The sequence below is a fragment of the Callorhinus ursinus genome, unplaced genomic scaffold, assembly GCF_003265705.2.
Source record: "Callorhinus ursinus isolate GAN/ISIS: 27379988/994484 unplaced genomic scaffold, GSC_fseal_2.0 scaffold19, whole genome shotgun sequence".
Lineage (NCBI taxonomy): Eukaryota > Metazoa > Chordata > Mammalia > Carnivora > Otariidae > Callorhinus > Callorhinus ursinus.
Genome location: NW_027397081.1, coordinates 23,098,134 through 23,170,222, shown reverse-complemented (window position 1 = coordinate 23,170,222; position 72,089 = coordinate 23,098,134). Strand labels below are relative to the sequence as shown.

The following is a 72,089-nucleotide window of genomic DNA, read 5'->3' as shown; positions in this document are numbered from 1 at the left end:
TCGATGGGCATCTTGGCTCTTTCCACAGTTTGGCTATTGTGGACATTGCTGCTATAAACTTTGGGGTGCACATACCCCTTCGGATCACTACATTTGCATCTTTGGGGTAAATACCCAGTAGTGAAATTGCTGGATCATATGGTAGCTTTATTTTCAATTTTTTGAGGAACATCCATACTGTTTTCCAGAGTGGTTGCACCAGCTTGCATTCCCACCAACAGTGTAGGAGGGTTCCCCTTTTCAGAGAAAGACTTTTAACTAGTAAACCCTAACCTTGGTCTCAAATATTTTCCCCACTTCATTTAGCACTACCTGTTGCTGTTATCACCATGAAACAGATCATATCTTAACAGGCACCTACTCTGAAAATTAACATTTCCCACGCCAAAAAAAAAATTATGCAAAATTCCATTGCTGTTGTTTAAATTTTCAAAAACTATTGCCTGCCTAACTTTCTAATGTTGATCTCATTACTCTATTCAATCTATACGCCCATTAGTAACTATTTGGTCAACATGTTGGGAGCCTCTCCATCCAGTCCTTTTCTTTCTTTTACTTTTTTAAAGATTTATTTATTTATTTAAGAGAGGGAGACTGGTAGAGCGAGCACAGGGGAGGGGCAGTTGGAGAGGGGGACAAGCAGACTCCCCACTGAGCAGGGAGTTCAACACAGGGCTCGATCCTAGGACTCTGAGATCATGACCTGAGCCGAAATCAAGAGTCATTTGCTTAACCAACTGAGCCCCCCAGGTACCCTCAGCCAGTCCTTTCCTAAAGCTGTGCCTTTCTCTAAATGCCTTGCTAACCTCTCTCTCATACCTACTAAGTCCACATCACCACCCTTTAAGGCTCAACTTACATTTAAATTTGTCCAAAGCTTAGCTAGTCCTACCTACCAGGCTAGAATTGATTAAGACAATGCCAGTAGAGGATCTGGTTCCAGCTCCAGAACAGCACAAGCCCAGATACTAACTGGACGCCAGAGCTACCTTGGGCTATAGAGTATCACAAACTAGGAAATATTCAATCTGTTGTTTTCCCAATTCCTTCCAGAGGTGTAAACTGTGAAATGAGCCATGCTTACTTTAGACTCAAAAGCTGGAAGGCATATACCTGACTTGAGAGTAACATTTGATAAAATGTGTTTCACTTTATAATAGGAGAACAGAGAAGGCTGACAAAACAAAACAAAACAAAACCATTGGACTAATTATTTTCGATGTGACATAACATCGGTACATAACATGTTTCACTGAATTGGCAGATGGCACCTTTTTTTTTTTTGAGAGAGAGAGAGAGAGCATGAGCAGGAGGGAGAGAATCTCAAGCAGACCCCATGCTGAGCACAGAGCCCCATATGGGGCTCGATCCCACGACCCTGAGATCATGACCTGAGCCAAAACCAAGAGTCAGATGCTTAACCACCTGAGCCACCCAGGTACCCCAGCTAATGGCATCTCTTAAGTCCAGTTTCCAGAATGTGATTTTGTCCTGCATAATTCTAAGAAATTCCAAATGGCATATTTAGCTTTCTCCCATAAAAGAATATCACTGTGTATAGCTTTTGTTGTTTGCACTACTCGTATGAACTTATGATCTTAGTATATTGCAGACATTTCTGCTCATGCCTAATCTTTTGTACTTGATTTTAAGTCCCTGAAAGTCAGGGCCCACATCTAACCTCTTGGTGAAACATCACAAAGCCCATTAGAAACTCCTACATGTGTAAGTCACATGGGGAGTGTTTTCTGAATGCCTGCTGCAAGTTGAAACAACGTATCACTGACTTTGGAGTCAGTCTCTCTTGGGTTTGGTTTGACTATTATCTCTGCTGGAAGAGGATTCTGTTACAATACCCAATCATACCCATTTTATAGAATTGCGAAGATAGTTAGGACGATGTTTGTAAAATCCAGGTTTAGTGCCTGCCACGTGGTAGGTAAACTATTATAATAGATGCTATTGTAATTCTATGTAACAGGACAATTTTTTTTAACCCATCATTGACTTTTCCCTCCACTGTCCTCTGAAACAAATTCTTTAATTTCCCAGTCTTTTAAAAAGCATCATGCTTGGGGCGCTTGGGTGGCTCAGTCAGTTAAACGTCTGCCTTCAGCTCAGGTCATACTCTCTGGGTCCTGGGATCAAGCCCCACATCAGGGAGAATCTGCTTCTCCCTCTTCCTCTGCCCCTCCCCACACTCATGCACACACACACTCTCTCTCTCTCTCTCTCTCTCTCTCTCTCTCATATAAATAAATAAAATCTTAAAAAAATAAAGAAAGAAAAAGCATCGCGCTTTGTCACCACAATGCCTGGGCTTTTTCTAGTGCTGGATTGGGAAAGGACAAGAAACAGAAGAACAAATATCACTTCAGCCAAGATTAGGGAGGAGCAGTCTGCATGTGGCAGCCAAGAATGATGAAAGCAGGTGGGGGAGAAGAGGGAGTTTGGGACACATTGTTGTGGTCTGTGTCTCACCTAGAAATTATAGGAATGGCTGTGGCCTATATATTCCCTTCTAATTCTGATTCTTCTTGAATTATTTCGAAGTTGCCTCTTTGGCTGGTTTGACATTGGCACCCATAGGTTACAAATCTTGAAACATGAATATTATGACTCAATGATAAATTGTGCTAACTACCACAGTCTCCGTCATGTGGTCAAGAATACACAGATCCAGAGAAACAAACTAAGGCAATGTTTATTTTCTGAAGCAAATGCTTCTTCATGGGCATACACACCCACAAAAGTATGCCAGCCCCCCGCCCCCGCCGCCCGCCGCAGGAACTGATTTGTGGTCTCGATGACACGTAGGAAACAATCGTAAAAATGTCCTCAAGCTCCCAATGTGTTGCAGGAGTTCTCTATTGCTCAGTTTTGGTCTACATTTTCGGCTCCCTCATTCTTAATCTCTAACAGCCAAGCCTGCTGAATTCTGGACCATTCAGCGAGGTCTTTGGGGCTAAGAATTATCAAGAAGGAATAGACAGACCAAGCAGGCTGGGAAAAACCTATTTTAATCTCCTAAAGTTTTGAAGGTTCTTCCATTTGGACAATCAAAGGTCTATAGAAATCCCAGGCCTCTGTGAGGTGATTTTATCCCTGTTCATTCATTCAACAAATATGGACTGAGAGGGTACTTTTGACAGATGCTTTGTATTATTACGTAAGTAATATCTTTAATGTACAGTATTTTGAGCAGAGCTATCAAAGCTGATAGGCTATGGTGCCAATACCACACATTCTCTCTACTGTATTTATGCATTTATCTTATAGAATATGTTCCTTGAGTATCTTGTGCTGTGGCCGCTAGAAGCTCTTACAAAATTTAAAGGACACGTGTATTATCTATAGCTGCTCACAACTATTGACATTAAAATTCTAGTTACTGACACACCAGAGGACTTTTCTCCGACTGGATTTATCAGAAGCTGGGTTAGTTACTGAATCATTTCCTCCTGGCCTCTGCTATCCCAAAGCATTCCAGAAGTCGAGAGTCTAGCCAGCCCGAGAAGTCCAAAGGAGCCATTAGGGCATAAATCTTAATACAGAAAGTATCCCTAAAATCAATAGGATTTGGCAGGTCCTATCATATATCAAAGAATGCAGAAAACAGGAAAGAAGTAACAGTCACCCTCTGTGACTTTATACCATAGTTCATTCACCTGTCACTCAAGCTAGGCTTGAAGTCAGGAAATGTTCTTGCTTTATTCCTGCAGTGACCATATATTGTAGGTTTTCTGAGACAGTCTCAATTTCAAATATTTTGTCTTGTTGTCCCCATAAGTGTACTTGGACTTGTCGGGCCTTGTGTCCTGATTTTTTGATTGAGGAAATAAGTTCTCTGTGCTGGTTTCTCATCATATCCATAGTGAAATTGAGCTGTGTAACCTTGTAGGAGTATCTTAAACCTAGCTGGGCTTCAAAATTTGTTACCTGAAAAATACTGGGAAAATGAAGAGGCTGACCAGAGTCCATCATGTCCTTGTTTTTGTTGTCGTTGTTGTTTGTTTGTTTGTTTTGTGTGTGTGTGTGTGTGTGTGTGTGTGTGTTTAAGCACAAGAACATGTTTTTTAAATAGTATCTTGTGTGCAACAATAATACGTAATACCGATGAAAGCAGAGATGCTCTGGTTGAAACGGGTGACTCGCCTCCTCACATACCTAGGAAAGCTGTCCTCTTAAACATTTCCTTTGAAATCTCAGCCTCTAAAACATGCAGTTTGAAAACCTTTGGGCTGATGACCCCTAAGTCCCCTTCCCACTCTAATGGATGCAGTGGGTCCCTGAGAAGTGTGTTGAGTGCAAAGCAGGCGAGTGATCAGGCACTGGAAAGCAGGAAGGAAATACAGAGGTCAGAATACACAGCTTCTCGGAGGGGCTCTTGTACACATCTACCGAGAATCATAAAATGTAGCCGTTATTGGTCTATTTTCTAGTGCATTGGATCCCTACAGAAGTGATTTGTGACTCACTTGGAGACAAAGGGCAGTGCAGACTAAATGCAAAGTCTCTGGGCATGAGAAGATTCGAGATCTGGGCTTGGTTCTACCACAGACTAGCTTGGTAAGTGATTTCACTTGCGTGGATGTCCAGCTCTTTTTTTTTTTTTTAAGACTTATTTTATTTATTTTAGAGAGAGAGTGTGGTAGGGAGGGGCAGAGGGAGAGAGAACAGAAACATAAGCAGACTCCATGCTGAGCATGGACCCCGACCTGGGGCTTGATCTCATGACCCTGAGATCAGACTTGAGCTGAAACCAAGAGTTGGACCCTCAGCAGACGGCGCCACCCAGCACCCAGGCACCTCTGGATGTCCATTTCTAAAACTCCCAAATTTCTCATTGGTAATAAATGATCAGAAAATTCTCTCCCACCTTCAACAAATCCCATGTTTACCCTAAGAGATGTAAAACATATGATCAGGAATTCAACACCATTTCTAAACTTAAGGAGGGAAAAAAGAAAGAGTATATATGTATTTCTTTTTTCCCCATTTTCATCCGAGTCCAACTCTCAGCTCTGTTCCATCACATTGTGCACTCTCTTCTGGTTGCCTTCGCCTGGGGTTCAAAAGATATAAACAGCAGTTTCACAGGAAATTAAAAAAAAAACCAAAAGTGCTTCTGTTGTATTTGGTAGAAAGACAAAAAAAGAAAAGAACACAGAGTTTGGAGTCAGATAAATGGCCTCACGTACTCACAGGCCACTTAGAAAACCTTGGAGTAGGCAGATGATCTGGAAGAATTCTCTCTAAAGTGTTTACATCTATAGAGAAAGATAATTTAATAATATAAGGGCCATCTTCAAGAGATTCGGGAGCTTTACCTCATTCACACATCAGCAGGAAAACCTTAGATATTCCAGCTTTAATAGTCACTTGCTGTGGTCAATGGCAGCTGACTCTGGGCTGCCCAGCATATCCAAGACCCAGGCAGAATTCACACCAGTAACACAGCGTTGGATTGACCCAACTCAATTCCCATGTGCTTTTCTACTCTTTTTGGTAGATACCCCTCTTTTTTTGGCCAAATATTATTAGATATTAGACACTGGTGTTATCAACAAACCCAATCCTCAGGCAAATCTTGTTCTTGCTAATGAATGACAGGGCCAAAGAAACAAATGTAGAAGCCTGGAAAATGTGTAACTAAAGGATATTTTCCCCCAGGGCCATCTGCTCACATGATGTGCTTTAGGATCGGCTATAAAATTCCTCATGGTTAAGTTTGGAATTTTATATGTAGAAAATACCGTGCACATGTATGTGTGGTAGTTAGACACAAAACCAAACATGCTGTGCCCTTCTGACTTCTTCATGGGCCAACGAATCGTACAACTATGGGAAATCTGAAACAATGTTTCTCAAACACCAATGTGTGTATAAACTACTTGGGGGACCTTGATAAATGAAGACTGTGATTCAGTGGGTCTGGAGAGGGACCAAAATGTTGCAGTTCTAGCAAGTTCTCAGATGATACTGATGGTGGTCTGTCAACCACCTTTGATTAACAAGGTCCCAAGAGTCTACCAATTCTAAGTTTCAGAGGACATAAAATTAGTTATCCTGATTACAAGTTATTTTGATATTTGGGCTCTATAGCTAGACTGCCTGGGTTCAAACCCAAGACCTTTCACTTATCATCAACGTGACCTTGGGAAAACTTAATTTCCTTATGTTGGTTATGAGGAACGCATGAGTTTATATATACACGTTGCATAAGAGCACAGCCTGACGTGCAGGAAGGGTTCAGGAAATGTCACTTGCTACTACTCAAAGGGCAGACTTCTTAAACCTCCACTGAAGTAGTGGGAGATATGAGGTGTCTGGAAATCAGGGTTGAGGATACATATTTATTCCTGTTTCTTTATTCAGGAAATGAATCTAAGGCAGCTGGTTGTTAATTGCTTTTCTCAAGTATCCATGTCCATAACAGGTGGCATGAATATCAATATATAAATATAGACAAGAACATAACTAGGAATGTGTATATCTCAAAAGACGGGCATACCCCAGCTAAAGATTATACCAGTAATAGTGCTAACTGGCTAATCGTAAAGTTATTTCATTGATGGTATTGATTAAAGTATTAACTTATTGTATTTAGCTTATTTCCTGAAATTTTGCATTCTTTGGATTTCAGTTAAGGTTAGAATTTGAGCCTGAGTCTGGTTTTCAGGAAAATTGAGGACCCGACTGTGTGTGCATGTTTTTTGTTACAATAGCTAAATTTTCTTAGTACTATTATGGTCATATGAATAATGTCAGCAGATACTTACACTCTTAATTACAACAAATTACAACAAATTCCTATGGGGTAGAATCCTGGACAAAAGAGCCCAAAGCGTTTGAGTCTGAAAAATATTACATTTGGGGAGTGAGGATGTAGTGGCAGAATCTAGGTTGACTATGGGAAGTTTGACTATGGATAGGATTTCTGTGTAAGCAGAATGTTATGAATGTGGTTTCCCTGAACAAATATATAATTTATATGAGGCAGCAGGGCCTGGAGGCTGAAGCATAAGTCTAGGAAGCACTAAACCCCTTTACCAATCCTGAGCACTGATCTAAGACATGGTTACTTTTAAATCATTTCATCTCTCCAGTTCCCCATGTGCAGAGGAAGGATTAAAGATGCCCATCTCACCTCCACAAAGCTCTGGCCCAAGCTAATTATGGTTTAGAAACACTTGCAAAGGACTATCACCCAGGAACACATATACAACAAAAGGATGTTTACACACACCCATGCCAGTTGGAACATAAGTAAATGCCAGCGAAAATTGATGACAAATATCTCAAGGCAAAGTGTTTACTCTATGAGTGATGGAGAGGTGGTACCCCGCAGGAAGATGAGGAAAAGTGTAGCACATAGGCAGTATGAATGTGTGATTTAAAAGAAATGGCGTGTCAGGTCCAGGAGCTGGAGGAGGGGGCTAGTTAATGGGGTCCATCGATCTAAAGTGGTGGAATTAAATACGGTGGGCAGATACTTGGTCCTTTGCTTATTTTCTCAGCAAAACTTCAAGCAGAGCAGGATCCACCAGAAGCACCGAATCAAATGAGACATTTTTTGTCCTTCATTTCAAGAAGCCCACGGTACAGGGGTGGAGACACCCATGCGAGATAATAATTGCAGTAGGGGATCGTGAGTGTTATGGTGGAAGCCTGCACCAAGGTGCTGTAAGAGCAAAGAAGAGGTACAACTGTTTAAATCAGACCCGGGGGTGGGAGCTTGAGTTGAATTTGAAGAATCAAGCAGAGTTTGCCTTATTGAGAGAATTCAGGGTGTGACAAAACTCTCAGTCAGCCAAGCTCGGGAACAGGCTAAAGTTCCACCACTGTGGCTTGTACGCTGATGTAAGTGAGTTCTCTCTCGAGCAAGGGAGGTTAGAATTATAACAGAGACCTTTCCATATGAGACACAGAGGGAAGTCACCAGGGCTTCGGAATGTTGTGAGGTTTTCAATTTATGAGTTTGGCGAAGGTCGGCCCCTTTGGGCCCCCGTGTCTGCCTCCCCCAACCCAGAAAGAGGAGCTCTGGTGTTTTCTCTTTTGTGTGTTGGTCATCCCTGGATGGGTCCAATTCAAGAAGAATTGTGTAGCCAAATGAAGCCCAAGAACTACACTACACAGTGTTCAGGAAAACCTTGCCTTAGTTAAGAAATCAGCCGTCTACTTGAATGTAAGTGTTCTTTGCCTGTGCAGGTCAGAGCCCAGATGATTCTCCCTGACTTCCCAGGACCTATGCGTTCTGCCCCACTTAGCCTAACAACACAGACTGGCAACATGACTGAGGTCCCCAAGCGTCTCCTCCTGAAGATACACAACTCTGCTCTTTGCTCACGCTTAATGATAAATTACGGTTAGCAAATGACTACAACTTTCTGTTTTACCCTTCCAGGAGAGCGCTCCTTCTCTGTTTTGCCAAAATGTCAAAGTTTCTTCTTAAAGAAGTAAAAGCATGGTATGGGCAACCCTGTGCAGTTTTGTGGGGAAGGTGGTTTAAATGGTATATTATATACATCTATATGCATGTATTTTATTGAAGTGTAATTAACATACAGTGTTATATTAGCTTCAGGTGTACGAAATATGATTCAACAAGGCCACGCATTACTCAGTGCTCACCCCGATAAGCGTAGTCACCATCCGTCACCATACACGTTATTACAATATGACTGACTATATAAGTGGTGTATCTAAAGCAAGCCACCTCCTCTGTCTCCCACAGGTGAGCCCTGGCGGAGGCCTCTTGCTGCAGCAGGTGCAGGCAGTCCTCCAGATGAGGAGCCCCCGAGTCCTGCAGCTGCCGGGAGGAAGTCTAGGATATCTGACCAATCAGAAACTCCAGGACACTAGAGAAGAGGAACGAGAGGAAGGGGTGGATGGGGAGGGGAAGAAGGAGAAGCGAAACCCAGAAAGGGACACATCGAGAGAAAGGTGATGAAAAGATACATTCACCGAGGTTAAGAAGTTGTCTTGATCCCTAGAAAGGAAGGATACAAAAAAAAAAAAAAAAAGTAAACTTACAGGATTGTTTGTAAATGCTAGAACATGACTTCCCCCCACCCCACCCCTGGGGACAAGGGAAGTGTAAGACAGGGAAGGAGACACACCGAGAGAAAGAGAGAGACCGTGTGACTTCCCCCACCCAATTGCTTTTACTTAACAGTTTAGGTCAGTTTCAACTAGGTAACAAGGATGTGTGTATCTTCAGAATAAAGTCTTTAATCAGCTGATGGATATGAAAAAATAAATTACTGTGGCAAAATGTAATAAACGTTAAAGGGAAAATGATGAGGGTAATATAACTACATTGATTTAACTAGGATGATATAGAGGAATTGTCTGTTTTATAGGTTTCTAGATGTCTATTAGTGGCTCTGTATTAAGGAATAGGGCTGTTCTCTTGATATACTTAAGAGCTGTCAGTAATTCCTATTTCACAGTCCACGGCTTCAATTCAGAAAGTGTGTCCCAGCCCTCGGTGACCCCATCCCAGAGGCACTGGAGGGTGACCAGCTGCCAAAGGTTTGCGTTCAGTCAGCTATCAGGTAAGCAGCTGTATTATTCAAAATAGGGCTGCATTTAAGAGGAGCCAATCACTTCAGCCACCTCCCACCTGCCCTGCCACCTTGTGAGACTGTACTGTCATTTGTTTTAATCACTCCTGGCGTGGGGCTCATTATGTCCTGATCTTCTCTGGAGAGAGTAGTCTCCTAGGTGGGTGGAAATGGTAATTGAGGACAGTTAGGGAGCAGGCATCATGCCAGACCCCGGGGGCATATGTCCCCAAGAGATAGGGCACCTTCCCAGGATAAAGCAATAGAGTTTGCTTGAGCTTTAGGTAGAATGTCACTTTTCCACTATGATAATGCCACTGACCTATAAAAAGTACCCTATCATTCCCCATGGCCTACTGAATTAAGCCCAAACTATTATCAGGAAAGAAAGGAGAAAACTCCTCATATCTGCTCACTTTACAGGCATTACACACCATGCTGGACACCCTCCAGTGTTAATTCATTTGATACCCAAATTAATGCTATTCAAATAAGATGGCATCTGTGACTGTCACTCTCAGAGATGCAGCCTAATGATACTTTTTGCTCCTTTACACCTAAGTATCTTTAATGATATTTTTCTTACTCCTATTTAATGTGGCAAAGACCTTCTGGCTGCTTTTCAAGTGTTTAGATAAGGATAAAGCGCTGGAAGGGTCTAGACGTGGCTCTGCAGTCTCAGGCTATGTGTCCTTGGTCCAGACACGCATCCTCTCTAGGCTGCAATAATATTCTCAGCAAAGGTGACAATGTCGGAAGAAAGCAGTAGTTCTCAACCAGGAGCCATTTTGCTCCCGGGGCGGTGGGCGGGGGTGGGGATTAGCAACGTCGGAAGATATTTTTGACCGTCGACTGGTCGGGGGTAGGTGCTATTGGTATCTAGTACATAGAAGCCAGTGCACAATGCACAGGACAGCACCCACAGCAATGATTTATCCAGCACAAAACGTCCTCGTGGTTGGGACATCTAAACCAGAGTTACCACAATACGTTTTCCAGTCCTCTCCTACTGGTAGCATCTACTGCTTTCCGCATATTTCCCATGATCACGTCAGTCTGAGCTACTTTGTGCCCACACCTCATCCCAAAACAGGAGCTTCTTTTCCACCTCTCTAACTTTGCTCGTGCTGTTCCCCAGCCCTAAATGGCACCCTTCCTCATTTCTGCGGCTGAGAGACTGGCCATTCCCTGAGCCCCATCTCAAATGGAAGGGGGTTTCCTTCCTCTCTTACTTATGAATCAGGTTCACACTGCCTCAGAATCAAAGATACTGAAACACGGTTTGGATCTCTGGTCTCAAATCAGTTAGTTCTCCAGCTTAGATGTTGTTCAAGGTCTCCTTTTAATATTAATGGTAGCTATCATTTATTAAATTCCCATTATCCGGACGGCACTGTATTTTGTGAAATTTATTTCAAAAGATATATTATTTAATCTTCATCCAGCCCTATAAGATAAACAATATCCCCATTTTACAGATGGGGAACTGAAGCTCAGAGATGTTACATAATTTGTTCAAGGTAGCCTTTCATTCTTTGGACACATTATTTAATATTCTGTGTTACTACGTGGCCAATCCTGGATTCAAAACGGAATATGCCTGACTCCAAACCTGTGAAAGTTCTTTCCACAGTACAGCAGAGACTCTTACTACCTGTAATTTTATAAGGCATTTGGCAACTCTGAACTACGTAAAATAAGCCAGCATCCAAAGTTGTTGCTAAGGGCAACTTAGTAAAGCTTGTTAGATAAGTAATCTCAGTATCCTATGCAAGTCAGTCCGTTAGCTCCAGGCCTGAGAGGTGGATCTGGATGTAGAGAAAAAGGTTATTCAATCCCCTTCCTAGAGAGAGAAGTCAGAGAAAATTCTGTGATTACAGCAAACTAATCTTAGGGATTGCCAAACAGCTTTTAGCAAAAAGAAACTAGTTGATGATGGAGAACACTACATACATTACTCATCTTTTGCTGCATAAACAATTGCCTCAAAATTTGTGGATCGAAGTTTCTGTGCATCAGGAATTTGGAAGCAGCTTAGATGTGGGGTTCTGGCTCAGGGTCTCTCCCAAGGTTGCAGTCACCCATATGCTTTGAGGGTGGCTCATTCCCGTGACTGGCAAGTTGGCACAGGGTTTGGACAGGAGGCCTCAGTTCTTTGTCATGTGGGTCTCCCCCGTAGGGCTGCTCCAGTATCCTCACTGCATGGCAGCTGACTTGCTCCAGAGTGAGTGATCCAAGAGAAGAAGCCAGGATAGCTTTTATGACCCAACCTTGGAAATCACATACCATCATATCCATCACCATTCTTTGGTTGCGGAGGCCAGCCCTATTCAGTGTAGGAGGGCAATACACAAGGGCATAAATCCCAGGAAGCAAGCATTATGTGGCTGCACTATGACACAATTATTTTCACACTGAAAAAGATCAGTCACAGAAAAGAATCTAGGATGCTCTTCCCACACGTGCCCTTGAGGGTACACTGCTACATGAGACTTTGAGACCAGACAGTTCAAACCTGGAACAGTTTGGGTGTCAGGATGGTGTCAGAATAAGATACAAAGTGTATATTCTATATCAATTCTGGAATACAGAGGTGTAGTTTCAGGGAGTCAAAGGACCCAGGGTCATAAAATTCTCTAGAGCCCTCAAAATGGATGAGCTAAGTATGGGAAAAAGATTACAAGTAGAAAAAAAAAAAGAAAGAAAGAAAGAAATTGGGGACAACCAGCAAAAGGCTAAACAAACTGATGCTATTGTTGGCTTTCCCTTCTAGAAACTTCCAAGAGGGTTTGGTGATCTATGTGTTTCTGATAGAGAAAGGGCTTTAAAGCCAATGAAAGCTATGGGGCAGCCTCCCGCGTCCCACAAAACGGGAGGATTGCAGCCTGAGACATCAGAAGGGAGAGGCCAGTTTTAGCAGAGAGAATGTGGGTCCCTTGAAAAAAGTGAGGAGAGAAACAGTTGTTTCTTGTAAGACTTAATGTATTTTGTGGAGACCCGTGCAAGCTGGGAAACTAAAGCCAAAGTATAAGCATCATGAGTCTCGTATGCCCACTATGGAAAGGAACTCGTGTCTCAGTGTCTGTGTGGTGTGACCAAGCCCATCCAGCAAGTTCTCTTATCAACTGACAACCAATGTCATACAATACCGATGTAACGTGTACCACATATATTGTACGGCATTTTCTATTAACTAAGTTCTCTAATATAACCTTATGATAGGAGAACTTTTCTCACATTTCAGATGATCCAAGGATCCTTGTGAAGAGATAATATGCTACATGTACTAGCCATGAAACTTACTATCTTGGGGAAATCAGGGGACAAAAAACCTGGAAAAATGTGACCATTAGTCAGTACTATATAAGATGAAGTTACAATATACAGTAAACATAACAATAACCATCAGAGTAAGATAAGTCAAATAGAGGCAGGGTAGCTTTGTTATAGTAGGAACTTCTATAGCCAAAATGCCTGCGATATGACACATAATTCTATCCGTTACTAGCATATTGTAACTTACTCATATTATTTCTCTTATCTGTGCCTCATTTTCTTTATCACGATCTTAATAATACCCACCTCACAGGATTACTGAAATTTTTTAATGAGCTACTGCTTGAAAGGACTTTGATTAGGCAAGTAGATTATTTTAAATAGATGTTAGTTGTCATGTTTAGAGTTCAGGTCATGCTATACACAAAAGTTATCTATTTTGGCATTTGCTTCACTTTAACTCTTTAAACAAGATATTTAAATAATTTACGGAAAATTGATGTTTTCATACAAATAAGTGATGGACTAAAGCAGCCATCTTATACTTCAGGAAAATTATACACCATATAGTTTGGACCCCATAAAAGTTGAACACTGTCACCTCCCCATGACAGCATGGCTAAATTGCAGCTTTCTAGAAAAGACATCACCTCCTTTGAGGTTGAAAACGCAAAAACAATGGTGGGGTAATACCTCTGTGTGAATCTAAGGGGCCATTGTCCAAACTGCATAATTCTATAAGACAGAAAAGAACTAGATGTGCCATTTTGGGGGCCTCTTTAAACAATCTGGAGATCGGTAATGAATTGGCCTTATCAAATATTGAATGGGTTTAGCTCATCTGTGTTCTGATCCATCAGGCTGTGCCCAAGAGAGCCCATCATCCTAAGTCTTCTCCAAAATAAACTAGGCTCATGTACTGTCAGGAGCACGGTATTTGGTGTCACTTGTAAAAATCAAAAGAAAAGCTTTTCTAGTTTCTTTGCAATGTCTTTAGCAGATTAAGAGTTACAACACTGAGAAAACAGAGGGCTGTAATAGCACAGTTCGTGCTTCTGACCAGTCCCAGGCTTCAGTATTAATAGATTTTCCACTCCAAGTGTTCTTACTTGAGTGGCTGCAAGTTACACTGATGAGAGCGAAGTAGCAATTACTACTCAGACATGTTCTTGAGGACAGCTATTTGGCCTCCAAGCCATTTTTTACTTTTTTTTTTCTTTTAAGATTCTTAGTTGTCATTTATTTCTCTCCTGCTGGAGAGTGAAGTAATACCAAATAAAGATATTGACAGCAAAAGAAAAAGCTCCTGGGGTTTGGGAGGTATCTTCCTCCACTGACCGATTCAGATCAAACTATTCCTGAATGTACTCCCTTGACTCCTCAGGACTACTTTCAAGCCCACCCTGACTGCTCTCCCCAAACATCAAAGAGGAATCACCCGTGCTTTACTTAATATCCAGACAGATAAACCCAACATCCTTACGCTCAGGTGTGATCACCTAGTTATGCTTCTGCTCGTCCTATCCCCCAGAGCACTGGTTTTCAACCAAGATGCAGATCAAAGTCATGGGAGATTTTGCAAACTAGACATGTGTAAGCTTTTTCCCCACCCTCAAAGACATATTAACTCAGAAATGCCAAGTGCATGTCCAGGAATGTGCATTTTAGAAAAAGTCCCTAGGAGTTCCTGATTGGGGGTCGGGGGGACAGAGAGGGACAAGCCGATTCTGCACTGAGTGCGGAAACCCAACTCAGGACCTGAGCCGAAATCAAAAGCTGGATGCTCAACTGACTGAGCCACCCAGGCACACCAGGGCTGGAAACTCTTTCAAAAATGATCTGACCCATGGTTTCCAAGCCGCATTATACCTTAGTAACAATTCTCAAAGTGTGCTCTGTAGACCCCCCAGGAGTGCCCAAGACCTTCTCAGGACTTCCTGAGATCAAAACCATTTTTTTCTAAAACTACCAGGACATTATTTGCCTTAGTCATTGCATTGATGTTTGCACTAATAGGTCAAAGCAGTGCTGGATCAATAACAAAAATTAAGGTGTTGGCATTAAACTGTATGTGTAGTCATTGTATTCCTCATACGCTTGCAGCAAGAAAAACAAAGTTGCCAGTTTCTCTTACCAATAGTCTTGAAGCGGGGCACCTGGGTGGCTCAGTCAGTTAAGTGCCTGCCTTCGGCTAAGTTCATGATCTCGGGGTCCTGGGATTGAGCCCCGCATCAGGTTCCTTGCTCAGCAAAGAATCTGCTTCTTCCTCTCCCTCTGCCTCTCCCCCTGCTCGTTCTCTCTCTCTCTCTCTCTCTCTCTCAAATAAATAAAATCTTAGAAAAAAACAATAGTCTTAAAGAACTAGTAAAAATAATTAATTTTATTAAATCTTGATCCTTACTGCATGCCTTTTAAATATTCTAGTTGACAAAATGGGAAGTACACACAAAGCACTTGTGCTGCGTAACAAAAGAACGGTGATTTTCCTGAGGAAATGCAGTTGTGCCATTGTTTTAGTTGCAAGCTGAACTAGCTGCTTTTTTCATGAAATAACGTTTTTTTCTTGAAAGAATGATTGTTGTTCAAACTTGGGTATTTTGGCAGGCTTTTTTTTTTTTATGAATGATTGTGCCTCTCATTTCAAGGAATGCAATTGACAGTATTTGCTGCTGGTGATAAAATCTGAGCATTCAAAAGAAAATAGAATTTCAGAAAACTTTTTTAAAAAGGATTTTATTTATTTATTTGAAAGAGAGAGTGAGAGTGCATCCATCAGGGGAGGGGCAGAGGGAGAAGCAGACTCCCCGCTGAGCATGGAGCCCAACACAGGGCTGGAGCCCAGGACCCTGAGATCATGACCTGAGCTGAAGTCAGATGCTTAACCGACTGAGCCACCCAGGCACCCCACAAGTTTGGAAAACTTTTACCGGGAGCTTGGCAGATACCCCCTACTAATGAATATAACTTTTTTGGTGTTTTATGATGAAATGTGTCAACATTTGGAAGATCTACATAAGTCAGGAAACTGATATTTTCTAAACGAGCTGTGCATGATCAGGCATGGATAAGAGATTTGTTCAAAATGCAAGACAGACTCGGGGCACCTGGGTGACTCAGTTGGTTCATGGACTGTGAACTGGGAAAAACTACTATGCCTCAATATCCATCTGATCTTTGAATGCCTTGCACTGCATCTAGATCAGGTGGTGACCGCATCTATGAATTCTTCCAGTAAGGTGGGGACTTGGGACACTTAAAAGAATCTCTTCTATCCTGGAAGATGTCTGTTAATAAATTAGTTCCCAAAATTTATTTCCTTAAGACTTGGTTATAGTAGTCTGAGTTTTTCCTCTTGAGACCACACAGACTAAAAAAGGAATCTTTCTTATAGCCTTTTAAATGTTGAAGGAGAAGCTCCACCTTTTCTCTGACATAAATATCCCCAACTTTTGTAACCATTTCTCACTCATAAAGTGATACATAGTTTTAGTTGAAACAGTATCTCTAACATATGCATTATTTTTCTCCAAGTGTACTCTATTCACTGATGTATTACTTAAAGCATGACCCCTCCCCACCTTAAAGGAAACACGACATTTCAGACACAGTCTGATGAGTACAATACAGGAGGCACCATCCCCCTTTTTCCGAGTCCGTTAGGATTTTTTGGCCGACATATCAACCTTTTTATTCATACTGAACATTTGACATCAGATATCTCTAAGTTTCTTGTTGTTCTTTATTTGTTTCTCATGTTCCTATTAAGCCTTATCTCATCCATCATGAATAAGTGAGATTGGATTTTTGTACTAAATTTGGGGACCTTAAGCTCATCATCTATTAAATGTTATCTTGTTAGAACTGACACACCAATATCACTTATTTAAATCTCTTTGGATCCCAGTTCTATCTACTCAACACATCATATAACTTTCTAATGTGAAGCATCACAGATTTGACGTTTATCCAAGTCACTGATAAAATATTTAACAGGATAAGACCCTTTAATACCCTGCTAAAACCTTTCTCCTACTAGAGCTGAGACAGAGTGTACAGAAGTCCAGATACACAGGCTATGGCATTTTCTAGATTCACCAAAGAAAATACTCTATCTCTGAAATTGGCAAACAAATATGCTAATTTCCTGCTTTCCAGCATTTCTCCCATTCTCCAGGATTCCTTGAAGATTTCCAATCATGGTTACAGCAGTGTGAATCTCCTTTCCATAAATTTCTCATTGGCTTAGGATATAAGATAAGCATAAACTCTCCTAAAATTGTTGGATCTGCCATTTTCAGCCCATATAGCATTCTTTTTGACAGAAAGAGAAAATCTAAGAATTAAAAGAGCTGTGAAGTGTTATGTTGAATATGACAGCATTTTCTTGTGAGATCCAAGCCTGTCCCATTTCAATATGTTCTGTCTCCAAAAGGATGCCTTTGGCCCCAGTTTATTTTGCAATTTAGCTTGTCTAACATTGAGGTGTGTTGACTCCTTATAGCCATCATTAGCTGTTTTATTTCCCTCATTTTTCAGAGAGTTCCCTGTGCAAAACAAACACTGGGAGGGGAAAAACAAAAACAAAAACAAAAAAGCAACAACAACAAAACACCTGCTTCTTTTTTTGGCTTTGACAGATTCCCTGTCATTTCATCTTGTGCCTCCCGTTTGTGTCTATTTATAAATGTTTTGCTATCTTCCTTCTAAAAATTTAGAATATTCCTCTAATTTAGCCCAGTGTTTTGTTCTCTGGACATTGGGAACACCAAGATAGCATAGTCACTTTCTCCCCATTTTTTACCGGTTTCATGTCACTAGCAAATTTTTCTTTTTGGTTTGTACTGTATGGTAGCCATGTCATTTGCTGCTTCCTGTATTCTAAAGAAAATTACCAGAAATCTCCTTTGTTTGTTGTTGTTGTTGTTGTTGTTATATCTTTTGATTTTAGCAGCATGAGATGCCCTGGAAATGTCCACACGTTTGAAGTTTCTAATATTGCCAGCACATTCTGCTTCTATGCTGGTTTGGTTACCAGATAAGAGATGTGCTATCCACTACTTCATAATAGTCAATTCTAATATATTCCCACAACGATATTCTTTGAATCCATTTCCCTCTTCTTCTTACTCATATATTCTCATATGTCTAGGCTTCTGAGGCCACGAACATTGTTTTTAAACCCCCTCATTCACGTGAGTCACCAGCTGCCCCAGAACCGCCACTCATTTCTTCATACCCTACATAGGAATGATTCTGTTTGGAAATAACTGTTAGCATTGGTAAGACAGCAAGTCCTCCTCAGCCCTACGTGGACTGTATCTGACCTAGGGCTGTCTTACCAGACTTGCCAGTTTAGAAACAAAAGTAGCACCCAGGTTGTTGGGATGGGGGCCATTGACATTAAGGGGATATGGTCTAAGAGGGGGTGGGTCAGTATCTGAGGGTGTACTTTTGTGACTCGGTATTTGCAAATCTGTCTTTAAATACCGAGCTCTGGGTGGCTCTGTGGAAAGAGCATTCCCATCATTTCTCTGGCACTGCCTGTGTTTGCAGAGAACATTTCTCAGCATTCCATGAACATGAATGGAGCCCCTGCAGCCAGGCATTGTAGGTGCACACCCCAGCATGGGAAATGCCTTGTCCAAAACGATGCCCTCTTTCCGGCCCATGAGGAGCACTCTGCTATTGTCTCCTTTCACATCTCAGACAGTGTGGGGGACACAGAGAGGTAGTGCTGTCTGGAAGCTTGTGATAGAGAACTTTCACTAGCAGGAGGAGGGTGTACTCAGGGCCCAGTTTTCTAGATAGAAATAACTCAGAGAGGCACGGGAGTGTGCTGCCTGGTGATTTCTCTTTCAAAGACCCCCAGTAACTTTTGAGACCCTGATATTTTTGCAAATTAGCAGCTGTGGCCTTTTCTGAGCTAGTGCCCAGCATAAAGCTTTCAATACTGTTACAATGCGATGCATTTGCCACTTGGATCAATACCACAGATTCCATTAAGCTGTGCTTGGCATCCTGCTTTCTACCTATCATGGGTGACCTCCTATCCCTGTTTCCATTTTCAAAACTCTGCAACACTGTACAAGGAACTTATTAAGTGTTCCAAATTAAGGAAGATTTATGCAAGTCTCACTCTCTTTTCCCCCAACTATGAGCTTGGGAATCAGAGCGAGTGACACCATAGGTCCACAGAACTGAGCCTGCATATAAAGTATCATTCTCTTTAATAAGAACAACCAGCTAATGATAGTAACTTGATGATAATGCTCAGGGACTGACCTCAAACTATTGTCTCCCTGGTGACAAACTTATACAATAGTTCTCACTTTATCTTTTATTCTGGAAATATGGATCTCTCTCTCTGCCCCCCCCAACCCTCTCTCTCTCATTGTTCTCAAATGAGGGACATGTAGTGAGCCAAAGTAACTTTTAATCTTCTATTTAAAAATGTGAGATATCCTCCTGGAAAAGTTCATTTGTACCCATATGCAAACATTTGCAAGGGATTACAGGTGATTTAAAACCCCATCATGTCCACTCATGGGCTCCCTGGTGACTCCATGGGCCCTAGGTTCTAGGGAGGCCTCCATGGAATCCTTAGCACCTTGCAATGTGGACAAGTCACATCCCTCTAGAAAGGAAAAATAGAAAAAAAGTTACATCTTTACCGACTCTTTAAAAAATCACGTTTATTGAGGTACAATTTATATACAGTAAAATTCACCATTTCTAAGTGTACATTTTAAGCATAATCACCATCATAAATAATATATAGAATATTTCCAAACCCTGAAAATTTCCCTTGTGCCCTGTGGCAGTAAATCACCTCCCCTCACCTCCTGTCCCAGACAACTGCTGATCTGTGTTTTGTCTCTAAAGTTTTTATCTTTTATAGAATGTCATAGAAATTGATCGATTCAGGCATACCTCAGAGATAGTAAGGATTCAGGTCCTGTTTCTGAACAACTCACAATCCAACATGTTGTGTGTCCAAAGAAGAGGATGTTGAGGGAGCCATTTGGAAAGCACAGAGGGGCAGCTCAACCCGGAGGTTGAGGGAAAGATCCCAGAGACCAGAGACCCCTCTGCAGAGTCTGAAGGACACGTGAGAGCCTGGCAAAGGGCAGGGGAGAACAAGGGTACGAGACCTGAAGCAACGTGGCTGAGGTGCGCAAAAACATCACCACCACTGGAAGAGAACGTGCAAGGTGGGGACTGTCAGAAAGCAATGTAAAGATCCAAGAAGGGCCACATCACGATAAAATGAGTATCACAAGAAAGTAAGTCAAGTGAATTTTTTGGTTTCCCAGTGCACCTAAAAGTTATGCTTACATTATACTGAATTAGGTGCACAATAACGTTATGTCTAAAAAACAATGTATACATAACTTAGTGTAAAACTACTTTCTTGCTAAAATATGGTAGCCAACATCTGAGCTTTCAGCAAGTCATAACTTTTGCTGGTTGAGGATCTTACCTCAATGTTGATGGCTGCTGGCTCATCAGGGTGGGGGTTGCTGAGGGGTTAGGGTGGCTGTTGCAATGTCTTGACATAAGACAGCAACGAAGCCCACCACATGGATGGACTCTTCTTTTCACAAAGGATCCCTCTGTTGCATGCGATGTTGCGTGGTCACATTTGACCCATAGTGGAACTTCTTTCAAAATTGGACCCAGTTCTTTCAAACCCTGCTGCTGCTTCACTAACTAAGTTCTTGTAGTATTCTACATCTTTTGCTGTCATTTCAACAATCTTCACAACATCCTCACCAGGAGGAGTTTCCATGTCAAGAAACCACTTTCTTTGTTCATCAGTAAGAAGCAACTCCTGATACCCTCAAGTTTTATCATGAGTTTGTAGCAATTCAGTCCCATCTTCAGGCTCCACCTCTCATTCTAGTTTTCATGCTGTTTCTACCACATCTGCAGGCACTTCTCCCACTGAAGTCTTGAACCCCTCAAAGTCGCCCAAGAGGATTGACATCAACTTCTTCCACACTCCTGTTAATGTGGATATTTTGACCTCTTCCCATGAGCCACAAATATTCTTAATGGCATGTAGAACGCTGAATCCTTTCCAAAAGGCTTTCAATTTGCTTGTCCAGATCCATCTGAGGAATCACGATGGCAGCTCTAGGCTTACAAAATGTATTTCTTAAATAATAAGACTGGAAGTTGAAATGGCGCCTTGATCCATAAGCTGTGGAACAGATATTGTGTCAGGAAGAATGAAACAACATGAATCTCGTTGTCCATCTCCATCAGAGCTCTTGGGTCACTAGGCACATTGTCAATGCACTGTCATATTTTAAAAGGAATCCTTTTTTTTTTTTTTTTCTGAGCAGTAAGTCTCAACAGTGGGTTTAAAATATTCAGTAAACCATGTTGTAAACAGATGTGCTGTCATCCAGGCTTTGTTGCTCCATTTACAGAGCACAGGCAGAGTAGATTTAGCATAACTCTTAAGCACCCTGTGGTTTTTGGAGTGGTAAATGAGCTTTGGGTTCAACTTAAAGTCACAAGCTGCATTAGCCCCTAACAAAATAGCCTGTTCTTTAAGGCTTTGAAGCCAGGCATTGACTTCTCTCTGGTTATGAAAGACCTAGGTGTAATCTTCTTCCAATAGAAGGCTGTTTAATCTACACTGAATGTTGTTTTAGACAGGTTTGTGTAGTTACTTTTATTAATGATCTTAGCAGGATCTTCTGCAGAACTTGCTACAACTTGTCCATCAGCATTTGCTGCTTCACCTTGCGCTTCTGTGTGATGGAGACCGCACCTTTCCTTGAACCTCATCAACCAACGTCTGCTGGCTTCACACTTTCTTCTGCAGCTTCCTTACCTCTTTCAGCCTTCACAGAATGGAAGAGAGTTAGACCCTTACCCTGGATTAGGCTTTGTTGTGCCTGGTTTGCTCTTCTATCCAGAACACTAAAACTTTCTCCAAATCAGCAACAAGGCTGTTTCACTTTCTATTTTATTATTTTTAAAGATTTTATTTATTTGAGAAAGAAAGAGAGTGCAAGCTGGGGAGAAGCAGAGGGAGAGGGACAAGCAGACCCCGCCCTTAGCATGGAGCCCCACGCAGGGCCCAATCTCACGACTCTGAGACCATACCTGAGCCAAAATCAAGAGTCAGACACTTAGCCAACTGAGCCACCCAGGCGCCCCTCACTTTCTTATCATTAGTGTGTTGACTGGGATAGCACTTTTAATCTCCTTCAAGAACTTTTCCTTTGCATTTATAACCTGGCTTGCTGTTTGGCAAAGAAGCCTAACTTTTGACCTGTCTTGGCTTTCAACATGCCTTCCTCATTAAGCTGAATCATATCTAGATTTTGATTAAAAGTGGGGGCCATGAGACTCTTTCTTTCACTTGAAAACCTAGAGGACAGTGTAGGCTTATTAATTGGCCTACTTTCAAAATTGGTGTGTCTTAGGAAACAAGCAGGCCCAAGGAGAGGGAGAGAGACAGGGAATGACTGCTCAGTGGAGAAGCCAGAATATACATGACATTTAACAACTAAGTTGTCTTATGTGGGCATGATTTGTGGTACTCCAGAACAATTACAATAGTAACATCAAAGATCACTGATCACAGATCACCAAAACAAATATAATAATAAAAAATTTGAAATATTATGAGAATTACCAAAATGTGACACAGAGACATGAGGTGAGCAAATGGCTGTTGGAAAAATGATGCCAACGGACTTGCTCCATACAGGATTGCCAGGAACCTTCAATTTGTATAAAAAAAAAAAAAAAATGCAATATCTGTGAAATGCAATACAATGAAGCACAAGAATATGAGGGATGCCTGTCAGTGACCCCTTGTATTTGACTTAATTCACGCATCATGCTTGTCACCTTTTCCAAGGGAAAAAATAAAGTGAGAGCTGTTGAATGAGCTCGTCTTAGTTAGGCATGAGGGCACAACAGTTTGAAGTCTGTCCTTGAGGCTTATTGTCAAGTGACCATAAGTAGCTGATTTCTTACTAAACAGACCGCTATCTTATACATATTCCTGCATGAATCAGAAGTCCATTCTTTTTTACTGCTGCGAAGTATTCCATTGTATGGATATATCCCAGCTTGTTAACTTTTTATTTCTTTAATAAGGTATGTTATTTCTGTTCATTATTCTCTTATTTCTGCTTGATATAAGGCCAGTAGGAGTGGGTTATTCTTTGGCTTTCTTCAGTACACGGTCTTCCTACTCCCCCTATGTGCATGGGGTAGAATTGGTAACTAAGGTATAGTGAGACCCTATTGTGTGCTGAATGCTATACTAGGCTTTTTCTTATTTAATTCTATAAGCTTTCTGTGGAATAGGAATTAGTATTCCCATCGTGTTAGTTGAGGACACTGAGAGAGATTAACTAATAATATTTAAGGTACAGAGAAGGCAGAACCCAAGTGCTCTGTTTTAGATCCAATATTCTTGCTTAAATTTTTAGAATCCCTCAACCAAATCTGACCATTGGCTTAGGATAGAGAAGAGGTAGAAGGTCAACATTGAGTGGCATATAGATATGGTGATTTAGCTGTAGTGCCTAGGGAATCCTTAAGCATCCTTCTGCGCCCAGTCATAGAGTCTCACCCCCAACGCCCTACCGTGCCAACCAGCACCTGACCACAGCTCTTCTCAGTCACAAGCTACTAAGTGTGAGTGGTCCTTCAGGGTCATCAGAAACAAACTCAGCCATTTCAGGAAAAGCCAGAAGGATCCAGAAAAAGGAAGATCGTTTTCTTTAACTGTAGTAGGGAGTATTCTTTTTTCCCTCTTTAATTCAAAGAGGATAATGTTGACTCAATTATTCCGCTCCGTTGAGCCCTGGATGGGACACAATAGATCCCCATTCTCTTTACCTCCCGAAACAGTAAGAGGTGTTGGGATCCAGGCAGGATTATGCATTTGGGAACTGGTAGAGCTCCGTATAAAACACATTCTTTCCCCTTCATTCCTGTGGCCTAGAGGTTAACATTCAACTATCCTAGAGTCTAAGAAATTGCCTCCTTTTGCCTAAATTAAATGAAATCTAATGAAACAGAAATCCAGGTCAGTGTAGTTCACTGTCAAACCTTCAGTTCCTGCATTGCTGGCAGCTCCCCTTGTAATAATTACGACAGAGAGTCGTAGGCAGGCAACAGTGAAATCCATTGCTAATCTTGCCCCTCATCAGCCTATCTTCCTAAATGTTCCTTAATTAAGGTTTCTAAATGCTCCACATTCCCTCTGCAGCCAGGGTACCCAAATGAAGCCAACTGCTTCAGGGATGCCCAGCAACCAGAGGTATTTCTCATTCAGAACATTAAAAAAAAAAAAAAAATCAAAGATAAAATCCAATATATGGAAATGCATGAGAGAGTATGCAGAGAGATGGGGACAGAGAGTGTTGGGAGGGGTTTTTTTTTTTTTTTTCAATTTTCTAGAGGATTTCACTTTAAGGATTCTGAAGGCATATCACGGGCTGTATCACGGCTTCTCCAACACGCCAGGGAGTGAATGAAACATCTGTCGCATTTAAACACACACAGCGGTAATCCTCTACTGAGCACAATGCCAGGACAGAACAGAAAATCTATCAACACTTACAATGCATTCTATTTATTTAGCAACTCATCCCCCTTTACCAAAATTTCCATCTGTGGGGTTGAAACCAGGGCCACATGCCGCTGGTGGCTTTTTGTGGTTTGGCAGCTCCTGAGGGAGGAAATGTGGGAAGTGGTCAGATGTAATAGGTGGGTGTTTGAAGATGTCAGAATCACAGACCTGGGATTTTTCAGATGACCAAAGGTTAGTGGCAGAGTGAACTCACAGGTCCTCCCCATCCAGAGGCAAAAGGAAGGTGAGAAATGTCTCCCAAGTAGTCCTGTTTCAACCTCCATCTCCTTCTCGACATCTCCGTTTGAAAGACCGAGATCTCTCTTCCTTCTCCTTCCCTGGGCTCTGGTCTCTTCCCGGGAGATGTGTGCTGATCACTGGGGGCCTATTAGGGAAAGCAAAACTGTTTTGAGGGGTCATAAAGCAAGCTGGCTGACCAAGGATTGCTTCGGAAGAACGCTCTGGAGAGAAACTCTAAAGTGCTTCTACATCAGTAGGATCTAAAAATATTTACTTATTAATTATGCTACATTAAAAAATGAGGATGGCACATAGATCTGGTAGGAATTTAAAAACCATATGTGCAGTTCCCTCAGAGAAGCTGTGGCTTCCCTGAGCCCCCTGTCCCCAACACTCCCCAGGAAATGCAGAGCCGGGACCAAGGACCCCTGAAGCCTGGCTTAGTGCACGTGCCAGTAAGAATGAAATTTGGGTGGGGGAATGGATGTCTAAAAGAGAATCTCCAATGGAAAAAATGAGGCAGGTAGGGAGAACGACAAGAAAGATGATTGAATGACACAGATGAAAAATCTACCATCACTGGCCTTGTAAAGGCCCTCAGCTGGGGCCGGCTCAGGACCCATGGAGAGTGTCAGAGGGCCAGGAGAGAAGTCAGAAGAGAAACGCACAGATTACGGGAGGGCTGACAAACAGAGGAAGAGATTAAAAGCTAAACAAGAGGCTGCTGAAAGATACGTTAATGAATAGCCTTATAAAAGCCTGTTCAGCTTCATTCAATTACACTCAAAAGAAATTTAATTCAGATAATATGTTTTCACCTAGTTTGTGTGAGATTTTGTGCCAGGCACTGGAGGCAGCACAAAGGTGAATAGGCATGGCTCTTCTAGTAGTTTCGATCTGGAATCAGGGAATAAATCATAATAAACCATGTGATCTGGGAGAAAGATCACAGGATTTGGACTCAGACAGGTGGAGATTTGAATCTTGTCTCTGGCACATTCTACTGTGTGACTTCAGGCAAGGCAACCTCCATTCCTTCGCTGTGTACATCATAGAATTGCTATCAAATCTAAAATTGTACAAAGTTCTGTCTGTTAGCCAAGTGCAACAAATATTAGCTTCCTTTTTATGCAAATAGTACACTATAAGGCAAGAAAAGGCAGAGTGTGTTGGAGAATAATGGAGGGTTAACTCTGGCTGGAGTCGGGTTCGTGACATAGGGGGAGACCAAGTGGTAAAGGCTGGGGATAATGTACACAGGGCCTGGGATGCCAGGCTCAAGGCTATCTAGGAACCGGGGAGAGTCTAAGAGTTCTGCTTGAGTCAGGGATGACACAAGAGTTAGGCTTCAGGAGGAGAGGGCAAACCCCAGGAAAGAACCCACTGTCATAGTCCAGGTCAGAATTTATGAGTTTCTTAGTACCTGGGATTCCCCTGCTTTACTTTTTCTTTTCCCCTCAGTACTGATCATATAGTAGTACTTAGTACTTCTACCATATAGCATTCTTTACATATTTATAAAGTAAGTTTCATGAGGGCAGGGGTCTTTGTTTGCTTGGCATGTGGTAGGAGCACATTGAATACTTCTTGGAATGAAAATAAAGGGAAAAAGGACAAAATGGCCCCATGATTCTCTGCCTCAGTAGCTAGAAAAATGGTGTTGACAGAGTGTGATAAAAGCAAGGCAGGTAGACAAGTCTGGACAGCAAGCTGACCTGCAGTTTTCTGTCTTCTCTGAATAAAAGTAGGCTTAAGTCACAATTGTGAAAGATTGATGTTGAAGATTTTCCACATCAAATGTGGTCAAGTATTTGTGTGTGTGGCTTGCTGGAACAGAGAGAAAGGGACTGTGACCAGAGTCCTCCTGTGGCTCAGATGCTCGGCTGTCTGATCCTGACGGGCTTTTCGACATGTCTGAGGAAACAGAAGGATTTGGTGATAGAGCTTCAGGTCCAGCCCATCCTTCCAGCGCCAAGCCTCCACTGCTGAGCAGCTCTGCCAAAGACATAACACTTCCCATCAGTCCTCAGGTGCCCCACACTGAGAATGCATGTCCAGGCCCAGGGCCTTGCTGGCAGGGTTAATGAGCTGGGCTTTGTCATCTCTGTTTCTTCGGCTCTTCAACACTCCCCCACGACCCTGCCATTAGCAGCTTTGGAAATGTGGAACACGTTGTAATCCTTAACTCCACTGTTTTGAGATGTCCCTGCAATGGCTATAATAATCATCTTACAAACAACCCAGCACAGGCTCTAATTGCTTCTAATGTTGTGTTACGGCTGGGACATGGGGAGAGCAGAGACATGCGGACTGTCACAACTCTGCTCTGATTATATGGTACCTCAGGCAGCATTCTCACGGAGGAAAAGGCAACAAGCCTATTGTTCTTCCTTCTTTTTAGCGAGCTGGCTCAGTGGAGCCCTCCCCACACCCAGGCAGCAAAAGAGAGGATCCTGAGCCAGCAGAGGAACCCAAACCTTCTGGTACTCTGTGAGCAATAAAGAACAATTTGATGTACAGACAAAGGAGCAGGAATGTATTCTTACTTCTCTTAACTACTGCTGGTGATGGTGTTTATAAGCCAGCTCCTTTTACCACTGGAAAAGGCCTTGAGTGTTAATGACATCCCGAGACAAGGCACCAACCCGAGACTGTGAGATGTTTTGAGTCAACGAGGGAAGGAATGAATGGCTCACCGACTGAGCCAACTCTTATTGAGAGCCTAAAATATACTAGGGTTTCACAGAAATGACTGCACCTGTCCCTTTCAATAATTCTATCAGGAAGGTTCTCCAATCACTCCCTTCCAATAGATGAGGAAACTGGGGCTCAGAAGAGTTAGCTGGAGCTGTCCCAGAATCACAGAAAACATCATGAGAGAGAGAAGCAGGACTCAGGTATCCAGCCCTGTGTGGTTTCTGTATACCACCCCATCTTCCTTAATTCTCTGCTTTGGGGAGATTGGTTCTGAGATATATATATATATATATAAACAAACATTTCAAAGAGCTTTCTCAATTACTATTTTATTTCATATTTAGAACAGCCCTGGGTGGGTCCAAAAGGCAGTTGCCATTATTTCCCATTTTACGATCAAGGAGACAAGCCTGGAGAAGATAAATCTCCCACTGGAGTCCTGCCCCCTGCTTACCTGTATTTGAGATAAGTGTGAGGGGTTAACCGTGTGGGCAAGAAATAGCTTATCTCACACAGCTTCCCATCCAGAAGACCTTACTAGGGGCCATCTCCCCACCAGGATTCAGGTCCGGGGGGACAGCATGTGGGCCTGAAGCTGAGGCTACATGTCTTGAGGTTGCTCTCACCTGCCCAAGGGTTCCTCAGTCTTGGCAGCTGTTCGCAGAGGCCTCCTGCTCCTTCTGCCTGGAAGCTGTCTCAGAGAGGCAGAGCAATGATCATTTACTCTGCTATTCACACAACATTAGCCACTTTCCAAGCACGCGGCAGACATTAACCCCTTCAGGCCCTGTTGCCAAACAAGTTGGCAAGCACAGGAAGAATTCATTAAACCAACATCCCATCGGATCCTATCTGCCCTGTGGTATATAATCTGATACCCTCAAGTGTGAAATTTGCCTACCTTGAGTATTTTGACAGGATGCAAGTAACTGCGAGAGCCAGTGAAAAATGCCTTGCTCTAGATACACATTTCATTCATTTATTCCATAAATATTGATCGTCTTGCCTACTATGTGCCAGATACATATTTGTCAAAGGTTGGTACAGGGGTTGGCTATCTAGTCGGACAGACTGCTACGATTTCCTTTGATAATTTCTTTTTTCCTTTTGTAATTTATTATCCAGCCTTTCGAGCCTCTAAAGTCCTGGTAAGGCCCAGAGAAAGTTTGGGAATCAGGTTGATAAAACAAACGCAGTACTCGGAAGAAAGACTGTATCTACAACTGACATGCAAAATCTCTGCCTCGCTGCAAAAAATAAATAAAAAGAAAGAAAGAAAGAAAGAATACATAAATAAATAAATATAGAGAACAAACAACAAAAATATCCACTTCCCCCACATCAGTTGACACTTCCCATAACGCACTGCAAAGTCAATTTGCCTAGACATGCACAAAAGGGCTCTTTTCATTCGCCATGGTGGATTGCAGCGAACTCGGCGTTTCGTTCGTGTAATGAAGCCAACGTGTCAAAACAATTACCTCGTAGAGACAGGGACTGGCAACAGACTTCTCTTTTTTAAAATTTCCTTTGAGCAGAGTGATCAGAAAGTTGTTTGCAGACGAGGAGACCCTTGTTCCAATTCGGCTGTCCCTTTAAAAAGATCACCGCACCACTTCAAGCCTGGGGACCTCGGCGTCTGCAGTTCGATCCCCGGATAGTGCGAGGCGTGAGGCGTGGTGTCAGGGACGAGCGCGACGCCAGGTGTATGAGCTACAGGAGAGCAATTTGGCAAACAACCCAGGACTGCGTAGGAAACAATTCTTTTATAAATGAATACATGCTGTTGGTGGCTGGAACGTAAAGCCGTCTTGTGAGAATGCTGAGTTTAAAAAAAAGCTGCTAAGGCAGGTTGAGGCATTTTGACACGGGAGCTATGAATGCTACAGCAATCTATTACCGTAGGAAGCATCCTCCACGCTAGGTGTGTGTTTGTTATAAATCACTCAGCTCCTTTCCCTTCTCCTGCAGTTAATATATTTTCTTTCAGTGAGTATTACTCGCTGTGCGTTACCAGCAATGTTCAGCTGTTAACGTTGGTGTCTGTAGTTAGCATTTTTATTCAGCTAATATTTTCATTCAGTAACACTCACCAAGCATCAACTTTATTCGCATCGTATTTGCCAGGAATATTTCCCTCCATTAGCATTTGTTTCTCCCTTTAAGAATTTTATCTGCTAGGTATTTTTTTTTTTTTTTTTTTATCCTGTAAGGACTGTCAGCTTCAGCGAGCATCACCAGAAATTCTGATCACTTACTACAAAGAACTCTGAGTTAGTGGGTGCTTCCCAGATGAACCATCTATCTGGGCCTCGGTCTTTGGCATCTTTAAAATGGGGATAATAAAGGTCTTATAAACACAGGGGAGCCAAATGCAGGGCGTAGCTGTCGTGCCCGAATTAAAGCATAACTCCAGGTGATTTCAATAAAGGAAAGAAAGAACTAGTAGTCCCAGAGAAATGAATGCCATTCAGCTGCTCATAAGGAGAAAGAAAATTACTACAAAGGAGCTCTACCAAGAGAGAATTTGTTGCCTTCAGAAATGGCAAGCTTCTTTTCAGCAAGGTATTAGAGAAGTTGTCAGACTTTCTGCTGGGCCCCACCTCAGAGTGGGAGAGTCAGTAAGTGTGGGCTGGGGTCTGAAAATCTGCATTCCTAACAAGTTTTCAGGGGATGCTGCTACTGCTGGTCAAGGGACCAAACCCAAGAAGCATTGACTTGAAGTATGGGATAATGGTCTGGCAGAGCTGCAGCCCTATGGAAAGAGATTTCCCTCCCTCCCTCTCTTCCTCCTGTGATATTTCCTCTGTTCTTTCCTTCAGGGGTATTTTGTCCGTTCAATGCCTCCAATCTCTAAAGCTAGACTCCCCAAACAGCAGACATGGAGGTTCATGCCAGGGAGTGGGGAAGGAGCAAGCTAGCTCTGCATGCTGCATAAAGTCTGATGTGTGGGCAGGGTGGAGGGGAAATGTTTGCAGCACTATGCAAGTAAAAGGAAGGAATTCCAGTTTCTTTTATACCTACTGCAAGTCCAGTGACCTATTTAAAAAAAAAAAAAATACTTGTAGCCATGTAAATTCTACAACCAAGTAAATATGCCTGGTCCTTATACCTAATGCCTAAAAGGTTTCTCCATGTTATTACGCTAAAAAAATAAAAAAAAGAAAGAAAGCAAGCTCAGTGCATCTCTCCCATCCCTAATGCCTTCTTATTACTACCGCCCAGCAGTCCTCAAGCCCTTCTTTAAAATCTTTTATTATTGGAGGTATTCCAGCTACCACTGGGTGTCTTATTATGAGCTTTGTTTCTCAGATTAGACAAAAGTTTCTAGGGCCTTTCCAATTTTAAGTTATTTGCCTCCATACCAGGACAAAAGCTCAGAATATCACAAAGGTGACTATTGGGCTTGGAGCAGTCAAAATTATTTCAAAATGCTTTATGACATGGCAGCTTTCACATTCAGCCCCACTCTGGTTTACTTTTCCCCCAACCACTCACTGGAGACTGGTCCTAGGACTGCTGGGTGAGAAGTGAGCCCCACAGCCAAGCTGGAATCCCGCCAAGCCCAGTCTACTGGAAACGTGGTGGTACCAGATGGGAAGAGAGAAAAGCGTGGCTGTCCTGCAGACATGAGGACAGAGAGAGGGCACAGGCTGAATCCAAGGACTAAAAAAAAGAGAAGAAGCAGAGTTGGTGGCCCGCTGCCTTTCTAAAGGGCGCATTCCGACATGATGGCAAGTACAATTACGGAGCTGACCCTGGGCTTGACGTGACATTAGAAAGCTGTCAGCCTCTAATTAGATTCTGGCAGGCTCTGCTTGGATTTTGGCTTGCCAAGAGAACCCCCTCCCACCAGTGTCCCCACCTCCAATTCCATCCCCTACCAAGCCAAGGCAACGTACACCCCATTGTGATTCTGTAGAGCTCCAATAGAATGGTCACCCTTCCCCCAAACCAGAACCTCGGGGCACTGGTATCCTTTTTTCTCCCGAGCATCTGCTGCCCAGAAGAGGATTGTGATGACCATCCGGGAAAAGCAGCAAGATTTATCTTCATGCCAGCCCCATGCCCATCCTCCTGAGATGCTTGCTGGGGTTTAATAAAACTGCTGTGATCCTCCAGGCACACCATCCCTTGGGCTTTTTCTTTGTGTTCTTTTTTGCATTTCTCAGTTGGTTGACATCACTCGGCTGTCAAAATCATTTCCTTGAGACTGCTAGGGAATCTGGATTTGAAGCTTCCAGGTTTGTAAATTCTGTTCATCAGAGAAGAGCGTATCTACTGGAGGGACCAGGCAAAGCGTGGGTTCTAGCAGAATGTTGCAGGGAGAGAGGTTGGCAAAATGGTGCCAAGGACAAGGGTGGCAACATAAAGCGAGGAAGATTGCCTTCTATTCAGACTGACACAGACCCCCAGATTTCAGAAAGCTTATTGGAGGAAAGCAGGTTGCAAAAATGTGTGCCGGAGATGAGATGATCCCCCCATTCCTGATAAAGGCAGTCATTTAGGGTCATAAGGTTCAGACATCCTTGAATCTAATTCTTGCACATCTGTTAGGTTTAAGGCATTGATTCTGTTGTGCTGGGAACAGCATGCTTTGTGCATGAGTTCCATCTTTATTTATTTATTTGAGAAAGAGAGAGAGAGAGTGGCGGGGGAGAGGCAGAGGGAGAGAGAGTCTTAAGCAGACTTCCTCCTCAGTATCGGGATCCTGAGATCATGACCTGAGCCGAAACCAAGAGTCTGACACTTAACCAAGTGAGCTACACAGACGCCTCTCCATCATTATTTAATTCTCAGCTCGCATTCTGGCTCTACCACTCACTAGTTGTGTGATTTTGAGCAAGTCATACAATCAGTGTACCTCACTTTTCTCATCTGTAAAAGGGAGAAATGATACCTAACACCAGCGATTTGTTGAAGAGTAAATGAGGCCACAATTGTAAAATCACTATGTGTCTGCCAGGAACTTAAAAGCTCTTGAATCCCTTCTGCCCATCCTCTGCCTCTTCGTTCATAGGAGAGGAATTCACCCCCAGTATGTGCACTTCCCAACCCACCGCCTTCTTGCCCCATGAAAATGCATAATGCGTGTTTATATCTATTATGAATGCGTTTGGTTGCAAATAACAGAGAATCTGATTTAGTGTCTTAGCAAATAGGGATTTAGTTCTATCGCATAATAATCTGGACGAGGGCCTTGTTGGCACTGGTTCGGTAGCGCCATGGGTCAGGGCTGTGGCCTCAGATTTCCTTGATCTTGTCGATGGGCCTATCACCCCAAACATCCCCAATTTCGTCTGATTCCCTCAGTCTTTCCTTCATGGAGCAAGACTGTTGTGGCATCCTCAAATACCAGCAGACACATTCAACCACTACAGAAGCAGAACTGGGAGCTGTGCCTGTTCTTGAAGCGAGAGAACTAAGAGCCTTCCCAGAGCTCCCAGGGAACTTTGCCTCTTCCAGGTCAGAACTGTGTTAAAGGACTATGCCACCTCGAGCTGCAAAGGAGTCAGGGGAAAACTGTATTTAATTTTCCCTGTCTCTATATTGGAGGAGGCAAGCGGGGGAAGGAGGTCGGGAATGCAGTGTCGACCAGGGAAGAGGGTCTGCCACAATGCTCAGCAGCAATAAAAGTCACATTTCTTTCTGGTATCTGCATTTAGTGTAGCTAAATACAAAGACACCGGTACAGGAGATCGGACAGCTTCCTGGAATCTAGCTGTAATGAACATGTTTACTGGGCATGGAAGGAGTGGCTACAGCCAAGAATAGAGGTTAATGATATGAAGCAGGAAGAGTCATCTGCCTCAGAGCTCTCTCCCACGGGAGGGTTATTTCAATAACAGTAGCCACCATTTATTGAATTTTGACCACATGCGGGTTCCTGTGCTTAGTGTTTTAAGTATGTTGTTTTACTTCATTCCTCAAAACCAAAAGATAGGTATAGCTCCCCACCCAGTGGAATTTAAGATGGAGCCTCACTGAGTGGAAGACTGAAAGACGACCCAGAGCACATGTTAGAGAGGTCTGCAGAAATGTCGGTCAGAGGACCCAGAGTTCCAGTTAACGCAAGATGAATGGGCTCCAGGGATATGAGGTACCCCACAGGGACTGCACTGAAGAGTACCGGATTGGGTACCAGCAATGTCCCAAGAGGCTAACCCTTAAGTGCTCTCACTCTCACAGAAAAAAAAAAAAAAAAGAAAAGAAGGAAGGAAAGAAAAGAGGAAGGAAGGAAGAAAGAAGACGTGGTAAATATGTGAGGTGATGGATATGTTAACTAACTTGACTGTGGTAATCATGTCACAATGAATACATATACCAAAACATGAATTTCTCTCTCATAAACACATACAATTCATATGTGTCAATTATAGCTCGAAAAAGCTAAACTAAAATAATATTTTATTTTACTTTTTTAAAGACTTATTTATTCATTCGAGAGAGAGAATGAGAGAGAGCAAGTGGAGGGGCAGAGGGAGAGAGAATGAGAGAATCTCAAGCAGACTCTCCACTGAACGTGGAGCCTGATGCGGGGCTTGACCCCAGGACCCTGAGATCACGACCTAAGCAGAAATCAAGAGTCATGAGAGACTATGGACTCTGGGAAACAAACTGAGTGTTTTAGAGGGGTGGGGTGGGGGGATGGGTGAGCCTGGTGATGGGTATTAAGGAGGGCACGTATTGCATGGAGCACTGGGTGTTATATGCAAACAACGAATCATGGAACACTACCTCAAAAACTAATGATGTAATGTATGGTGATTAACATAACATAATAAAATAAAATAATAATAAAATAAAATAAAATGAAATAGAAAGAAATCAAGAGTCAGCGGCTTAACCGACTGAGCCATCCGGTGCCCCTAAAATAACATTTTAAAATGCAGGGTGCCTGGGTGGCTCAGTTGGTTAAGTGACTGCCTTCAGCTCAGGTCATGATCCTGGAGTCCTGGGATCGAGTCCCACATCGGGCTCCCTGCTCAGCAGGGAGTCTGCTTCTCCCTCTGACCCTCCCCCCCTCATGCTCTCTGTCTCTCATTCTCTCTCTCAAATAAATAAATAAAATCTTTAAAAAATAAATAAAATGAGCACTATTTGATACATAAAAAGAGAAAGAAAGCAGGGTATACTGACATAAACAAGGCTTCTAAATACTTAAGTGCTGGGGAAAGGGAGTGGTAAGAGTATGGACTTTGAAGTTAGACAGACTTGGGTTATAATTACAATTGTGTCATGTAGTTCTATGGACAGGCCACTTATGACATCCTCTCTGAACATCTGTATCCTCGTCAATAACACAGCAATAATAATAGCGCCTACGCCATGAGGATTCTATAACAAAATAAGGTAGTAACAGCAAACATATAACATCCTTTATGTGCCATGTTCCAAGCACCACATACACATGCACACACGTGGGCACACACACACCCTCTTCTGTGGGGAATTCTTATCCCTGTTTTACAAACGAAGAAACTGGCATACAGATCGTCACGCCTGAGGAGCCAGGATCCACTTCTCATGCTCTGGGGCGACTCTGCCAATGCCAATGCTGTAACACTGAACCTTTACAGAGGCTGCTTGGTAAACATGGGCCCACACAGCACTCAGCTGGTGCTGTTATTATCCTTCCTCTGAATATCATCTATCTTTTCATTTTCTTCAAGAGATCTCTGGGTAATGCCCTGAGACCAGGGATTCTCATCCAGACATGATTTGCACCCTGCCCCAGGAGTGAAGTGGGGGAAGATATTTGGAAGAATCTGAAGACATTTGTGGCTGTCACCTCTGGGAGTGGGGGAACACATGCTAATAGCATCTAGTGAGTAGGGACTAGAGATGCTGATAAACACCCAGGAATGCACAGGACAGCTCCCGAAAACAAAACCATATCAGACCCCAAATGTCAACAGGGCCAAGGCTGAGAAACTCCTCTATAAACTAAGAACTACTTCCTGATGGTTATCAAGATGACGGCCTTGAAAAGTGACCAATATAAGAAGACTAGGTAGAATAATCTGGAAGAAGCAGAATCCAGATACATCATATAGAGGCTATTCTCTTAGTCTGAGCTGCAGGGGTAACCAGTGAGAGGAACTGGCAATTTGTCAATGCCCTCTGTGAAACTTATACTTTATGGTACAAGTTTATGCCTAAATTAAATGTATAGTAAAATGTATATTGTCCTTAGGCCCCAGGGATGGCTCCTACAGACTCACAAAATCGTTTTGTGTGTGTTCATAAAGTTCTAGGTAGTTTTAAAGGTAATTCTCTGAAATGCGTTGACCTTACCTGACTCTTGGAATAAAGATGTTGGTGCCCAAAGGGGACAAACCATGTAAACAGCATTGTTCACAGAACCTCCTTTAGCAACGTGCTTTCAGTCTGAGTTTTCCACACACGGCATAGGACTTAGAGTGATCTGAACAAAAGAGGTGGGAGGGTTGCTAAAAACTCTTTGGGAGGGGAAACACTTGGATCCCTGTTTCCCTGACTTAGCCTTGACTTCTAGTATCTGATTCAGTCTTAATTATAACGACGACGACCATAACGGCTGTCAACATTGATGGAATGCTTAGTACATACTGGACATGGTGATAAAGTACGTGGCTCAGCTCACGTAATCTTCACAACACAAATCTGTGAGGTAAGTACCACTGTCTGGCTTGTTTTACATGTGGGAAAACTGAAGCAGAGAGCTTAAAATCTTGTCATGATCACATTTATAATGAGAGTTGGAGCCTCGGTATGAACTGATGCCACCAGACTCTAGAATCCCTGTTGTTAGACACGACCCTAAGTTGCCTCCCTCTGGGACTCTATACTGACTACTTCCTTGGACAGATCAGTGCTGGATATGGCCTGGAAATTCATGGATATATTTGGCCCTTTCTATGCCAATGACAGAAGCCCTTAAAGACTGGATCTGGACCAGCCTTGGGACCCAAGAACAGTATTCTGTCTGGCAGGAAAAGGTGACTGAATTTCAACCCTCTAGGCCTCATTTTCCTCTGTTGTGACCCAAGGAATCTATCTCACCCTAACTGAACTTTTGACATTTCTAGCCTGTTCCACCTTTTGTGGGACGGAATTCTATAAGGTCCCCATCCTACTGCACGCTAAAATTTTTCGACTCCTGAATTGCCCCTTCATTGTTTCAGAGGGGGCCCCTTGTTTGTCTACAGTAAAGCTTTGCCAACATTTCCTGTAAGCCTATTTCTCTACCCTTCGTGTATAACAAGTTTCTTCTCATTGTCAATCTTTCTACCCCCTTAAATCACTCAAGTGACCCTTTTCTGATTGTATTCTATTCCATTTCAGAAAATGCCTGAAGACCCAGAGGAAATATGGAGTACTCAGCCACTGAGCATCCTAGAAGTCAACTGCATCCACTTAATCAAAACTGCCCCTCTTCAGGATGTTTTTGCTAACACCTGGTATAGGGATGCGTGGAATCAGAAGCACTTGGAAGAATTGGATAGGCTCCTATATCTATTTCTATAATAATTAAATAGAGGAAGGAGGTGGAAGATTGTTTATAAGAAGGCACTTTACTATTAGCCCTAGATATCTGATACAATTTAAGTTGCAACTGCATAAAATAGGTGAAGTTCACATAATAGATAAAGAAATGGAGATTCAGAAAGATGAGGTGACTGACCCAAGGATACCCAGCTAAGACTGACTCAGGGCCCCTGCTCTCCCTACTAAACCACACTGGCTCAGTCATGACCATTGAGGACTGTGATGGTTAATTTTATGTGTCAACTTGACTGGATCGAAGGTTGCCCACATAGGTGGTTCAACTTGATTTCTGGGTGTGTCTGTGAGGCTATTCCTAGAAGACATCAGTGTTGAAACTGAGAGATTAAGTAAAGCAGATGGCCTTCCCCAATGTGGGTGAGCATCCTACAATCCACTAAGGGGCTGAATAGAAGAAAAAGATGGAAGACTGAATTCACTCTCTGCCTGACTATTGAGCTGGATCGTTGATCTTCTCCTGCCCTTGGTACTCCTTCTTCTGAGACCTCCAGCCTTGAACTGGTAGCTACACCATCAGCTCTCCAGCTCCCAGGCCTTCAAGCTACACCACTGGCTTTTCTGGATTTCCAGCTTGCACATGGCAGATAGAGGGAATTCTTAGCCTCCATAAATGTGTGAGCCATTACCTTATAATAAACCTATTTCTAGATATATATCTACAGGTAGGTAGGTAGGTAGATGTCTAGAAATCTCTTTCTAGATAGATTATAGGTATACATTTGGATATGGATACAGAGGTCCTATGCTGTTTCTCTGGAGAGCCCTAATTCAAGGACCACAAAATCATTTAGAGGAGAAATGTATTTCTATTTCTATTCTCTGTTAAGGGATTGGAACATCAAAGATGATTGGAAGGGATTTCATCCCATTGAAACAATCAAGAGTTTGGGTTTTCCTCCAAGACCTACCCTCCTCCACCCATTCATCAGTGGCTCTCACATATTTGGCCTCCTTCAGGGCAGAATGTTGCTTGGCTGAGAACTTCTTAAGACACCATAGTCAAGCTTTCCTTGATTAAGTAAAATTGCAAAGAAAGGCCAGTGGACAGACACCTGGAAGAAAACAAAGAAGATTGTGAGAGGTGATGAAGTTCAGAGAGTTAGTTGTTAATGGCAAAGTGTTTGCAAACAATGACCACCATCTTCATCACGGCCCCATTTAGGACATGGACATTTGCACCATAACTGCCCTTAGTGAAAGCCTCTCTCCCTTGTTGCATTTGTAAGACAGCACTTAAAACTATCTGTTGGACACTATTCTCATAGCTTTACCTATATTAACTCATTTATCCCTCAAGCAAACATATGGCATAGATGCTATTATTATTACTATTTCACAAACAAGGAAAATGGACTATAGAGAGGTTATGTAGCTTTCCTGAGACCACCCAATTGCAGAGCTGGAATTTGAAACAGGCAATTTGGCTTCAGAGTCTGTGCTCTCAACAATGACAAAATAGTACCTAAAACCATCGGTTTCGGTGGGATGGAAGTACTGGCTGCAGTTCTTCACAAGTCCCATGATCAGAACTGGGAGCTCAAAGATAGAGACTGAGACTCAGGGAAATACATGGATGTCTGTGGTCAGTTGTGGATTCTGGGAACTGGAATTCCACCTTGTTTTTCAAACCAACCTCCACCCCCTCCTATCCCACACCTTGTGCCTAGCAGCAAAGGCTATTGGCTTTTCATCTGGGGGTCACTGTACATGATTCTATGTTATCATAACCTCGCTAATTTCCCTGTCCTTGTGAGTCTTGATTTATTTCTCTACCCTTTTCTGGGGACTGATTTCTTCCTCTGAACCACAGGCTGGGGGCTGGAGAGGTAGAGTAGAGTGATGGCTAGAAACAGATTTTTGCCCACCCTGACTTCTGAACACCATCTATTCCAGGATTTCCTTATTGTTGCTTTCACGAACACTCTTAGCCAGTCCATAGCTTGATAATTTAGCTCTGTGCTGGGCTTGTCACCTGTGACCCAGGCTGGAAGAAAGCTCTGCTCCAGCCTTCCAAAGGACATGGTGCTCTGTGTGCTGAACTGACCTTCCGCCCCCAGCAGCTGTCTCACCAAGTGAGCGGATCTGGCTTTAGGTCTCTAAACATCTGTTAACTATTCCTTTAGCTAGGCCAATCTCAGTGGTGTGCTGAGATTAGGTAGAATAAAGGAATTCAACAAGCAAAATAGTGAGAGCGATATGGATACTTTCTGGAGGTTTCAAAGAAGCATTCGTTTCTGGGAGGGGTTTGGGATATTCTGCTAACTTTTTTCCCACGTGTTAAAGTCCTTTGTCAGAATCTTTTATTTCTCTGTCTGAAGGTTTTGTTTGAATTAGGAACCCTTTCACCTTTAGAAATAACTTTATTTTTGGAGTCTGGAAGGCCCAGGTTTGGGCACAGACGACAGAACATGGAGATCATGCAGAAAAACTGACCCTAAACTCAAGGGGGAGTAATTAATTATTATCATGACAACTATTTAATGCAGTTGCTATTGTTGTTTCAATCCTGAAGAAAGGCAAAGATTTTAAGCGATCTCCTACTATTCTTCACCAACTTGGTTAGAAAGCTCATCTTTTATTAGTTGACTTGAGCTTCTCTATAATTTCTAGCCACTGGTCCTAGATCTGCTGGCTAAAATAACACAAAACAAATACATTTCTAGGTCCCCATGACAAATCTTCAAGTCCTTGAACATAAAGTTCTGACACACTTAACATGATCTTTTTTTTTCCTTTTCAAATAAGTATTTTTTTCTTGCCACATTCCAGTCATTAATATCACCCAATTAAAATCCCAGGGATGAATATGAAATGGTATCCTTTGTCTTGTGAAGAAACATTCTCATTGATTTTGTTTTTTCCCACGCTGTGAGCTGACATAATGAGGCCAGCGAGTAGAGTAAAATGCTGGGTGTAGGTAGAGACCCATTTATGAGGGTATAAGGAAAGGCTGTCGAAAAGCTTGGGCCACAGTTTTCTGCACAATGTGAAAATACGAATGGATCTGATGGATGGACAGCAGTATAAGGGTCCAACATGGCACAGAGAGCACTGATGAACAATTTCCAAGTGGCAAATGAATGTGCCAGTTGGTGGGGCTTTGAGAAGCAATGAGAGATCCATACATAGGTGTCTGGATTTCCAGCATTGGACCAACTCTGGAAAAAGACCCCAGGAAGAACCTTGGGTTGATAATAATAATAATAATAATAATAATGATGACACTAATAATAAGTGAATAGGAGCTAACAAGTATTGGGTCATTATGATCAGTTAAGCACTGCACAAAGTTGTTACATGTGCTAACTTCTTAAGACTTAGAGTATTATAATAATCCACATTTTATAAATAAGGATATTAACACAGAGATTAGTAAATGGCATAAGTGGATTCTGTGCCAGTCTCTCTGACCCTAAATCCCTTAATTTTAATGTTTGCATCATACTGGTTTAGTCACTTTCTAGAATTCAGAACATATCCCTGACTGTTTAAAAAAGGGGGGGAGGAGGCTAACATATTAGGTGAGTCAACCAAGGACATTTTAAAGAAGGAAATGAAGGCAGAAACTGGGTTCAAAGTAGCAGGTGGGCACAAGCTGAAATTAGATCGATGCAGATGCTCCAAGCTCACCATGGGGCCCTTCAGATCTCTCTCATTGATAGCAGGGAAAGCCTGGGGGGCAGAGACACTTAGAAGCCTGGAGGCGGTGGTGGGCCACCAGGTGCAGCATGCCTTTGTTTCAAGACGGAGATGTGTTAAGCATATTACTCGCATGTCACCCCTATCAAATTGAATCACAAGTGCAAACAGTCTGGGTCTGCAGCCAAAGCACACCAACAGCTCCTTTGCAAGGAGCTGGCAAAGAGCAAACCTGGGGGAATGAGGCAGGGGCTGACCTGCCCTGGAATATAGACATCTAGGACCAGAGCTTCTTGATCCTCTGCCCTCTCATTTTCTCCCGAAAATAACAGAGTAGAACCTGTATCATGATGGTTCTCTCTGTGTCATTGTTATTCTCAAGAGCATCCAGTTTTGTAGTTTTATTTGGACATTTTTCACTTTCTTCTACAAATTTCATTTTCAAGCTCTTTGGTCAGGTCAGCAACTCTTCTCCCACGTTCCCTGTGAGATGAACTTCATCTCTTGCCAGGAACTCTTTGTTCTGGAAAGCTGTGGTCCAGGAAAACAAATCCTGTTTGACACCATCTTTACAGCCAGCTGTTCCTTACTCATATCTTACTTTCCCTGCCAAACTTAGAACTTGTGATTGGAAAAGGAGCTGAAAAGGCAACACTTGTTATTCCCACTATTTTCTTTTTTTCAATCTTGTATCCGGAACTTCAAAATCATTAAGAACACCTATCAGTTTTGCTCTGATTAGATACATCATTGGGTCTCACGTTCGCCAGCAGAAAATTAAGTCAATGTGTTTGATGTGTTTGGGGAAATGTTCTATTTCTGTATCCCCTTGGATACCTACCCCGGGGATCATACGGAGCCTCCCCTCCTCAGCCTTACTTTCTTCATCTATCTCTCCTGCAAAAGAAAGTAATTGACTATTAAAATTCTTCTTTTCCTTTTGGAAGATAATGAAGAACACCAGCTTGCATTAATATCTGTAAGTAATTTAAAATATCCTGTGAAACACAAGACATTTCTTCCCAAAGACTCAACATTGCCATACTTGGGAAGATCTATATACCTACTATACGATTCCATGAGATAGTGCTTCCTAGTCAGGTTTGAGATATTGAACAGGATGGATTTGGGATGGGCAGAGAAGATGGGACAAAGAAGTCTAGGTTGTTGAAAATATACTGAGCTCTAATATGTAAAATATGATATAATAGTAAAATATATATGTATATGCTTGGGGGATAGTCAAAAAGCTAGCCTTGCTGGAAAAGTTTGTGTTGAACAATAGCAAGAAATGAAGGATTGGTGATACATTATACGCCGAGATGGTTTTTCAAGCTTGCATGCTAGGTTGGCATGGTTGGACTTTGCAAATAACTGAAGAAAGAGTGTTTGATAGCTTATAAGGAGGAGACTTGCTTGATGGAAGCACTGTTTCTGAAAGATTGCTCTCAAGGGTTATACAGTTTAGGCTACAAGTCTAGGGAATCAATGCAGAGGAATAAAAGGAACTAGGAAGCCCCTTCAGTGAGACTTTGCATCTCCCTGCCTGGTGGATGCATGGTGGGTAACGAGCAAAAGATGCAAGCCGACAAGGGTGTGGATTGGTGCTCATTACTTCATAGTACCTAATATGAACAGACACAAAGGGGGTAGGAGGTGCCACTTCCGTTTTACTCCGGAGCTTGCCCTCTATTTTCTCAATAGGAGAATGAGGACATATTTTTTTTCTTTTCAAACTCTAAATGGTAAGTATATCATGCAGTTCTTAGCTTCTGTGTGCAGCTCAGTGCTATAGGCGAGGGAGCTGTTTTCACATGCCTTTTGACAAGAAGAGAAGTGTGATTATTCCTGGACTTAGTCTCTGATCTGTGTACCACTGACCCCCACTGATCACGTGACTGAGCAAGGCTCCAGGTGCTTCTTTCTTCTGCCTCATAGAAAGCATGCTGTGCCCACATTTGTACATTGGTCCACCATGCAATGGATGTTTGCTCTAAGTCAACGAGTCTGATGGGAACAAACTTGCATTTTATGGGGGAGTTTAATTCTCAAGAGATGATTGCAAGAACTGGTTTCTCATTCTGGTTTATTAGTTCACAGCACATCAGGGCTGAATAAGTGGACCAAGAGCTTCCAGAGCTGAGAAAGATTTACAAGCAATTACTGGAGTTCTGAAGGCAGCATCATACCCAAGAATGCCGAGTTGCAGAAGGAACTCCCAGAGCTTTGTTCTTCTCTGGCATGGGCACTCATCATTCAGGGAGGAAGGAGGCAGGGCAGCGCTTCTCACGATCACCCTCTTACTCAGGCTTCTCACTCCTGCACGACCACTGCCTGAAAGCTGAGTGTTGGCTGTGTCATTTTTCCATACTTCCAACTTCTACCTAAAGGTTCCTAGAAATGCCAGAAATGAAAGTGTTTGAAAGTCAATTCCTTTCTCACAATCCAAATTAGGGGTTTTGTTTTTGTTTGTTTGTTTTGATTGTTTTTAAGTGGGAAGCACCTCTTCTGCTAAGGAGATGGTGACCTTAATAGTTGAAAGCACAAGCCCTACAGTCAGTCAGACCCAAAGTCTACTATTTTCTCAGCCAGTTTTCTAATTAGGGGACACTGGATAAATACATGAGTTACTTCACCTTAATTTCCCCATCTGCAAAATGGGAATAGTGACCCACTCTGAACTTTTCTGAGGATTAAATGAGGTGATGTATGTAAACCACTCAGCATATCTGAACATAAAATTTGGGGGATTTACCCACACAGGCAATGCTGGATGGCTATGAGAATCCCTATTTTAGGGGCTGCCCTTGTAAACTTTTACATATAGGAAAATCCAGAATGTGAGTTCTCTAAGCGAAAAAAAAAAAGCTGCAAAAATAGAAAAACAGAGGAAGAACTGTGTGTTCAAATTCACCCATCTATCAAGTTACTCCTTTCCCGGGGTGGAGTGTGTGTGGGAGCAAAGACAGACCAGACGTATCCCTGATACTTGTATCTCTCATTCCCTAAGGAAGGGAACACTGGGAGTAAGGAATAAGTCCCCCTCCCAAACAATTATGTACAGAAGTTGTTAGATGATTTTCATTTAAATCAAACATACTTTTCTACACCATTGTGTCTTTTGTAAACATATTTCTAATGGAAACATTCCGACAGGTAAATGATTTATGTAGCTATTTCCCTATTATTGGACATTTCACTTTTTCCACTGTTTTCTATGATTAATAACACTTTGGTAACTAACTTAACATATAAATCTTTGTCTGAATTTTGGATCATTTCCTCAGGATAAATTTATATGAGTGAAATTACTAGATCAAAAATGATTTTAGGATTCTCATTACATTTTGCTGTGTATGGCAAAAAAGAAAATACAAGTTATATTCTTAATAATAGTAAATGAAATTGCTAGTCTCAAGAGCTCCTGGCCAGAACTAAATATTATTTTTTTAAAAGCACTATTATTTTATTTGAAATAAGCAGGTACCTTATTACCATTTAAATCTGTACTTGATTCAGTAATCTTTTTCTTATGTTGACTAGCCATGAGCAATTTATCTTTTATGAATATCTGTTCAGGCCCTCTGCCCAAATTTTTAAGCGCTGGAGTTTTAGTTTATTTCTTAACACCTTGCAAAAGCTTTAAATGCATCAACTAAAATTTTGACAAGTGGAGAAATGAGGATGAGGCAGTGATATCAGTTTGCTATAATTGCAAATTCTAGGTGATGGAAATTTTATGAGCAGAAATATACTTACAGGAGATCCCAAGTGATGTATGACTGTAGCAGGTAGTTTAGTCGGATAAGTATCCATATAAGAATGTACTAAGAATTAAGATTTTTAAAACTTTGCAACTATAGTGTGGACCTTTTCAAATGCCGGAATAAGAAAGTGGGGCTTCATTTGATGATTGGTGGAAAATACGAATACTTCTCCTATGTCAGTGTTTTTTTTAACTCTGGCTGCATATTAAAACTAAAAATGCCAACACTTGGGCCCCACCCTGGATCAGTTAAATCAGTGTCTTTAGATGTTCATTGGTAAACCAAGACTGAGAACAAATCCTTTGAGAGATATTGTAAGGAAAATGAAACTCACCTGGGGCACCTGGGTGGCTCAGTCAGTTAAGCGCTGAACTCTTGGTTTCAGGTCATGATCTCAGGGTCATGAGATCCAGCTGGGGTCAGGCTCCATGCTCAACACGGAGTCTGCTTGGGATTCTCTCCCTTCCCCTCTCTGTCCCCCTGCCCCCACTACCCCCTGTTCGGGTGCTATCTCTCTCTCTCAAATAAATAATAAATCTCTCTCTCTCAATCTCTCTCTTAAATAAATAAATAAATAAATAAATAAATAAATAAATAAATAAAATTTATAAATAAAAAAGGAAGAAACTCATCTAATGGCAATAGTGGGAAGTAAAAGGAAGAGAAGGCAATGAAGAGGGAGGAGAGGGCAAGGGAGGGAGAGAAGAAATAGAAAGAACCAGAATTGGCTAGAACAGACTAGAACACAAAAGAGTGGAACAGAAGTAGGCTAAATGAAGGAGAATTTGTTAGAATATCACTATCACAGAGGCTTAGGAAGAGAATAATAAGGGGTTGGCATAGGGTAAGGTGATGGCAGACGGATGAAGTGGAGGAAACAGGCACAAGAAATAACACACAGATTTAGCCAGAAGCTGAGAGAGATGAAAGTAAGAGTAAGCGTAAGGTTTGAAGGAGATGAAACATGAAAATGAGTAACTATAAGGGCTTCCATGGAGTGTTAACAAGAGAGTCATATAATGATTTCCAGGCAATGGTGAAAACCAAAATAGTGATCGGGGCAAAGGAGAAGGAAAAAAAATCTAAGGCAACAGATAGACATAGTACAGCACAATATCTAATACACAGAAAGTGCTTACTACCTATTTGTTCAAAGAATAAATAAACGGGAGCTGAGGATAGGACATTTTCTAGGATCTCCTTTCAAGGAGCAAGAAAAGGAAGGTCCAGAACTGGAGATAAAAATGGAATGATCAGAGGATACAAATATATAATTGTAAGTTTCAAAAAGACTGTGAGGGATAGAGTATTGACACAATGGAAGCTGAAGAGAGACCATTATAAATTATATTTCACTGGGACAGCAGCTCTCACAGGAAAGTAGGCTAAAGGTTTTTAAATGGTTCCTGAAACAAGGAAGGAAACCTGAGGGAGTTAGCGCCAACCATTCCTGGTAAAGAGAGGAAGAAGAACTTAGGGTAGAAAGAAAACATGTATTTGTTGTTGCCTTCTTTTTTTAGGGTGATTATTATTACTTTTTAAAGGATAAGGAGAGATAACATTTGTGTCAAAGGGGTAGGTATTACAAGATGGAGACAGGAAAAATGAACAGAAGAAGGAGAGTTTAATTGCTATAAGAAAGTCCGGGGAGTGGGGCACCTGGGTGGCTGAGTTGGTTAAGTGTCTGCCTTCCACTCAGGTCATGACCCCAGGGTCTTGGGATCGAGCCCCTTGTTGAGCTCCCTGCTCAGCAGGGCGTCTGCTTCTCTTTCTGCCCATTCCCCGGCTTGTGCTCTCTCTCCCTCTCTCTCTGTCAAATATCTTTAAAAAAAAAAAAAAAAGAAAAGAAAGAAAGCACAGAAGGCAGGAGGGAATAGAATAATGAGGAGAAGAAGTAGACGAGTGGTCTTCAGAAAGGAGGAGAGTCAACGCATCCTGTGAGAGAGAAATAAAGGTGGAGAATGGTTAGAAACACAAAGAGACGGGAAGCCGGCTGCAGAGACGGAGCCGAGGCGCGGCCTCTCAGCTCGGGGTTGCCATAAACTGTGATCCGCGGCCCAGTCGGGCCACGGCTCCTCCAGCAGGGACCCAACAAGCAGCAGAGCCAGGGAGACTCCCCTTCCTTCCCGGGGAGGAGCGGCGCGGGAGCGCACCTCGGGGATCTGCTGGGTTTGGAGACTCCACACGGGGTCGGGTGCCAGAGATAGAAACACTCGGTCACAGGCTGGGTGAGTACGGACTGCGGCCGGAGACCGGGGAGATGGAGAGATTGACTGCTTTTCTCTGGGGGCGCACTGAGGAGCGGGGCCCCGAGTTCTCGGCTCCTCCGGGAGGAGATTGGGAGGCCACCATTTTCACTCTCATCCTCCAAAGCTGTACCCAGAGCTTGAAGGGAACAAAATCTCCCGAGAGCAAACCGGAGCAGCTTGCTTAGCCCGGACTCGCAAGGGCGGGGCAATTCCGCCTCCAGCAAAGACATTTGGGAACCATGTCAACAGGCCCCTCCGCCAGAAGATCAGCAAGAACAGCCAGCCAAGACCAAGTTTACCGATCAAGGAGAACGGGAGAACTCCAGCGCTAGGGGAATACTGCACATAGAATTCATGGCTTTTTTACCATGATTCATTAGTTTTTTAAAGTTAATTTTTTAACTGTTTTTTTTATTTTTCTTTTTCCCTTTTTCAGCCAACATCTTATCAATCCCTTTTAGAAAAAAAATTTTATTTTTCATTTTTAGAGTTATATTCTATCCCTTCATAGTAGTTACCCTTATTTTTGGCATATATATATATATAAGTTGTTCACTCTTTAAAATTTTGAGATACCGTTTCTTCTAACAGATCAAAATATACCCTAAAACTCTAGGGTATGGCTTTGTTCTAGTCTCCTGCATGATCATATTCTCTCCCTTTTTTTTTTCTTTTAAATCTTCTTCTTTTTTTTCAAACAACTTATCCATTCCTTTTATAAAATCTTTTATAATTTTCATCTTTACAGTCATCTTCCATCCTTTCATTGTATCAACCCTTATTTTGTACATATATAAGTCTTTCTTTCTTTACAATTTTAGGAGGCACTATCTTCTAACAGACCAAAATACACCCAAAATCTAGTGTGTGGCACTGATCTATGCACTAGCCTGATCATATTTTATCATACTCTGTTTTTTTTTGTTTTGTTCTGTTTTTGTTCATTTTTATCTTTTTCTTTTTCTTTTTTGTCCCCCTTTCTTTTTCCTTTCTTTCCCTTTCTTTTCCCCTGGTTTCAGGTCTTTTCTGATTTCTTTAGGGTATATTTTCTGGGGACGTTAACCTGTTAGCACTTTGTTCTCTCATTCATCTATTCTCCTCTGGACAAAATGACAAGACGAAAGAAATCAACTCAGCAAAAAGAACAAGAGGTAGTACAGTCTGCCAGGGACCTACTCAGTATGGACGTTAGTATGATGTTGGACCTAGAGTTCAGAACCATGATTTTAAAGATACTAGCTGGGCTTGAAAAAAACATGGAAGTTATTAGAGACACCCTTCCTGGAGAAATAAAAGAACTAAAATCTAACCAAATCGAAATCAAAAAGGCTATTAATCAGGTGCAATCAAAAATGGGGGCACTAACTGCTAGGATAAATGAGGCAGAAGAGAGAATCAGCAATATAGAAGACCAAACGATGGAAAATAAAGAAGCTGAAAAAAGAAAGATAAACAACTACTGGATCACGAGGGCAGAACTCGAGAGATAAGCGATACCATAAGATGAAACAACATTAGAATAATTGGGATCCCAGAAGAAGAAGAAACAGAGAGAAGGGCAGAAGGTATACTGGAGCAAATTATAGCAGAGAACTTCCCTAACGTGGGGAAGGAAACAGGCATCAAAATTCAGGAGGCACAGAGAACCCCTCTCAAAATCAATAAAAATAGGTCAACACCCTGACATCTAACAGTAAAACTTACGAGTCTTAGAGACAAAGAGAAAATCTTGAAAGCAGCTTCGGAGAAGAGATATGAAACCTATAAAAGTAGAAACATTAGACTGGCAACAGACCTATCCACAGAGACCTGGCAGGCCAGAAAGGACGGGCATGATATCTTCAGAACATTAACGAGAAAAATATGCAGCCAAGACTACTATATCCAGCTAGGCTCTCACTGAAAATTGAAGGAGAGATAAAATGCTTCCAGAACAAACAAAAACTAAAGGAATTTGCAAACACGAAACCAGCCCTCCAAGAAATATTGAAAGGGGTCCTCTAAGCAAAGAGAGAGCCTAAAAGCAGCCTAGAACAGAAAGGAACACAGACAATATACAGTAACAGTCACCTTACAGGCAATACAATGGCACTAAATTCCTACCTTTCAATAGTTACCCTGAATGTAAATGGACTAAATGCCCCAATCAAAAGACACAGGCTATCAGATTGGATTAAAAAACAAGACCTATCAATATGCTGTCTGCAAGAGACTCATTTTAGACCCAAAGACACCCCCAGATTGAAAGTGAGGGGGTGGAAAACCATTTACCATGCTAATGGACACCAAAGGAAAGCTGGGGTGGCAATCCTTATATCAGACAAATTAGATTTTAAAACAAAGACTGCAATAAGAGATGAGGAAGACACTATATCCTACTTAAAGGGTCTATCCAACAAGAAGATCTAACAATTGTAAATATCTATGCCCCGAATATGGGAGCAGCCAATTATATAAGGCAATTAATAACAGAAGCAAAGAAACACATTGACAACAATACAATAACAGTGGGGGACTTTAGCAACCCCCTGACTGAAATGGACAGATCATCTAAGCAAAAGATCAACAAGGAAATAAAGACTTTAAATGACACACTGGACCAAATGGACTTCACAGACATATTCAGAACATTCCACCCCAAAGCAACAGAATACACATTCTTCTCTAGTGCCCATGGAACATTCTCCAGAATTGATCACATCCTAGGTCACAAATCAGGTCTCAACGGTACCAAAAGATTGGGATTATTCCCTGCATATTTTCAGACCACAGTGCTTCGAAACTAGTATTCAATTACAAGAGGAAAGTCGGAAAAGACTCAAATACCTGGAGGCTAAGGAGCATCCTACTAGAGAATGAATGGGTCAACCAGGAAATTAAAGAAGAATTAAAAAAAAATCATGGAAACCAATGAAAATGAAAACACAACTGTTCAAAATCTTTGGGATACAGCAAAGGCAGTCCTGAGAGGAAAGTATATAGCAATACAAGCCTTTCTCAAGAAACAAGAAAGGTCTCAAATACACAACCTAACCCTACACCTAAAGGAGCTGGAGAAAGAACAGCAAATAAAGCCTAAACCCAGCAGGAGAAGAGAAATCATAAAGATCAGAGCAGAAATCAATGAACTAGAAACCAAAAGAACAGTAGAACAGATCAACAAAACTAGGAGCCGGTTCTTTGAAAGAATGAACAAGATTGATAAACCCCTGGCCAGACTGATCAAAAAGAAAAGAGAAATTACCCAAATCAACAAAAGCATGAATGAAAGAGGAGAGATCACAACCAACACCAAAGACTGTATACAAACAATTATAAGAACATATTATGAGCAACTCTATGCCAGCAAATTAGATAAGCTGGAAGAAATGGATGCATTCCTAGAGATGTATCAACTACCAAAAGTGAACCAGGAAGAAATAGAAAACCTGAACAGACCTATAACCACTAAGGAAATTGAAGCAGTCATCAAAAATCTCCCAAGAAACAAAAGCCCAGGGCCAGATGGCTTCCCAGGGGAATTCTACCGAACATTTCAAGAAGAATTAATACCTATTCTCCTGAAACTGTTCCAAAAAAATAGAAAATGAAGGAAAACTTCCAAACTCATTTTATGAGGCCACCATTACCTTGATCCCCAAACCAGACAAAGACCCCATCAGAAAGGAGAATTACAGGGCAATACCCTTGATGAACATGGTTGCAAAAATTCTCACCAAAATACTAGCCAATAGGATCCAACAGTACATTAAAAGGATTATTCACCATGACCAAGTGGGATTTATCCTTGGGCTGCAAGGCTCGTTCAACATCCGCAAATCAATCAACGTGATACAATACATTAACAAAAGAAAGAACAAGAATCATAGGATCCTCTCAATAGATGCAGAAGAAGCATTTGACAAAGTACAGCATCCTTTCTTGATCAAAACTCTTCAGTGTATAGGGATAGAGGGTACATGACCCAATATCATAAAAGCCATCTATGAAAAACCTACAGCAAATATCATTCTCAATGGGGAAAAGCTGAGAGCTTTCCCCCGAAAGTCAGGAATGTGGCAGGGATGTCCACTATCACCACTGCTATTCAACATAGTGTTAGAAGTCCTAGCCACAGCAATCAGACAACAGAAAGAAATCAAAGGCATCTGAATCAGCAAAGAGGAAGTCAAACTCTCACTCTTCGCAGATGATATGATACTGTATGTGGAAAACCCAAAAGACTCCACCCCAAAACTGCTAGAACTCATACAGGAATTCAGTAAAGTGGCAGGATATAAAATCAATGCACAGAAATCAGTGGCATTCCTATACACCAACAACAAGACAGAAGAGAGACAAATCAAGGAGTCGATCTCATTTACAATTGCACCCAAAACCATAAGATACCAAGGAATAAATCTAACCAAAGAGGCAAAGGATCTGTACTCAGAAAACTATAAAACAGTCATGAAAGAAACTGAGGAAGACACAAAGGAATGGAAAAACGTTCCATGCTCATGGATTGGAAGAACAAACATTGTGAAGATGTCAGTGCTACCTAGAGCAATCTACACATTCAATGCAATCCCCATCAAAATACCATCCCCTTTTTTCAAAGAAATGGAACAAATAATCCTAAAATTTGTATGGAACCAGAAGAGACTCCGAATAGCCAGAGGAATGTGGAAAAAGAAAAGCAAAGCTGGCGGCATCACAATTCCGGACTTCCAGCTCTATTACAAAGCTGTCATCATCAGGACAGTATGGTACTGGCACAAACATAGATCAATGGAACAGAATAGGAGAGCCCAGAAATGGGCCCTCAACTCTATGGTCAACTCATCTTTGACAAAGCAGGAAAGAATGTCCGATGGAAAATAGACAGTCTCTTCAACAAATGGTGTTGGGAAAATTGGACAGCCACATGCAGAAGAATGAAACTGGACCATTTCCTTACACCACACACAAAAATAGACTCCAAATGGGTGAAAGACCTAAACGTGAGACAGGAGTCCATCCAAATCCTAAAGGAGAACACAGGTAGCAACCTCTTCGACCTCAGCCACAGCAACTTCTTCTTAGAAAGATCACCAAAGGCAAGGGAAGCAAGGGCAAAAATGAACTATTGGGATTTCATCAAGATAAAAAGCTTTTGCACAGCAAAGGAAACAGTCCACAAAACCAAAAGACAACCGACAGAATGGGAGAAAATATTTGCAAATGACATATCAGAATAAGGGCTAGTATCCAAAATCTATAAAGAACTTATCAAACTCAACACCCAAAGAACAAATAATCCAAGCAAGAAATTGGCAGACGATATGAACAGACATTTTCCAAAGAAGACATCCAAATGGCCAACAGACACATGAAAAAGTGCTCAACATCGCTCGGCATCAGGGAAATCCAAATCAAATCCTCAATGAGATACCACCTCACACCAGTCAGAATGGCTAAAATTAGCAAGTCAGGAAATGACAGAAGTTGGTGGGGATGCGGAGAAAGGGGAACTCTCCTACACTGTTGGTGGGAATGCAAGCCAGTGCAACTACTCTGGAAAACGGTATGGAGGTTCCTCAAAAAGTTGAAAATAGAGCTACCGTACGATCCAGCAATTGCAGTACTGGGTATTTACCCCAAAGATACAAATGTAGGGATCCGAAGGAGTACATGCACCCCAATGTTTATAGCAGCAATGTCCACAATAGCCAAACTGTGGAAAGAGCCAAGATGTCCATCAACAGATGAATGGATAAAGAAGATGTGGTATATAGACACAATGGAATATTATGCAGCCACCAAGAGGAATGAGGTCTTGCCATTTGCAACGGCATGGATGGAACTGGAGGGTGTTATGCTGAGTGAAATAAGTCAATCAGAGAAAGACATGTATCATATGACCTCACTGATATGAGGAATTCTTAATCTCAGGAAACAAACTGAGTGTTGCTGGAGTGGTGGGGATGTGGGGGGGAATGGGGTGGCTGGGTGATAGACATTGGGTAGGGTATGTGCTATGGTGAGCGCTGTGAATTGTGCAAGACTGTTGAATCACAGATCTGTACCTCTGAAACAAATGCAATATATGTTAAGAAAAATAAAAAGAAGAAGATAGCAGGAGGGGAAGACTGAAGGGGAGTAAATTGGCGGGGGAAATGAACCATGAGAGACGATGGACTCTGAAAAACAAACTGAGGGTTCTAGAGGGGAGGGGGGTGAGAGGTGGGTTAGCCTGGTGATGGGTATTAAAGAGGGCACGTTCTGCATGGAGCACTGGGTTTTATGCACAAACAATGAATCATGGAACACTACCTCAAAAACTAATGTTGTAATGTATGGTGATTAACATAACAATAAAAAAATTAAAACAAAAAAAAGAAACACAAAGAGACTTCGAGGTTAGAAGAAGAGACCTGGGGGGAGCCAGGAATGCTGAAGGCTCAACTTCTCACTAAAATTGCAGAATGGATTATCAGCTGAGAAAGCTGGTGAAGGAGCAAGATTGAAATGTGTATACAGCTGCAGAAAGAAAATCATGAAGAAGTCAATGAGCTGAAGGCAAAAGCTTAACTGACTGTGCCACCCAGATGCCCCAAGGCAGCAGGACTTTAAAACACCTATGTTCAACACCCTGAATTTGAGATGAGAAAGACTAAATATAAAAGGCTACCCAGGTACATTAGTTATCTTATTGCTGTGTAACAAATTATCCCAAAGCTTAGCAGCTTCAAATGTCATACTATATTGGCATGGCTTAACTAGACCTTCCACTGGACTGTCTTAGAGGCCACAATCAAGGGTTGACTGAGCTGTAGTCATCTCAGGCCTTGCTGCGGAAGGTTTTACTTCCAGACTTTTGTGATTATTTGCAGGATTTAGCTCCACCCTGGCTGACTAAGACCCTCTGTTCTTTGCCAAGTGCTGGTCTCAACAGTGTGACAGTTTGTTTCATCGAAGTGTGCAATCTAAGAAGGCAATAGAAGGGGTTTGGGTAGCAAGACAGAAGTCAAGATCTTTTGCTGTCTAGCCACAGAAGTGACTTTCCATCAAATTTCTGTTACTCCATCAGTTAACATGAGTCACTAGGTCCAGTCCACACTCACAGATGAACATCAGACGAGGTGTGAATTCCAGGAGTCAGGGTTCACCTGGGACCATCTTAGTATCTGGTTATCAGGTCAGGGTTACACTAGATAGGGCTTAATGAGTGTTTTTTAAATATCCAAGTTGATTTCTTTAAATAGTCTCTAATTCTGTTTTTTTTTTAAATTATGCTTCTGCTAAGAATTTAAAACAAGTTAAGTCTCTAAGGATTTTAAAAAAGATATCTTTGAAAGTAGGCTGACATAGTTGTAAATTTCAGGAGGGAAGAAAGATAAATAAATAGGAAGGGAAAAAAGCAAGGAAGAAAGGAAGGAAAAGAAGTAATTAAAATTGAGCCACTACATGTGAAAATGAGATTTAGAGTCTGATGATGTTGCTGTTGTGAGACTCAGGTAGCATTTATGTGAATGAAGACCCAGGGAGTTGTGAATGTTGGAGTTCTTGGATGTCATCTTGGTGATCAGGATGGATGCTAGTGTCATTGACTACAATAATTACATGCATAGAGGGTCTACTTTTCCCAGGCACTCTAACTAAGTCTTCATATAACAATTACAATGATGATGATGTTGATGATGGTGGTGCTGCCATTCATCAATCATATTAGTTTGTTCGGGCTCTGCACTAAATGTTTATCTCAGTTCATCCTCACAATAACTCTATGATAATATTATGTCTACTTCACATGTGACCTTCCTGCCCAAGGTCACAAAGCTAACAAGCAGCCCAGAATAATGGTAATCTGGATATGGGTACTAGGGAAACTGTTTGTGGTTTTTTGTTTTTTTTTTTAATTTATTTATTTATTTGACATAGAGAGAGAGAGACAGAGTGAGCACAAGCAGGGGGAGTGGCAGGCAGAGGCAGAGGGAAAAGCAGGATCCCCACAGAGAAGGGGGAGCCCTATGTGGGACTCGATCCCAGGACCCTGGGATCATGACCTGAGCCGAAGGCAGTCGCTTAACCAACTGAGCCACCCAGGCGCCCTGTTTGTGGTTTTAATTGCCTTCCTACAAAGCCCAAATAGTTGGAAATAGGGTGGGAAGGCTGAAGTCAGTAAGGAAGCAAGTGTGTGAACCTAGAAGGGTATAATTTTAAAGAGATAATATGGAAATATAAGTACATTTTGGAAGACAAAGAGAGGTAAAGTTCTGATGGTCTCATAAATGATTGCACTAGTTTCAAAAAAGAAGAGGAAGAGGGGCGCCTGGGTGGCTCAGATGGTTAAGCGTCTGCCTTCGGCTCAGGTCATGATCTCAGGGTCTGGGATCAAACCCCGCATCGGGCTCCCTGCTCAGCTGGGGGCCTGCTTCTCCCTCTCCCTCTGCTGCTCCCCCTGCTTGTACTCTCTCACTCTCTCTGTCGAGTAAATAAATAAAATCTTAAAAAAAAAAAGAGGAAGAGAAAGATGATGGTGAATAAGAAACAAAGGAGAATGTTGACACTATTTTTTATCAATTTAATCTAATTTTAACAGCCTAGGAAGGATGAGAAAGCAGGTTTTTATCAGAGGAGAGAGAAAAAATCTTGCAGACCATAGTAAATTAGGAATGGAGACTACAGTATAATATTCTAGAAAATCCCATTTGTGAGATTTTTAATGGTGATAATTTAATCACGAGCTAGCTAGGTTGTCAAGGGGACTTTTGTTCTAGGGACTTGACATGTCTTCGTGAAATTTTTAAAAATAACAACAACAAAACAAAAAACCACACACTGGTTTTGATCTCCTGGTGCTTATAATCTAAAGTTTAAGGTGACCTTTTAAACCTGGATATTTTGAGTTACTTGTAATACTTTGCTCAGACAACCAGTATAGACTAGGGCCGTTACAAACAAACTGTAATTTATGCCCATCTCCCTAATGAGCAAAATAGTCAAAACAAATAATCAATAAGCAAACAAAAGAAATAAATATGTAATTACAAGTTTATGAGTCCTTTAAAGGAAACAAAATTGACTTGCATAGGATAATCAGGGTACGATTCTCTTTGGAGGTGACATTAAACTAAGACCTAAAAGATAAAAAGGAAAGATTCATGTGAAGAGGGAATAGCATCACATTTTAATAAGACCTGAGATGGAGAATGACTGCCTGCCCAAGGAACCCGGAATGGTGCTGTGTCTCTGGAGTGCCCCACTGAGGGAAAGGCATGAGAGAAGGCTGAAAAAAAAGAAACAACCAGGAGGTCAAATAGGATTTTATTTTAAGTGCAATAGGAAGCCATCGAAGATGGTTAAATAATCTAGTGAGATCATCCAATTTATGTTAGAATGTGTGGGGTGGGGGGTGGTGGCTGCCATGTGAAAGTATTTAGCAGGAGGGCAAAAGTGGCAGTGAAGACCAAGACAAATGAACAGAATCTATATATAATCTGGAGATTTAAAAAATCAGATATGCTGAAGGCCAGTGTAGGGGTGATAGGGAAAATAATTAAAAATGACTTCCCGTTTTCTGGCATGAGCCAATGGGTGGATAGCCAATGGGAAAGCTAATGGGGACGCAGAATCAAGGAGAAGCTGGAGGTCCAGGTTTGGAAACAAGCAGAAACCAAGGTACTTGTGGAGGCAGGAACCACATGTGACTCATTTGAGCCACTGCCAGAATGAACTAGAATGACATCTGTTTTCAGTGTTTTTGAACCTCTGTGCAAGAAATTGTGTCCAGGAAGGGAGTATCTAACTGGCTTAGTTGGTGTCATGTGCCCATCCCTTCACCAGACTATAACCAAGGGGAAAAGCTCTATTCTTTTTTTTAAGATTTTATTTATTTATTTGACAGAGAGAGAAAGAGCAGAGAGCACAAGCCAGGGAAGAGACAGTGGGAGAGGGAGAAGCAGGCTCCTCCCTGAGCAGAGAGCCCAATGCGGGACTCGATCCCAGGACCCTGAGATCATGACCTGAGCCAAAGGCAGACGCTTAACCCACTGAGCCACCCAGGTGCCCTGGGAAAAGTTAAATTCTTATATGAATTGCAGAAAACAGTCATTGGACAGCCAAGCCAACATCTGACGTGTGCTCAGAAGCTGTTGAGAAAAGATACTTAAAACTGGATGTGGAGAAAGAGAAATCCTCACACACAGTTGGTGGGCATGCAACCTGGTGTAGCCACTCTGGAAAACAGTATGGAGGTTCCTCAAAAAATTAAAAATAGAACTACCATGTGATCCAATAATTCCACCACTGGGTGTTTATCGAAAGAAAATGAAAACATTAATTCGAAAAGATATATATGCACCCCTATGTTTATTGCAGCTTTATTTACAGTAGCCAAGATATGGAAACAACCCGAGTGTCCATCAATAGAATTGTTCAATGGGATTGTTGTATGGAAGTGTTGAACCACTATATTGTACACCTAAAACTAATATAACACTGTATGTTAACTACATTTTAGAAAGACTACATGATTTTAGAAATTAATTAATTAATTCTTTAAAACCTGAAATATCCAATGGTCCAACAATAATCAGGCATCCACTCAGCCACTTGGGAAAAATCTGAGATGGGGAAGGGGAGTTAGGTAGTAAAACTGTTCCCGAATTATGCTCAGGAAGGCCACAGGCACAGGGTCAAGCTCCTGCTTTCCTGGACGTAAAGGAGAAGAGTCATTTTCTACAAACCGCTTTACCCCACCCTTATATAAAAATAGCATAATTGCTAGCATTTTTATCAGACATATTTAATTTCCTTTTGGGTCTGCATTTGGTGATAATCCAGGGGAATTAGTGAACCTGGGTCCTCTTCACTACACTGGGCTGATTTAGCTAATGATCTGTTAATGAGTTGTTAATCACTTATTCAAATTGGGAAGGTTGGGTGACTGAGCAGGTGTTAAACCTGGAGGAGATTCTGCTGCTGTAAAATCTTGCAATTTCCATTTCACTGGGAACAGGCTCTTCCTTCCTCTTCACTTACGTGGTATGCGTGTGGTTTTTTTTTTCCTTCCACATTCTGGCAGGATCTTGAACAAACTTGCCTCGTGATGTGCCCTAAAGTGCTAACAGCCAGGGTGTCCTGGTCTTGAATGTTCCATCTTGGTTGCTGATACAGACAGGGATACCAGCAGCATTTTGGCTACCCCAATTGGAAAGCCGTTGAGCTTCAGAAAAGTAATAATTGATTGCTCTACCAGTAAGTGTTCTGGCAGCAACAAACTGTAAAATTCTAAGTAACTGTATAGAATGATATAGTATATGAAGATATTTTCACAGGCATGATCTCCTTTGATCAGAAAGAGCAACCCTGTGACATGAGGTGAGGAAGTATTTCCTACGTGATGTAATGGTGAGGGAGGTTAAGAATTTTTTCCAAGTTCTCTGAACTTGAAAGTCACAGAACTGGTTTTTAATCCAGGTGTGACTGACTCCAAATCCTATTTACTGGACCATGTTGCCTCTCCTAGAATCTGAAGTAAACATCTTAAGAGATACGGAATTGATATCATATGCTTCATGCATGAGACAGGTATTCTGCCCCTACACTGGTGTTACTGAATGACAGGAGAAAACCTCCTTTAGAAATCCACGAGGCATTCGTTAAAATTCTTGATCTCCATTTCAGATCTACCAGATCTGAAAATAGTTCCCATGTATCTGTATTTTATACACTCCCCAAGCAGTGTTTATGCACACTAACATTTGGGAGTTTTAATCCCTCACTGATTGCTTTACCCATTACCACAGCCAACACATTTAATAAGATTAATGACCTAGTCTCTCAGACTAGAGTATATTAGAAGCATAACATTAGAAAATGGAACGGAAAAGAAAAAGAAAGGCTTTTTGAGATGGGCACACATATCAGGAGAGGTGATATCTGACAAACTCTTACTGAGAAATAAGAAAGAAACACAAAACTGTAGGCACAGGCCTATATTTATAACAGTAAAGTACAATAATGGAAGTTAATTATCATCCTGACTCAAGGGGGAGGAAAAAGTTTAAATTATATTCAGTACTTTTTCTCTGTGAATACCAGGAAAGACATCATAAATGTTTAAAATTTTTTGTGACAGAACTTTAAACAAAACTTATTTTAATACTTGTAGAGATAACACTTATCTTTAAGAGCTGCCTGAAGTAAGAACATTTTACTGTAATTTAAAGTGCTAGGGTTCACATCCTACCCTGACAACAACTAATTTTGTAACATGGGCAAACTTTTTAACCTCTATCTGCTTTTCTTTTCTTTTCTTCTTATTTTATTTTATTTTATTTTTTCAGAGAGAGAGAGCATGCGCAAGCGGGAGAGTAGGATGGGTTGAGAAGGGGCAGAGGGAGACAGAGAGAGAATCTGAAGCAGACTCCATGCTCAGTGTGGAGGCCCATGCAGGGCTCGATCTCATGGCCCTGAGATCATGACCTGAGCCAAAATCAAGAGTCAGACGCTCAACCAACTGAGCCACCCAGGTGCCCCCTTCATTTTCTTAACTTCAGCTTGCTCACAACTGTGACATGCTTAAGTTGTGAGGATAAAATTAAATAGAGGCCGTGAAAGCCCTGTGTATATGGCAAAGCATTGTATAGATGTCAGATATTATGAGCATCTGAAAAATCCCCATACAGTACTTACTCCCCCATGGCCCCAGATTAATAAGGCATCATTGTATTCTATTTGCTAGCTAGAAGAGAGATACAGGACTTATCTCTTAAATAAATATAACTATGGGTCCAATGAAACAATTTACCAGAATATTTATGTTTCTGGCCTCTGTTCCTAATTCAAATGAGTGACCCTGGGCAAAAAAATCCCTCCATTTATTATAAGCTTTCTTATCTTCAGCAGGGGGTTAGAAGTCCTACTGGGTGTATATCAAAAAGCAAGTCATAAGAGTAGTGGAGAATGTCTTGGAAAATTGAACTCTGAGCATTCCTAGTCTCTAGATGTAAAATAGTGTTATTATAAGGCATGAAACAGTATTTTCATTAAAGTGCCTGATTGTCAGAGTGGGTAGGTGACCCAGAAAACGGGCATGATTACTTCTTTTATCACTGAACATAGAAATTCTAAAGCAATCATTCCATTGGCAAGTTTTATAGAAGATTTTCGTTGGGTTAATTTGGGGAGATTTGAATAAGAATGGTTATTTGTTGTTGTTACTGGTTGTTTGTCTGCTGTTCTCCTTGGTTTTCTGCGGTGTGTGTGTGTGTGTGTTTTTCCTGAGTCAATACTTCTTCAAATCAATGGTCTGAAAGGAATCTAAATAAGGCAGAGTTTTTAGAAGATGAGCAATATGTTTAAGCCTATTTTTCTGCTGAGATCTATGTTTTCTCATTTTCTAGAGAAAAAGGGATGACTGAGGCCTACTGACCAGAAAGTTTTGTTCAAACAAAAAAACAGAAACAAATTTTTAAATCAAGGGAAAAATGGGCAAACCTGTCACTCCAACAATTTGTGCTAGTTTGTTCTTTATCTTAACTCCTTGTTGGCAAATGAAATCTAAGGGAACAAAAGATCCACATTTTCTAAAACATAGTAGGAGTTTACAAATGCCTGTCTGCTATGCATTTGCCAGATAATTTACTTTACAGTTTTAAGATACCAACTAGTTGTGTTCTATTTTCTCCCCAGAACCAGAAGGGAAGTTTTATTTTATTGTGTAATCATATCACCCAATAATGCTCACATGAAATCATCTTGAGAGTTTCTTTAATATGCTATTAGTTTGAATATTTTATCCCATTCAATGAATTAAAATTTGCTTTTAAATTTCTTTTCAGGATCACTGATTCCTATTTGAGAAATAAGACCCAGAATTCAAGATTGTTAACCAAAACTCCCAAATGATAGCTTGACACATGTAAAGGGGCTTTTTTAAAGGTCATTTAGTTTTCCTCTGTGTTGGAATACCAATCCCCATCCTTCAAAGACAAATGCATTCATTATATTAATCAGAGACAGAGACGTGGTAAAAAGAAAAAAAAAAAGAAAGTTATTAAAGAAAAGGAGATGACGGCAATTGAGACAACCATTTGTTTTGCCACAACCAAATTCATTTCCAGAAAAAAAGGCCCTTATCAATTTCTAGGGAATGGTTTGTCCTGTCACTGTGGATGCAGCACTAATGTTCTTTATGGATCGCTCAGAGCCAATGCAGTGACACCAGTCTAAATAAAGGAGAAGAGAAGGCTTAATCACGCCTGTCACTGACCAGTTATTAACATTTTCCAACAAGGGCATTAGAGGAAAAATTCTGAGAGGTCAATTTGTATTTCAAGACTGGAGCCCAAAGAGAGAAGACTTACTTGAGAGCGATGTGCTTGTGGCAAGAGCAGGTGTGTGAAGTCCACTTCAATTTGGCAAGCCTTTATTAAGCATCTTTAAGGTGGCAGACATCATCGTTCAAGGAGTTCATTGTCTAGTAGAGAAAACTGTTAAGGAAAGACATAAAATCAACAAACATTTGTCAAAGCAATTTGAATAGACATATATACAAGATACAAAGGAGAGATAGATTAAAACTTCCTGGAAAACTAAATCCAGGGAAAGCCTTGAGTTAAAACCTTGTCTGTGGGAGACAAAATGCCTGACACAAGAGGTGGAAGGGAAACTCCAGGCAGAGAACATACATGGGCAAAGGCTTGGCGTGTCAAATACCATGGAAAGTTCTAGAAAACATGGTTCCATATGAAGGGAGCATGGTGTTCCAAGGCAAGAAGAGATTTAGGGGATAAGCAGAACCCTATGAAACAACCTGACTTTGGGGAGACACTGATGGGGGTATTCAAGCTGCATTATAGGAAGATCACTCAGGAAGCTTTGCCAAGATTGGTTTAAATGGGACCAAGAGTGGGGACATGGGAGTAAGTCAGAGGGGGAGACGAACCAGAAGAGATGATGGACTCTGAAAAACGAACTGAGGTTTCTAGAGGGGAGGAGGGTAGGGGGATGAGTTAGCCTGGTGATGGGTATTGAGGAGGGCACATTCTGCATGGAGCACTGGGTGTTATGAACAAACAATGAATCATGGAACAGTACACCAAAACAAATTATGTAATATATGGTGATTAACATAACAATAAAAAATTTAAAAAAAAAGAGTGGGGACATGGAGCTGTTAGGAAAATATGGTAAAATCTAAAAGTGAAAGATGTGATGTTCTAAATTAAGATGGTAAAGGCAAAATCAAGGATAAAAATTATGATACAGGTTGGAGAAAGGTTTTTTTCCTAGAATTTCTAAATCTTGGTATTGTTTTGATATAGGATGTGATTCATTGGATGTAGGCCTGATGCCCAGCTATTTCAAAGTGACCACTAGTCCAAATCTGCCATGCCTGCTGTATGCCCTTCTGTCTGTCTATCCTCCACTGCACCATCATCAAAAATTCTGTGTAACCCCCTACTCATTTCTCAGTCTGCCATTCAAAACCATTCTTCAGTACTCTCTGGAACTGTCAATCCTGCTGTATTTGTGGTATATATGGGGTATGTGTGTGTATATATATATATGTACAATGCTCACTCAAAAATCTGTTCTAAATTATAGGTACTGGGGCGCTTGGATGGCTCAGTTGCTTAGGCGTCTGCCTTCGGCTCAGGTCATGATCCCGGAGTCCCTGGATCGAGTCCCGCATCGGGCTCCCTGCTCCGCAGGGAGCCTGCTTCTTCCTCTCCCTCTGCTCCTTCCCCTATTCATGCTCTTTCACTTTCTCACTCTTTCAAATAAATAAACAAAATAAAAAAAAATTATAGGTACCATGGTTTAGTTCATTTTGTCCTTATTTATGCACTTTTTTATACTTATCTTGAATGCTAGATAATTATTTTCTCACATCTGTTTTAACTCCAGAGAAAGAAGTGCTGGCACTGTCCTTCTGATTCCTTGTGGCTTCTTATTATTCTTCCTGTTAAAACTGTCTCCTTTGAGGTTTCTGCCCTCTGACTACACCATTCTCTAAATACTGTTATCTGTTGTCTTCCAGTTTATGCTTCTTCAGTTTTTGAACAGTCTGCCCCATGAATTTTCAGTCATGAAATATTCTTCCCCATGTTCTTTGTAGCCAACCTAAACCCTCAGAGTTCGAGCATCAACTCCCATTACCTCAAATTTTACAAGGAAGTTTCATGGAACAACTTTGGTTCACTTCCTTAGGTTCTTCATCTTCAAATGACCCTCTCTAACCCGTTCAAGTTTATCCCTTGAACTTGCTTGTATGGTAGATTGCTCCACATTCCAAAATCCCTGCCTATCATCCCATCTTCTGAACAAAACTTTTTTCTTCCACCTTGTTTATCCAATTATTCTTGCTTTAACCTTCCAGGCACTCCACTCACTCTTCTCTTCTAATCTTTAGAATCCAGAGTCCATCTTTTAAATAACTGTCTATAAAACATAACCTCAATTATCCTCAATGTTTTGTCTCATCCCCCTTTCAAGCCCCCAGTACTGAATGAACCCAAACAAATATGTCTTCCATGCCTGTACCTGAGTTGCTGAGCACAGAATTAAAACCAAACCAAACCAAAACAAAACACCCAAGAAGATAGCCTGGTTCCACTACAACTCCATGTGTTTTAAACCATAATGAGTTTACTATGTTAACTGGCAAGTCTACTGTTTCTCTATTCATCTTCTTCTTACGCTCTTCAAATATCTCCTACTCCTGCTTTAAAGAGAAAAGTTATCAGACAGAAACTCTGTCATGTCCCCCTTTCCAGACATAAAAATCTTCCATCATTTACACTCTCCCCCTCTTCCTCTTCTGTTACAACAAAGGGCTTGTTCTGCAAAATGTGCTTTCCATTCCATTTCTTCTGACTTTCTGAAGAATTTAATGCTATTTTAACCATTCTTTCTGTAACAGTTAACATCTCTCTCTTCTTTAGTTAAATTCTTCCACAAACTTTTAATAAAGTTAAATTTTTAGTCTAAGGAACTCAGAAACAAAGCAACAAAAAGCAAAACCCTCTCTTGACCCCCAACAATTACACCCAGCTACATTGCTGTCTTTATCTTCCTCTTCACTAACATATCAAAGAGATGTCTACATTCCCTGTAACATTTCTTCATGTATCATTCAATCCTCAAGCCACTTCCATTTGACTCTGACTGTAACATCCAACCCTCCACTGAAACAGCTTTTACTAGGACAACTGGTGATCTTCAAATTGTCAATCTGCAGAGTAGCTTTCAGTCATCTTAATTGATCATAACTTTAATATCTGAAACACCCTCTTCTTGAACTCCTATGAAGTCTGTGCTAGATTTTCACTGTAGTTGCTTGATTTCTCTCTCCTGTGTATACTCAATCTACTCTTCCAAGACAGTCAATGTTGGAGTTGCCCAAGACTCAGGCATACTCCTAATTCTCTCAAGGTGCTTTGTGTCTTTAGACAAAGGATCAGCAAACTTCTTCTGTAAAAAGCCAGAGAGTTAATATTTCAAGAGTTGTGGACCATATTCTCTGTTGTAACTACTCAACATTGTTATTGTAAAGTGAAAGCAGCCATAGACAATACATAAATTAATAGATGTGGCTGTGTTCCAATAAAACTGTTATTTACAAAATCAGCCAAAAGGATGGATTTGTCCCATGGAATTTACCAGTCTCTGGTCTAGATCATCTCTTCCATATCCTTGGTTTTAACTGCTACTTAGAGATGAATCAAAAACTTATATGTATCTATGACCTTCCTTCAAAGTTCCAAATGACACTTGACATTTGCATTGGACAATTAAAAGGAACTGCAGGCTCAACAAGGGTTCTTATGATTAAAACTAAAGTCCTTACAATGATCCACAAAGCCCTATATAATATGCACACACACTCATTAATTTTAGATATGATTCTTATTTTTCCCTACTCATTCACTCCACTCCAGTCATATGGTCTCTTTGCTATTCCTTGGATATGAGTATGCCAAGCAGGCTTCTGCTCCAGGGTCGTTGGCCTTACTATTCTCTCTATCTGAATACTCCACTCCCAGATATTCACATGACTAACTAATTCACCTCCTTCAAGTGTTTGTTCAAGTGATACTTTCTCAATGAAGACTACAGCAAACACCCTAATTAAAATAGCATCCTCGGGGCGCCTGGGTGGCTCAGTTGGTTAAGCGACTGCCTTAGGCTCAGACCATGATCCTGGAGTCCCGGGATCGAGTCCCATATCGGGCTCCCTGCTCGGCGGGGAGTCTGCTTCTCCCTCTGACCCTCTTCCCTCTTGTGCTCTCTGTCTCTCATTCTCTCTCTCTCAAATAAATAAATAAAATCTTAAAATAAATAAATAAATAAATAAATAAATAAATAAATAAATAAAAATAAAATAGCATCCTCCACACTTTGACAGTCTCAACCCCCCTTAAGTTGCTTTACTTCTATTTCCATAGCTTTCACTTCCCAAAACACTGTATGATTTACTTATTTATTGCATTATTTTGTATTGTCTGCTTCCTCTTATAAGAATATAAGCTACGGGGGCGCAGTCCTAATTTGTCTATTTTATTCTCTGATTTATCCCAAGAACCTAGAGAAGTGTCTGAAACCTAGTCCAATTCAATAAATACAACAAGAAAAAAAAAACAAAAAACGAAAATACCTAAGCTCTACTCATAATGCTTAAAATTAACCTTTAGGTAAAGATTGAACTCTTAGCTTCTGCATGCCATTTGATCTCATATGTTACTCTATCCAGTCTTGCTATAATTGACCTTCTTTCAGTTTCTGAACTGCACCATGATCCTTCACTCCCTAGAGCCTTTGCACATGCTGTTCCCTCTGCTTGGAATGCCATTCATTTTGCCTAGCTAACTTCTACACATCTTGTAGCCCCAATTCAATCAGTACTTCCTTCAAACTTCCTTGACTTTCCTAAGTCAACCAATATTAAATATTTTCATGTGCACATGTTTTGGGACTTTCTTTATTATTATATGTTTCCTCCACAGGGATTATAAACTCCATGAGGACAGAAATGTTATCTCTCTCTATCTCTGTCTGTCTCTGTCTCTGTCTCTCTCTCTCTCTCACACACACACACACACACACACACACACACACACACACTACACACTAGTGCAATCTAAGCAGTTAACCCTGTGGTTGACACAGAGTGGGCACTTATAGTATGAAGGAAAAAGGAGAAAAAAAATCTGGTTTTACTCTTGAATGAGAAGAATTGTGTTATCTCCCACTAAGGTAAGGAAAATAGACAAGATAATGCATTTGAATTTTAGTTTTTCAAGTTAGAGACACTTATGCATTGTATTATTTAATTTTTGGCTATGTAGTGTTGGAACTTGGGAGAGGTTTAGGCCATGAATAGAGATTTTTATGATCATGGTATTGCTTTGGATGAGATTCCCTAATAACACTGGACTGAATGAAAGAAAAGTCAGAAGCTAGAACCCTGATGAGTCCCCTTCTGTAGGACTGGCAGACATAGATGCCTTAGTCAGAGAACTGAGAAGTGGAGAGGAAAAAGAAAAGTAGCAGAGGATTTTAGCAAGGTGAAGTTGAAAGGAAATGTACTAGGTTAAAGAAGGATGTGTCAATTTTGTGAAATGGTACAAATGATTTTTAATAAAGCCCCAAAAGTATAAGAGATAGTTCAGTAAAATGGTAAGAATAGAAATTAGATTGCAGTAGGCAGAGAAGTGAATGAAGGTAGAGGAAGTGGGAGAAACTATATACATGAACGTTTGAAGGGGCTTGACTGTGGGGAAAAAAAGAGAGAAAGGTATGGTAGAATGAGGATAAGTATGGATAGGCTTTATTTGTTAGACTGTCTTTCCCAACGATATGTTCATTTCCAAAGGATGGTAAAAATAACACTGATCATTTAGTGAAAATGTCACCATGTATCCCATACTACACAAAACATGTTGTCCTGAGCCTTGCGAGGGAGGTTTTGTTTTCCTACATTTTCAGATGAGCACAAGAAGGGATTGAAAGTTTAGGTAACTGTCTTTCAAATCACACACTAATAAATGAGGGGCTGGGGACTCAAACCCAGATCTCTATAACACCAATAGCTGTATTTTTTAACATTTAGAACAGGTTTTCCCAAATATCAGTTATCTCTATGTCTCCTTCACTATTTTTGCTTTAAACATCTGCCATGTACCATCTTTATCATTATTTATCTAATATTCTTAATCCACTTATTTTTTCTTGTTGGTTAGATTCATGTCCAAGGGTTTCATTTTGCATAAAGAAAATCACTTGCCAATTATACTTTATTAAATGCTCAATTTATTACATGAATATTTAATAAATGTTAAGTTTATTTAGACATGGAGGGTTATATATTATTAATAAAGTTTTCTTAAACAACTTAAGACACATTTATAAATTTAGTATAGCTGCTTCTTTTAAATGTTTCAAATACCTTAAATAGCAGTATAATACAAATATAGTTACAATCTATATTATCTGGAAAGAGCACTATGCTCACTCTAAAGTCTGTTTTAAGCTGTAGATACCATGGATTTGGTTCATTTTGTCATACATTGTCATTAAACTTGTCATTAAGCCTGTACCTATACTCAGATGATACCATCCTAAGGCTGTTCTAAAACTTACTCAGATATTTTCTCAAAGTTCTTTTATTTTATCAAACAAAAAAGATAAATGATAGCATCTCAGACCAGCCAAGGATATAGGACCTGGGTTATAAGTTAATGGATTCTTGGTCAGGTGCAACATGTAGTTGCTTTTTCCAAATGTATCTCAAATGAGCAACATAACACTAGATTGAGCTTCCTTTCCATGTCTTAACTTCACTAGATATATTGATAAAGCTTTTGGGGTCCATGCCTTTCAATTAGTTTTAAGTATTTTGCCAATTAGGACCTTCTCCTAGAATAATGGTCTTCTAGAGTCATGTTCACCTGGCATTATCTGGCTGTCTCACTACTATATTATATTTATTGCCATTATTTACCATCATAACACATTTACCAATTTTGGTATCATTATTTTAAAATATAGGCCTTACAAGCATGTTTTTAAAATCAGAGTGTCAATTAGAGGTATATGTCCTAGGAGAAACAGAATCAACTGCATACTTAGCCTTCTTTCAAGGGGCATAGGGAGTATTATCTTGCAACAAACTAAACTTTGGCGGTAAATGGTAATTTGGTTATTAATCACCAGACCCTTTTCTTAACTGATAAGCTACTGGGATGTGTATGATCAATTTTATGGATAAGTTCTCAATGAGTCCTTGGTATGGTTCCCAATTTGTCTAGAACTCTCTGAGTTACTCCAAGTATTCTGTATTTACCAAAATCTGTTTACACAGATAAAAGCAAGCAAATATCTATGCTTTGCAAATATATACTTAAAAGAATATATAAAATACCCACATACAATAACATTTGTTCATTAATTAAACTAGTAAAATTAAAATTTTTCTATTTTAGCCTTCTTTTGTGTGAAAACTTTCTAACCTTTCAAAACTTTTGTAATTAACCGTAACTTTCATCTGCTTTAATATTCAAATGATTATAACCTTCCTAGTAGAGTTCCTTTGAGCCAGCTTCTTTATTTTTTATTACTGCCCTTGACAGTCTTAAAAATGTCCTTGCCTTCTGTCAATAATAGTCTTTTTTAGAGTTATACTGATTATTTCTTGACTCAAACTATTTTTCTTGGAAATGTTTTAAGTGGAGAATTTTGGAGACCAACTCTGAGTGCTAAAAATGAACATGAATATTGGGGTAGGCAAAAGTGTTGTGGCTGCTGTTTCTTTGTCCATGTTTTGAGTCAGAGATGAAAAAAATATATCCTTTTAGGAATCATTCATTTACTTTCTTTATTTCTTATTTCCCCAATTTAACATGGTGTGTTGATATTCCCTACTTTGGTAAGGGTTATGATTTTCATTACTATTAAGTCTTTCTACTGTAGAAACATATAGCTTAAATTAATTTACTTTTTTTAAAAAGATTTATTTATTTATTTATTTATTTATTTGACAGAGAGAGAGGGTGTGAGCACAAGCAGGGGGAGTGGCAGGCAGAGGGAGAGGCAGAAGAAGGCTCCCCGCCAAGCAGAGAGCCCGATGTGGGACTTGATCCCAGGACCCTGGGATCATGACCTGAGCTGAAGGCAGACGCTTAACTGACTGAGCCACCCAGGCGTCCCAAATTAATTACTTTTAAAAAGGAAACTTTATATCAGTACTTTAAATCACTACCAGTATAATCTGTCATATGTAAAAAAAATCCTAAAAATAAGAGTCCAGCAATGCACTCCACAACACACACACACACACACACACACACACACACACACACACTCAACCAAAAATACAATGTGAACAATAATGTTCTGAGGATATTTGAGGATCCACTTCCCAGGGAAAAAATTGTAATTGCTTAAAGGTATTTAAAAAACAACCATTTAAAGTCTCTGGAAATTGTAAGTTTATGCAGCAAATGAAGAATCATTTATTCAAGAAAACCTACTAAATCTTGGTAAAAACAGTGAGATTTTAGGGCGCCTGGGTGGCCTAGTTGGTTAAGCATCCAACTCTTGATTTCTGCTCAGGTCATGATATCAGGGTCCTGGGATAGAGCCCCACTTGGAGCTCCACACTCAGAGTGGAGTCTGCTTGTCTCTCTCCCTCTGCTCTTACCCCTTCTGCTTGCTCATTCTCTCTCTCTCTCTCTCTCTCTCAAATAAATAAGTAAATAAAATCTTTAAAAATTAAACAGTGAGATTTTAAGGCACTTGAGCCATGACATGTTCACTCTGCTTCCTCCAGCCCAGCTCAGCATGATAGAAGCCCCACCTATGTGGATGTGGCCAAGAAAATGGAGCTCTCTATCCAACTCCCAGTCAAGGGCTACAGTACTTCCCAGGATGGACAGGTAACAGTCATTTCTCATTTCCCACAGCTTCATGTTATGGAAGTTACATTCCAGGTAAGTATAGTTGAGAGGTCAGTAACTCCCTTTCTTCACCCAGCCCCACTGATAGAGTAGAGGTAAATTCACCTGAGAACACTGGGACCCTGTCTATCCATACTTCATCTTGCTCATAAGGAAAAGATCCTTTGCAGGAGAGAAAAGTCAGAAGACCCAGAGATTATTGTCTGCATCCAGCACCCTGAGTGTAAAGCAGAATATCTCTCTGAGAGAAGCAGGCCACTGTACTTGTCCCACTTCCAAATCAGTGGCTTAAAGATTTTGCTCAAGAGGAGAGTCAGGTCAGGAAAACAGAGAATTCTGAAACTCTTCTCAAAGGAGCAAATGTTATTTGAAACAGAATACTATATAGGGGAATTCAAGCCTTTGAAAACAGTGGAGATTTTGGTGTCAAGCTACCAAGAAAAGGTTGGTAACTTCATGAGAGCAATAAAATAAATCATGTTCCAGATAGTTTACCAGAGAGAACCAGGGGAAGAAAAACTAAGAGGAGATCTCTCCAAGTTAGAAATAACCTCAAAGATTGATTTCAAAAACTGTCCCTACTCAGGGTCCCAAATTTAATTGAATAAGACAGTGAAGCAATTTATGCCCTTGGGTATTGTCAAAAACAACAGAACAATTAACTAGCAATTAGGGCAGTTTAAAGCTGAATGTAATACCAACAGAGGCAGAAAGCTCATAATGGAAAGAGACAAAGGGAGCCCTGCTAAAACCACTGTCATCCCAAGGTGACTGTGCACATGCCCAAGGCAGTGCCCTCTGTGGAGAAGCTCCACACTCTGGAGAAATATACTTCAATAAAATAGTCCAGCCAGGTCACTAAGAAAATAAACAAGCAAACAACAACAGAAAGCCCTGTAAAAGAGGATGATTATCTAGAGATGCTAAATTTTCCAAAATGTCCAGTTTTCAACAAATAATTATAAGACATGCAAACAAATAAGTAAATGTGATTGTACATTAAAAAAAAAGCAGGCAACAAAATTGCCTTTGATGTAGAAAAGGATTCAGATGTTGGACTTGACAAAGACTTAGAATCAGTAAACTTGAAGAGAGATTAATAGACCACATGCAATCTGAAACATTGAGAGAAAAAGAAGAAAATTTAACAGAGACTCAAAGAAATGTATGATACTATAAAGTGCAACAAGATATTTGTAATGACATCAGCAGAAATAGAGGTGCAGAAAAAAATGTTCAAAATGTATTTAAAAAAACAATGGCAGAACATGTCTCAAATTTGATGAAAGGTATTAATCTACACATTCAAGAAGCTCAACAAAATCTACGTAGATTAAATGCAAAGAGATCCAAATACCACTGCTTACTAGCAAAAATACTGAAACAAAAAGACAAAAATCTTCAAAACAGCAAGAAAAAACATCTTGCCATGCATAAGGGACCCCCCCCCAATAAGATTAAGATCTTACTACCTACCAGAAGCAATGGAGGCCAGGAGGCAGTTAATGACATTCAAAGTGCTGTCAACTAAGAATTTTATATCCAGAAAAACAATCCTTAAAAGGAAAAGCAAGATAAAGACATTCCCAGGTAAACAAAATTTGAGAGAATGTATTGCCAGTAGATCCATTTCAGAACACTACAGTTTTTAAGGCTGAAAGCACAACTGTACTCAGAAGGACATATGCAAGAAAGTAATTTGAGCCCACATGAAAACCCCAAAACATGACCACAAATTTACCAATGCTCACAAATTTGATAACCCAGATGACATGGACCAATTCCTGGAAAGAGATAACTGTCAAAACACATACAAGAAGAAATAGACAATCTGAATAGAGCTATATTTATTTTAATATTTGAATCAATAATTCATAACAGAAATGTCCAAATTGAAAGCAGCAAGCTCAGATGAGTTCATGGTGAATTTTATCACACATTTAAGAAAGATATTATACTGATTCTCTACAATCTCTTTCAGAGGACAAAGCAGACAGAATGTTTTCTAATTAATTCAAAGAAACCATCATTACCCTAACACCAAAATCAAAGACATTATAATAAAAGAAAACGATGGACTAATATCTCTTATAAACATAGATGCAAAATTCTCAATAAAATATTAGCAAATCAAAACCAACAAGGTATAAAAAGGATTATATACCATAACCAAATGAGATTTAGCTCAGGTATATAAGACTGGTTCAACATTCGAAAATCAATTAATACAATCCATTACATTAACAGGCTGAAAAAGAAATCACATGATTATATCAATAGATGTGGAAAAAACATTCCACAAAATCCAACACCTATTCGTGATTAAAAACTCCTAGTAAACTAGAAATAGTGAGGAATTTCCTCAACTTGATAAAGAATGTCTCAAAAAGGCTACAGGTATCATACTTAATGGTGGAAAACTCAAAGCTTTCCTTCTAAGACTAGGTACAATGCAAGGATGTCCCACTACACCACTCCTTTTCATCATTATACTGGAAGTTCTAACTAATGCAATAAGAGGAGAAGGAAATAAAAGGTATACAGATTGGGGAGAAAGAAATAAA

The 72,089-nt window shown here is 40.9% G+C and overlaps 1 long non-coding RNA gene across 1 annotated transcript; it reads right to left on the bottom strand.

Annotated features, from left to right (window-relative positions):
• Nucleotides 1-24,447: 24,447 nt before the first annotated feature.
• On the bottom strand, nt 24,448-42,942 carry LOC141374588 (uncharacterized). The gene is made up of 4 exons (XR_012381602.1): nt 42,771-42,942; nt 41,423-41,478; nt 37,851-37,994; nt 24,448-24,841 (listed from the first exon to the last, which is right to left on the bottom strand). It is a non-coding gene; the product is annotated as an uncharacterized lncRNA (long non-coding RNA).
• Between the last annotated feature and the right edge of the window lie 29,147 nt (nt 42,943-72,089).